Source organism: Ochotona curzoniae, unplaced genomic scaffold (genome assembly GCF_017591425.1).
Source record: "Ochotona curzoniae isolate NIBS_2020 unplaced genomic scaffold, NIBS_Ocur_1.0 contig_2723, whole genome shotgun sequence".
Classification (NCBI taxonomy): Eukaryota; Metazoa; Chordata; class Mammalia; order Lagomorpha; family Ochotonidae; genus Ochotona; species Ochotona curzoniae.
Window position 1 is genome coordinate 21,073,322 of NW_024465573.1, and position 71,661 is coordinate 21,144,982.

General features: G+C 42.2%; 2 protein-coding genes across 8 annotated transcripts in view; both read left to right on the top strand.

Annotated features, from left to right (window-relative positions):
- RBM7 (RNA binding motif protein 7) overlaps nucleotides 1–6,718 on the top strand; it is a 7,549-nt gene extending 831 nt beyond the window's left edge. The window contains exons 2-5 of one of the 4 annotated variants that reach the window (XM_040976970.1): nucleotides 1–83; nucleotides 532–619; nucleotides 3,411–3,505; nucleotides 5,058–5,396. The exon at nucleotides 1–83 is cut by the window's left edge and continues 80 nt beyond it. In XM_040976970.1, coding sequence (XP_040832904.1) covers nucleotides 1–83; nucleotides 532–619; nucleotides 3,411–3,505; nucleotides 5,058–5,152 — 361 coding nt within the window. In that variant the 3' untranslated portion in view covers nucleotides 5,153–5,396. Of the gene's footprint in view, nucleotides 84–531; nucleotides 620–3,407; nucleotides 3,506–5,057 lie in introns of all 4 variants that reach the window. The other 3 variants (XM_040976969.1, XM_040976967.1, XM_040976968.1) reach the window with 3 other exon arrangements.
- A 21,211-nt stretch (nucleotides 6,719–27,929) lies between these two features.
- On the top strand, nucleotides 27,930–38,634 carry REXO2 (RNA exonuclease 2). Of its 4 annotated transcripts, XM_040976971.1 has the most exons (7): nucleotides 27,930–28,157; nucleotides 29,056–29,139; nucleotides 32,471–32,548; nucleotides 33,150–33,261; nucleotides 34,599–34,707; nucleotides 35,967–36,020; nucleotides 38,195–38,634. In XM_040976971.1, exons 1-7 carry the CDS (start codon nucleotides 28,011–28,013, stop codon nucleotides 38,322–38,324), a joined length of 714 nt encoding a protein of 237 aa, XP_040832905.1. In that variant the 5' UTR covers nucleotides 27,930–28,010; the 3' UTR covers nucleotides 38,325–38,634. The 4 variants fall into 4 exon arrangements, with proteins under 4 accessions (XP_040832905.1, XP_040832906.1, XP_040832907.1 ...); XM_040976972.1 differs by lacking the exon at nucleotides 35,967–36,020 and having other exon boundaries at nucleotides 27,999–28,157; XM_040976973.1 differs by lacking the exon at nucleotides 29,056–29,139 and having other exon boundaries at nucleotides 27,999–28,157.
- The last annotated feature ends 33,027 nt before the right edge of the window (nucleotides 38,635–71,661 follow it).

Sequence of the window (71,661 nt, forward strand, 5' to 3'; positions counted from 1 at the left end):
TGAGGTGTCTGTTCCTTATGCGATGAATCTACTTAATGGAATCAAGCTTTTTGGAAGGCCTATCAAAATCCAGTTTAGATCAGGTAACTATTCGATGATATTCGGTTTACAATTTCATTTTGGATTAGTGAAAAAGCACAGGCTTGAGTTGTTAAAGAGACTTGAGTTTGGGAAAGAGTAAGGCTTATTTTCTGAAAATACTTTTTCCTGTCTGCTTTGAAATGTACTTTTCCAGATGTTGGTTCTGGATCATGGGGGCGTGAAACTTGCCTTGTATGCAGCATAAAAGGCACGATAGGGATCAGAATATTATGGTCGGTTTGGTTGTTTCTGCAATGGCCAGTGCCTTGTGTGTGCGTATATATTATACACTTAGCCTTTGCAGTGTGATGAGGCTGTAAAGCAGTTCATAACCATTTGGGATATTACTTATTCACAGTTTACTGTTGTGAAGTGATTTGGGGTGGGGATGACAAAAAGGTCAAATTAAACGTCCTCCCAAGAAGAGTTTGTCAAATCATTTCATTTTAGGAAGTAGTCATGCTTCACAAGATGTCAGTGTGTCTTATCCCCCGCATCCTGTTGGAAATTCAAGTCCGACCTCCACATCTCCTGGAAGGTAATCTTCATCACTGGTTATTTAAATCTTCTCTCAGGAATTCCCTAACGTTACAACTTCAGATGCCTGAGTGAATAGATTCCTCTGTAGGTGCCCACCCTTTTCTGGTACTTGTCTTGTTGTTATTATTACACAGGCATCATTCTAAGCAGACTATACGTAAATGGATACATAGTCCTTTTAAAATGGATACATAGTCCTTTTAAAATAGATACATATGTGTGTTCTCTTGGGATAATTACATATATTATTACAATTATGTTCACTTGTAGAAACATATCCCCCACATACACATGGATACTATCAAAACAAAATTTCTTAAAACTTCCTTTTACCCTTACTACTTGTAGCACACTGTTTTCTGTTTTATTTCATCTTATTTCAAGTTAATATTAAGACCAGCAATATTACTTGCAGATTAAAAATACTGATTAGTAAGCAATGGACTGCACTGAGTTCAAAGAATTGAATTCCAGCTATGCCTGTAGCAGTTGTGTGATCTTCAGCATGTCTTACTTCTCTGGTTCTTTGCTTTGTAAGGCAAAGAAGCTGAATTTCGTTTCAAACTCCTGAAGCTTACAGGGGAGAACAGTTACAGAGTTTCTTTACTTAAATGATTTTATTTGCTTTAGGAAAATTTATTTTTATCAGAGGTAGTGTTTTCATTTCTTAGCTGTGTTGAATTAGTCATAATAGGCTTTGCTTATATGATCTTATTTGTTCCTCCCAGCGGTCCTAAGAGGTAGGCATTACTTTACCTTGATTGTAAAGAAAATGGGGACTGGAGGATGACGTACCCAAAGTTGAACTGCTTGTAAGCAGTGGACTGGGATTTAACCTGTAGAGTGTGATTGAGACCAGCTGTTACCTATCCTGTCTGCCTACTGGCGCTTAAAGGCTAGATGAAGATGTGCATATATTTTTACTAGAGTATATTCTCTGGAGAAAAGTAAAAAGTAATTCAAGAAAGTTTGGACAGAGAGAGATGTATTATGATATTGGGGACTTCAAAGAAGCCAGTGTACCAGTGGATGGTGGTGAGATTTCATCATGCTTGGAGTTCGGCAGTAATTCAGAACTGTTGAACTATTGAAATCTTTTGAGCAGGACCCTCAGAGCATGCCCCACAGCGGGGACTCTGGGGTGGTAGTGGATGACTGCTCCGTCTCGGGGTGCAGAGGTGTTTGCCCGCTTCCCCGAGATACAGGAAGGGAAAAAAAGAAAATGTGGAAATGGTGATCTCACCCACCTTCCTGTAGCCCTTGACCCTTATCACCCTAATCGACTATATAAAAATCATCAAATAAAAATAATTAATAATTTAAAAAATGAGTTCAGAATGGATTCTTAATCTATGGCCCAATACTCTCAAATTAATAGCAAAAATACATCAGGGGGGTAAAAAAAGAAGAAGCCAGTGTACCTAGACTGGGGTGAAGGAACATGGAAAGCAGTTGGTACGCAAGTATTGTGCCTTGAGGTTGTACACAGTTTGAGAGTAGACTGTAGGAAAACCAGTTAGGAAGCTGATAGTAGTAACGTATTGATGCCTGTGATAATGTAGCAAGGAAGTTGGAGGTGAGGTTGGTGGTTTTGATGCAATGGTGCTAAGAGCTAGAGAAGTGGATGGATGTTAGAAGGAGAGATACAGGAAAGTGGAGTTGTAAATCGGCAACCGTGAGGGAAAAAAGGCAAAAATGTTGCCCTCCTTATATCCTTTCTTACCACCGATATTGAGTGGTATTTAATAATTTTTCAGCACAGTTGGAATTTAAGGCACTTCTAACCAATGCTAATAGACTTTACAGATGTATGCTAGGTGGAGGGAGGAAAAGGCTCTCCCTTCCTTTAGAATTTCAAGGCAGAAAATGAACAAGTAAATAGTCTTAAACAGTAGAGTATCATTTTTATCCTTTTTATAATATAATTATTTTTCTGTCCACATGCAAATACAAACCTAATTTAATGAAATAAAAAGTCCATGACAAATCAGTTGATTCCAGGAAAATATTTTAAAATAATTTAGAGCATTTAACTGAATTTTTCTATATAGAAGTTGCCTCTATAGGGAGTGGAATTAAGGTCCTTAAAATTAATATCAAAATAAATAAATCTTCCAAAAATTAATATTGAGTACGGTATAGAACTATAATAATGCCTTACATTCTTAAATCCTGGTCTTTTTCTCGATCTCATTAAATGCCCACCCAGTTGCTCAAGCCAGACATCTAGATCCTCTCCTTTATTATTTCTTCCATCCTTCATAGCCAGCGTAGCACATCCTTTTCATTTGATAGACTAGGCTTCTGTACTTGCTAGGGATGAAGTAGTCCGTGTTTTAGGCTTTCAGGCCATATCCTGTCTGTCTGCCACAATAATGGCACAGTAGTCACAGAGAATACAAAACTACAAGAACGTGGATATTTCCAATAAAACTCAGTGTACAAAAACTAGTTTGGTGTAGAAGCTATAGTTTGCTCCCTCCCCCAGCTGTTCCCTTACTTGCAATGTTTTGCCTACAAATAATCTTGTCATTCAGTTCTTACTTCAGATGCCTCCTTTCTGGAAAGGCTGGCTAGCCCAACCGAAAATGAAAGCCCATCATACAATATAGTATTAAACCTGGTGGGGGGGGAGGGGGAGGAACATCCTTTGGTATTCTAGCTCCCTCAGAGCAGAAGCCGAGACTGTCTTACTCATCCTCGCCTCTGAGAGATGTATTGCTGCTGCTGATTGGTGTTTAATATTTTTGGAATGAATGGTTAAATGTTGATTTTGTTCTTTTTAGCAGATATGAAAGGATTTTGGATAATGTGAATGCATCAACACAGATAATCCAAAGGTCTTTCTCTTCTCCAGAAAACTATCAGAGACAAGCAGTGGTAGGCTAATTTCTTTAAACTTGTTCTAAAAACTTGTACTTAGAATATTCAGGTTATGTCACTGAGCTTTTTATATTATAGATGCTTAGTTAGAAGTATAAATTAAGTGTGTAAATTTGTAACGACTTCTGAAATTTGTTAAAATTAGCATGATCTTTGTATATTGACCATTAAGTCTTCCCAGGACTGTTATAAACCTAATAACTGAAGATAGGTAGAAATGAAGTTAAATTTCATATTATTTTCTTTTTGGCCTTCATTGGGGTGTATGTATTTGTAAACACTGGAGAGTCAGTCTCTGCTGTTGTTGCTGCTTATGCTGAGTAACTTATCACCTTTTTTTTTTTTTTTTTTTAAGATTTGTTTTATTTTTACTGGAAAATCAGAGAGTAGGAGAGACAGAGAGGGAGATCTTCTGTCTGATGAATCATTCCCGAAGCGGCCACCATGGCCAGAGCTGTGCTGATCTCCCATGCAGGTGCAGGGTCCCAACACTTTGCTGCAGGCAGAGGATTGATGTGCTGTGCCCCACACTGCCCCTCAGCAGTGCCTTCTTCTCCTTTTTTTTTTTTTTTAAGATTTATTTATTTATTGGAAAGTCAGATATACAGAGAGGAGGAAAGACAGAGAGGAAGATCTTCTGTCCGATGATTCACTCCCCAAGTGACCACAATGGCTGATGCTATGCCGATCCGAAACCGGGAACCAGGAACCTCTTCTGGGTCTCCCATATGGGTGCAAGGTCCCAAGGTTGGGCCGTCCTCGACTGCTTTCCCAGGCCACAGGCAGGGAGCTGGATGGGAAGTGGAGCTGCCGGGATTAGAACCGGCACCCATATGGGATCCCGGCGTGTTCAAGGCGAGAACTTTAGCCACTAGGCTACCGCGCTGGGCCCACCAGTGCCTTCTTGGAACTTAGCATTTTGTTAATAATGTCAGTATGAGATAGGTTTACATTCTTTTATTCCTTTTTTTTTCTCTACTGATTGACCACATCTTTTATTTCCTTTTTGATTTATGTGGTTTAAATTACTTACATTCATTTCTTCCTTCAAAACATGGTCTTGGCTTGTGGTTCGCAGATTTTCATATTTACAGGTCTGCAGAGTAACTATCCACACGCAGAATTTAGAGAGCACTGGCCTAGTCATATCATGTCTGTTTCCTCCCAGCTAGTCCACCTTACACACCATTTTCAAGTTAGAACTGTTTTAACGTTCGCACCCTTTGACCTTCCATTTTTTACAGCACATGCTAGCTTAGCCTTCTTGTGCATTGATTCCATTAAACTGGCTTAGTTCTACCTGGTGGTGTTAGCTGCTTTTATGATGCTAACCTGTCACACTCAATGATTTGATATTCTTTGAGCCCATTCTGTTGTAATCATAAGTAGGTATGATTTGTACTTTTGTACTATGATGTTTAAACGTGCATTCATTCAGACAAGAGTGATTTGTCTTATTCTTATGTGCTTGGTTGAGTGTGACCAGTTGTGAGTACTGACTGAGAGCTTGAAGTATTTGCAGTTAACGTTTCCTTCTTTTTCTCTCCCCTCAGATGAACAATGTTTTGAGACAGATGCCATATGGTGGGAAGTTTGGTTCTCCACATGTGGATCAGTCAGGATTTTCACCATCAGTTCAGTCCCATAATCATCCTTACAGCCAGTCTTCCAGCTCCCAGTGGCGCCAGGATACACCACTTCCACCGCGTAAAGTCAGGCAGAATTCTCACCCCTACCTGGCAGACAGACATTATGGTCGTGAGCCTCGGCTCTCGGATCCCATGTCTGAGCGTCATTACCGAGGCGGCCGAGAGGACTCTTCTGAGGACAGGAACCATGATGGCTGGAGCGCTGACTACGACAGGAGGGACGGCAGGAGAGAGGGAAGATGGCGCACAGCTCGGCACTAACAAGTGTGCGCAGCACGTCGTGTTGTAGGGTCATTCTAGGCACTTTTGACTACGTTGGTCTGGAAATATTTTGTTTAGAACTGTGCAGAGCAGCTTTCCCAGTTGCTACCTTTCTTTATACATTTTATAAAGCTAATTCCTGCGGTTGAATACAGAAAGGAAGATTGTAGTTCCATTCTTATTACACAAATAACCTTTCATCTCAGGGTTTTAGGCAGAAGAAAGTGCCCCAGTTCCTAATCACTTCACAGTGTAGAAAGGGTGAATTATAGATTGCTTGGATTATAAAGCAGATATTTTAATTATCTGTTATCCTTTTGTATTGCAAGAAATTTCTTAGTGAATCAGATTTTGGTGTGTATGATAAAAAATATTCAAATTGATAGTCTGAAATGATTATCAGTATTTTGGTAATTAAAAAACTTCAGTGATTCATTTTACTAACATTTGACAAAGTTCATGGTTAACTTGGGGGATAAATCATATTGCTTAGAGAACTTAAATATAAATTCTGTGACATGCTCTTTTTTATCCTAATTGAATACATAAGTGTAAATTTACACATGATATGTCATTTAAACTTTTGAAATTTATTCAATAAATCACATTTGATGTATGACTGGAGTCACTCAGGAAGCTAAATATCTCTTGCATATTTTTACATTAGAAGTTACAGTATTAAAACTTTTCCTTTCAATGTATAGTCAGATAAAATAGTGAAGTGTTTGAAAGAATACTTGCTAGACAAAACATGAAGTACTGTTTCTATACAACTTCAAAAATTTTAACATTTTTAGGATATGCATTCCTGCAAGAACACATTGTGTTACGAAGATTATATAATTTGTTCTTTCTTGAGCATTGGGAAACAATTTAAAGACTTTCTGGTTTTAAATTTTTTAAATCTTTTTAAAAAAACTTTTATATATCAAAATGTAGTTGTTCTTTCAGTGCACAATTGTTTATAAAAACTCATTACTTAAAAAATTCGGATCCCTTTTAATACCAGCCACAATATATGTACTGTGTTGCTTTTTAATGTATTAAAAACAAAACAAAACAAAATCCTGTCTTTTTTTGGCATCACCAGCTTTTGAAACATCACATACAATGAGGCCACAACACACTTTATTCAGTGATTGCTTGGTGTTATGAGAACCTTAGTTCCTTAAGTAACAGCATTCTGAAGTGTGTCTTGTATACATGAGAACTTAGTCTGTGGGTTTGTAAATATTGACAGATTGAGATTGCTTCATTGTAACTTCCCTGTGGGCCAGATCCTTTCCTGTGGGTTTATAGGATGTCCTGATCAGTCCTCTTTTTAATGGCTTTCTCTCAGGGATCTTTGTTACATTCCAGTGAAATCTTCACATCAGCTTCCCTCAGTTTAAAGTAATGAGGTATACTAGATAAAGTGTTAGAAGAAGACAGCCTCAAAGAGCTGAATATAGTTGACAAAACAACTCGGCTAACTGTTGGGATCCAGGAGAGCAGCATCAGACCTCCCCACAGTGCCCCTTGGAGTTTGTCTTGTATAGTGTACTGCGAAATAAGGATTCAGTATTGAGTTTGGAGACAATGAATGTAAATACTTATTAGTACTGTAGTAAAGTCATCTCTATACTTAAACTAGTATTTCCCAACCTTATTTGAACATGTTCTCTGTGTATACGTAACACCTATTTAGATTGTTAAACTTTTTTTTTTTTTTTTTTAAAGATTTATTTTTATTATTTTTCATTGGAAAGGCGGATATACAGAGAGGAGAGACAGAGAGGAAGATCTTCCATCCGATGATTCACTCCCCAAGTGAGCGCAACGGGCCGATACTATGCCGATCCGAAGCCAGGAGCCTCTTCCGGGTCTCCCACGCGGGTGCAGGGTCCCAAAGCTTTGGGCCGTCCTCGACTGCCTTCCCGGGCCACAGGCAGGGAGCTGGAAGGGAAGCAGGGCTGCCGGGATTAGAACCGGCGCCCATATGGGATCCCGGGCGTGCAAGGCGAGGACTTAACCACTTGCGCCACCGCGCCGGGCCCATTGTTAAACTTTTTTTTCACTCCATCCTTCCCTATAGAGTGAACCACCAGTGGTTTTTACATTATTACCTAGTTCTGCTATGCAAACCCACTTTTCCCATGCCTACTGCTGCCATTTTAGAATGGATGGATAATCAACAGGATCCCAACAACATTGTTTCCTTCCAGAATTTCTCAAAATAAACTCATACCATACAAATAGAGAAAGTAGACATGCCACCTAAATTAAAACTTTAGTACCTTCTTTCTCCTGATTAAATACAAAGTTCCTATTTATTGAAAGGCAGAAATGACCCCCCATTTGCTTTGGCCAGGGCTGAGCAGGGTTAAAGACCAGGAACTAGAAACCCAACCTGGATCTCCTCCATGGGTGGGAAAGCGCCACCAGCCCGAGCATGAACCTAGACACTGATACAGAACACAGATGGCCCAGTTTGAGCCACTGTGCAAAACTGATGCCCCAAGTACAAATATTATTTTATAAATTTTTATTTTTATTGGAAAGGCAATTATACAGAAAGGAGGAGCTAGATTGTCCACTGGTTCACTCCCCTAGTGGCCACAACACCTGGAGCTGAGCCAATCTGAAGGCAGGAGCTTCCTCTGGGTCTCCCACAGAGGTGCAGGGTCCTAATCTGAATCACCCTCTACTGTTTTCCCAGGCCACAGGCAGGGAGCTGGATGGAAAGTGGAACAGTTGGGATATGAACCAGCACCCATATAGGATCCTGATGTGTGCAAAGCAAGGACTTCAGCTACTAGGCTACTATGCTGGGCCCTCAAATACAAAATTCCAATATGACTGTTTAAAATGACATCTGCTTGCTTTTCATCTCTATCCCTTCACTCACACTGCAGTTCTCTGAGGAAATAGCCTTTTCTCAAAACTTAATTCCTTCACTGAAAACTTTTTCAAAGAATTCTAAAATGTAAATGAAGTGCCACTGTATGCTTTTCCATTGTTTCCAATATTTCTCCTTTAGATTTATACTGGCTTATGGTTCTGTTTTTATTTAATTTAGTTTTTCTTTGAAAAGCCACACAAACAGGCAAGGGACTCATAGCTTGTCCACTGTTGAGAGCCCAGTACCTTCTGCATGGTGTATACTTGTTTGTAATGTAGTAAGTTTCAGGTTGCCTAACTCTGAGCCATGTTTGCTTCTTGTAAGAACTGTTAAGGGGCATTTGGCTCTGTGAATAGGATGCTTGCATCTCATAATAAAAGTCTACTTCCAGGCTCTGTTCTTGATTCAGTTTTCTACTGGTGTGTACCCTGGACTGCAACAGATGATGGCTGAAGAACTTGGCTTCCTGTGCCCCATTTCAGAGATTAGATTGGGGTTTGGACTCGTGGCTTCAGCCTGGCCATGCCCAGTCATCACAGGCATTTGGGGGAGTGGACCAGCACGTGGAAAGTCACTCTGCCTTTCAAATAAAGTGAAATTTTGCTTTTAAAAACATGTCATCATCTACTATGCCTTTAATGCACTCTAGATCTAATTTTCTCAAATTTTAGGAAATTTAAGGTCTGTATTTGTGAGTGACAATATTTAGGAATTATACATCTGCTTTTGGAATTAACATTCTGCTAGCTTTGTAAAACAAATTGGTAAGATTTTTTTTTTTCCCTGTGCACTGGTAAAATAAAATAATGCAGAAATAATCGGTTTCTTTAATTTTTTTTTTTTAATTAGAAAGTCAGATATACAGAGAGGAGCAGACACAGGAAGATCACTCCCCAAGCAACCGCAAAGGCCAGTGCTGCACCGATCCGAAGCCGGGTACCAGGAACTTCTTTCAGGTCTCCTATCAGGTCTTCCACGTGGGTGCAGGGTCCCCAAACTTTGGGCCATCCTCAACCGCTTTCCCAGGACACAAGCAGGGAGCTGGAAGGGAAGTGGAGCTGCCGGGATTAGAACCGGCGCCCATATGGGATCCCGGGCGTTCAAGGTGAGGAAAATCACTAGGCCACGCCACCGTGCCCCAGTTTCTTCAATTCTTGTTAAATCCTTTAATACAAGTGTCTACATCTGTCTTCATTCCTTTTATTCCTCAATCTTCTCTGGTTACTGATGTGCTCATATTTCCTACTTTCTCAGGAATCAATTTGAATAGTATGCTTTTCTAGAAAATCAACACATTCTCATGAAGCTCATTGCTACTGACTTGTACTCAATTATAACTTTGGGGCAGTTCTCAATATCTAGTTATAGTTCCATTTTGCTCCCTAGTCCATCATTTGGTCAAACTGGCTAGGAGCTTTGCTATTGGTATACATTTTACATTCATGTATGGTTTAAGTCCCATGTCATGCAATTTTTGTTAACATCCTCTTAAGCAGACTTAAACAAGAAAAATATCTTTTGACTTGTATTCACAGTTACAATTTCTGGAGCCCTTTATTCCTTATCAAGATCCATTTATCTGTCTGCTAATACTTTTGTACCTCCCGAAGAACTTTTATGTTTCTTACATATGAGGTTTACTGATGGAATCTTGATGCGTTGCATGTTTGAAAATGTTCCACTTTCATTTTCTATATAAATATATGAATTATTTTTGTTGGAAAGGCAGATACAGAGAGAAGGCGAGACAGAAAGATCTGTCCCCTGGCTCACTCCCCACGCGGGCGCAGGGTCCCAAGGCTTTGGGCATCTCTACTGCTTTCCCAGGCTACAAGCAGGGAGCTGGATGGGAAGTGAAGCAGCTAGGGTACGAAATGGTGTCCATATGGGATCCAGGCACACGCAAGGCAAGGACTTTAGCCACTAGGCCCTGGTACCAGGACCTGACATATATTTTTTGATTGGGTGTGGAATTCTGTTGGTGGAGTTTTCAACATTTTGTCAATACTTTAAAAACCCTTGCTGTGTTGTTTCTTCCTAGTTTGCTATAATAAAGTTGTAGTTAGATAATTCTGCCATTTTTTTCCTGCTGATTTTGAGCAATTAGTCATCAACATTGCAGGGTCTCCCCCACAGATTCCTCTAGTACTTCCTTGCCGGAGGGGGTGAGCCTGCTGCCTGCCATCCAGCCTCCCAGCACATGACAAACACAGATGTGACAGGGGTTCTGATTTATTTGGGATATGCAAATTCTTACATGGAGCAGCAAACAGCTTCAGGCCAGGAATTCCAGGAGGGGAGAAAGTAGGAGCCAATTGTCATCAGCACAACCGCAGAAGCCACCTCCCATAGGCCAGGGGCAGGTGAGCAAAATGGCCTTGGCCAATCAGTCTTTCTTTGAAACAACTTGACTCCCGCCCTGGTTCACGCCCAGGGCTCTGTCCGTGACCACCATCTTGCTTGCCTCGCCATCTGTCATCATGCTTGCCAGTGACCTTGACTGTTGGTCGCCATGTTGTTGACTTAGTGACCTCTTCGTCCTTTGAGCCCCACATCTCTCCCTTTCTTTGTTAAATGGAGCAGGGATCCATAGTGGCTGTGCCTGTCTTAGGCTGTCCCCGCCCCCTTTCTCCGAGGGATCTTACTCATCATTGGCTATTTAGCCATCACAGGACCCTGGGTGACTGCCTGGCTTAGGTTACCCTCTTTTGAGGGTCTGAGCCATCATTGGCTGGCCAGCCAAGCTGATGAGATGGGCTTAAAGGGCTTATGGGGTGCTAGGCCGTTTTAGCAATTTCTTGTATGGCAATGAGCCCAGGCTTCAGGTGGACAGTGAGCAGCAGCAAAGTCTTCAACCACTTCAGCACTGTTGAATAAGCTGTTGAATAAGTTGAGCAAGTTTATTAAAAACATAGGGACCAAGGATGAATAGAAGCAATAGGATAATCAAAGGGCCAGCAAGAGTGGAAATTAAGGTGGTGAGCCATGGAGAGGAACTAAACCCTGACTCAAACCACACCTGGACTTCATACTGTTCTCTACTTTTTGCTAAACTTTCTCTAACCTTGGCCATAGAATCCTTAACTATTCCTAAAAACAACACTCCTCTCCGAGAGCATGCAAAGTCTGCCTTGCTGGAGGAAGAGAAGATCGAGGCCTCATCTATTCTGAAGCCTGTTGTTTTGTTGGACCAAAACAGAGATGTGCGTACTTGTCCCCGTGAAACTCAGGCTCAGGGCAACCAGGGTGACAGCAGTCACTGGTTCTCACTTGACTCTCAGGAATAGGCTAGGGGCTCTGGGGGATGTATCTCTTTCCAATATATTTTTGGAAGCAATATGATTAAAATACAAAAATCATTGCTGCTACCATTCAATACTTTTCCATAGGTGCAAGGGGTCAATCAGGTCCCATTGGCAGGGGCCAAATAATCATACTTGGAAGTATCTGTTATAATTTGATTGCACAAAGGCTGGTGTTGAGGGGGGACTTTGCCATCACAAAGTCCTTGTCTGGACACAGATGGGAGAGTGATTCTTGCTGTGCCCAGTAGTTGCCAGTGGCACTGATGAGGCATTGGCTGATTTGAAAAATTACCCATTACTGCAAGGCCCTCATAGAAAGGGGTTAAGCACTATAACACAGCCAGCAAGGATGAGTGAAATTAAACCCAGATATGTTTAAGGCCTCCTATGCCACTTGCATGAGAGTCCAGAGAGGACCTGAGCTATATAAATCACCTATTGTCAACCTAGGGGGTGTGGGACTTGTGACTGAAGGGGAAGTTGAGCTGGACATGCCTCTGGCAGGGAAGGGGCACAGTGTGTGGGTCTGGAGAGATCTCCTGCTATAACCCTGTTGGGTTCTACCACCAGGGTGTAACTTTGAACGATTAATTGAAGAGAAAATGATACCTGCATCATATCCTTTCCTGTACAGTCTTAATCCCCACAGCGTTAAAGAGGGATCAGCCTCAGGAACCTCTGGTTCTTGGGCATCACAAGTTGGATTCTTAGGAGCATCTATATAAAATTTGAGGCTTCAGCTGGTATCCACAATGGGTTGTTTTCTGCTATTGGAAAGACACACCCAAATCCTCTGCCCATTGTTAATAATGGATCTGGGCCTCTCCACTGTCTGGTCATTGGGTCCTTCCATCTTACCATGGCCTCAGGTTTAGCTCTTGACTGGACAAATGCCTTTGAAAACGAGTTACTGATTCCTTTTTGAACACATTTAATATATTTAATGTTAATAATGCCAGGTCTAACTGCTGATGAGGATTAACTCCCTCCTTTTTGTTTTTGTAATTGAGTTTTTAGATCTTGATGGAATTTCTATAATAGCTTGTCCTTGGGGATTATAAAGGATTCCAGTAATATGGCTAATCTTCCAACATTTAAAGAATTCTTTAAATTTTTACTAACAAAGCATGGTCAATTGTCAGTCTCTGTTATGGCAGGCCTAAGATACCAAAGCACTATAAAAAATGACTCCGAACATGTCTGGTTCGTTCTCCAGAATGAGCTGTAGCCCAGACTGCATGAGAACAAGTGTCTACAGTTACAAAAACATTTTAATTTACCAAATGGTATATAGTGAGTAACAGCCGTCTGCCACAAGGCATTAGCCCTTGGCCCTTGGGGGTTTACCCCAGGAGAATACAGGGGTGGCACCTGGATAAAAGGCATGCATGATTCACAGATATGGACAATCCTTTTGAGATCTTTAATTGGCATATTTGACAAATTACAGAGGCCTTTCCCAATTAACAAGAGTATGATCATATAGAAATTGGGCAGCTTGTAATGAATTAACAAGGACTCTTTGAGAGGCTAACTTATCAGCCATAGAGCTTCCTCATGAAAGAGAGCTAGGGATGTTTTGGTGGCCCCTAAGATGTGTCACATATAGGGGCTGCTTTTGATGGCTGCTTCTTTGCAGTGGGGTGTGGACCACTGAGGTCCTTCATGGAGGGGACACTCTCCACAGCAGTGACCTGGACTTTCCACATCTGATATGCTTGCTCTCTTGCTGGCTCTCCTGTCAGACCAGAATGCCTTTTAGGCCGATTCTGAGGCCACTGAGTGCTACTCAAGATTGCCGGTCTATGAGTCTGCTGTAAGAATTGCTTCCCATGTTGGAGCATTGTAATATTCCCTGACATCTGAATTATCATTAAGCACTTACTTACATGTCTATATGGGGTCCCGTGGCCAGTTTTGAAACTGTACCCTTAGCAGTGAGTCCATTTGAATGCATGCAGAACTGCACAGCTGAGCAGACTTTGTAGGGCCTGAGAAAACAGTAACAGACATGGCTTTCCAAGAGGCTAATCATGCATTCATACATTATTTTCAAAAAGGATTTAGCTTAGCAATTCTCATTTATGAACATTTTCACCTATAAGCCAGTTAAAATAGGTTACATGGCTTGCAACATAAACATGTACATACATATCAGGTAGCACACATTATAAAATAAAACAGCTTTTGTGACAGCCTTTTTGCAAAATCTCTTTGGTGATTTAAAGTTACCAATTGTTTAGAATTATATCTTGCTCTTAGTAATCTGAATAAACCATACCTATAGTTTACTATTAAACTTTAGCTTTAATGGATACAACAGGTCTGCTGGAAATTAGAAAACAAAGAATCTCTGTTTAGAATTGTGAAACATTAAACAAGTAGAGACATCTCTGTTTAGAATTACCAAACATTGAACAAGTAGAGACATTCTATATTTCACACTGCATGTGAAACCACCTGTAGGATTTTACATACTCATACCTTGGGGCCTAACCTTCACGATTGATAACACCACCTTTAGTTTCCTTTTAACTTTATGTAATTTTTAGAATATTTGTATTAATGGCATTTTATATTAACATAACTTAAAATTCAGCATTACTTTGTATGCAATCCAAATAGCCAAAGTAAGTTATTACCTTTACCAGAAGATAGAGCCTTTGACACACATTCTGCTGACTGCGACTCCAGGAAGAGTGAAGCCTATTAAAACGGCCAAGAGGCCTTAAAGGATTCCTCATTATCATGAAGTAATATCCATCCATTCACTTGGGCTGATTCAAACAGTGACAGATCAAGATTTTTTTTTTGTCACTTATAAATGATCACATAAATATTTCAAAATAAATGCATATCAGAAAACACTCTTGAGAATGTAACTCTCTTTAAACCATGAGAATTTAGCAAAGACAATATAGAGAACCAAAGGGGTTACCTAACTGGAAGGCAAAATGTATATTTCCTTAGTCACCAAAAGGGAAATATAACCTCAAACACAGGAATTAATGCAGAAAATCATCTCATAGCTTTTTAAGAATTTAACAAATTCAAGGGTTGGAACAAGAATTGAGCTTACTTAAGCTGAATAGACAATTGACCAAGTCACCAATTAAACAGCGATTATCTAAAGTTCAATGTTTCAATTTTTTAACAGCTTTCAAAATTAGAGATTTTTTTAAAATCTCAGATATTTACTAGCATTTCCTTGTATGCACACTTCAGAACCTTTTGCAAACAGATATTAATTCTAATGTCAGCATACATTAGGTATTAATGTTAAAAACTTAATGTGGTAAAACTATAGCCAATTATATATACAGAAAACTTACAAGATTCATTTCTCAAATTTTCTGACTTGCACATCTCTTTCTCAACATGCTTAAGCTTTGAAGTATTTTGTCCCAGCTTTCCCTTTTCCATACAGAAGTGTGCACCTCTGGAGGACAACATGCTCTACAAACCTCTTCCTTAATAATCTGCTCATTTTCTTGATTTACATTTTGAAACAATCATGCAAGACTCCAAATTAAGGCATTTTCTAAATAAAAGCATACCAAATTTTAAACACAATTGCTTTAAGCAATTCTCAGCATTTTTCCCAATTTGTGGAAACACAATTTTAACACAAATTCACCTCAAAACTGGGAAGTAGTAAGTTTTTCAAATTACTTTCCTCTCAATTTGGCTGCTATCTTAAGAGGCTACCTAGGAATTTACGGAAGCTAGTTAGCAGGTTTAGTTATCAGTAAGATGAAAATAACTTAAAAGTTGATGTTAAAACACTTGTTTTTCACAAGAAATCAGACTTCAATTCCCTTGTTTTAAAGGCAAATATTCAGAAAATATACACAATATGATCAATTTTACTATAGATGTTTAAACAATTTGTTGTTTTCCTGTAAGGCAAAATCTCACATACTTCCTTGTAAATAAGAACACAATTTATGATCTGGCTCAATTTCATGATTAGGAAACATTTCAACCCATGAACATATACATCAATATACATTGTAACAATGTAAGTATTAGTTACTTGAATAGCATTTATGAAGCAACAAATATAACATTGTGAGATTATAATCCAAATTGTCTTAAATGACATTTATTCAAACTTTGTCTCAATCTTTGAGAGTTTCAGGGATCCTGAGGGAATTTTCAAAGTCATGAGACTTGGTTTAGAACTTGGAAGAATTTAGAGGCCTAAATGAGTTAAACAAAAGTACATTTAACATTTAACTGAACATATTAACAAATACTGTATGTTAGACCTGATCAATGTCAGGACAGCACTGTAAACTGAAGACCAAACAGCAAGGAGACATTATAGGAACCTTTCCCCAGCGGGGACGGGGAGTCTGGTGTGGCCAGGTCCTGTTAGATAAGTTAGACCTCTCTAAAATTGTTTACCAGGAGAGAAAGGGGAGTAGTCATGGTCTGTCCCATCTCGCCTGACCATCAGTCACACACACACCCAATTCAAAACAAGAACAACAACTAAACAATCCAAGACAAAGACACAACTGGAGAAAGAGGCTTAAAAAGAAATTTAGCTTTGTCCGGACAAAAGTAACAGAACAACAACAACAGTGACTAAATAAACATATACACAATCACCAAATACTTCAGAAAAGAGATAATCTTCTTACCCTGCCCCTCAGCTAACGCATGGCGGTGTGAGGGAGAGCTAGAGAAATTTAGGCCCTGAGGGTGGCTGGGTGTGGTTAAGAGCAGGTTAGGCCCAAGGTTAAAGCAGTTAAAACGGAGAAAAAGAAAGCTTAAACATCGGAAATCTCTGCTACCAGTGAGGAGAGCAAAGGAGCCCTGGGACAGAGGGGGCTACGCCTGCCCTCGCAGCAGTGTTTGGGCCTGCGGCATATGAGGGATGATAGGATTATCATCCAACCTTATGTATGCCTGAGCCAATCCTGGGATCCTGGCACTTGCAGAGGTGAGGATTTAGCTATTGAGCAATTGTGCTGGGCCCCCTCATAAACTTTTTGTAAAACATCAATGATTTCACTGTAGAACTAGAAGTTCATGGCAAATTTCAAGTTTGTTCTTGCTACACTTCTGGCAAAATTCATATTGCTGTCTAAAGGGTCTGTTTTCAAACTGATGTGTTAGCTCTCCTAAGTGCCTCAAAATAGATCTTGTTTAGATCTCTTACTTCAAGTTACTGTAAGTTTATTTTTGTGCAAGAGAAATTTGAAATCCAGGAATAGCTTTTTCCATAATATGCAATTCACAACATTTTTGAAGACCCCTCAGTATTTCGGAGTGATGGCTATGTTAATCAACCTGATTAGACCATCCACAATGTACATATATATTAATACATCACATTTTATCCCATAAATATACACAAGTTTGGGCCCGGTGGCATGGCCTAGCGGCTTAAGTCCTCACCTTGAACGTGCCCCAGGATCCCATATGGGCGCCAGTTCTAATCCCGGCAGCTCCACTTCCCATCCAGCTCCCTGCTTGTGGCCTGAGAGAGCAGTCGAGGACGGCCCAAAGCTTTGGGACCCTGCACCCATGTGGGATGCCCAGAAGAAGTTCCTGGATCCTGGCTTCAGATCGGCATAGCATTGGCCATTGCGGTCACTTGGGGAGTGAATCATCAGAGGGAAGATCTTCCTCTCTGTCTCTCCTCCTCTCTGTATATCTGACTTTCTAATAAATAAATAAATCTTTAAAAAAATACACAATTTCTTGTTGTCATTTCAGAAAAGAAAAATAAGAAAAAATAAGAAGAGGAACCTTGCTGGAAAGGACCTTAACACTCCGTGGCCATGAAGGTGGTGGAAATAAATCTCTGAAATTCACCTTTCCTAGCAAATAACAAAAAAGGGGGAGATGGGGAGATGTGGGGAGCGGGTGCTAAAGCCGCTTCTGGGTTTGAAAGGAGCCTTTAGGCTAATGCTCCCGCCCAACCCCCCCCCCCCCCCCCCCCCCCGTGATTACTGGCCTATCCTAGCGCCATGTGGACCATGGGCAGAAGTGACTGATTGAGAACGGTATAAAAGCAGCCGGTGGAGAACGGACTATGAACTGCACGCCACAGCCTGCTCTACCAGACTACGTGAATGTCCCTCATCACCATCACCTGCCTCTTCGCAGCAGTTAGAAGCACCACGGAAAAGAACACGTGTGTGAGAGCTTTTCTCTGCAGGTCAGGGAGCGCTCCACAGCGACACACAGTGATACACAGCTGCTTTTCATGTTAGCATCGCATGTCAGAATGCTGGTTCAAATCCCAGCTGTTCTGCTTCCAATCCAGCTCCCTGCTAATGAGCCTGGGAAGGTAGAGGAAGGCAGCTCAGTATATGGGCCCCTAAAATCCTCATAGGAGACTCAGCTGTAATTCTTTGGTCCTGGTTTTGTTCTGATCCAAACCTGGCTATTGTGGTCATTTTTTAGGAGTGAGCCAGTAGATGGAAAATTTCTCTGTCCCTCTCTCTGTTGCCTTTGAAAAATAAATAACTAGATAGGTAAATAAATAAATCCTTAATTTTTTTCAAAATCCTTTGTTTTTCTAAAGAGTTACTTTTTCTTTTATTTTTAAAAACTATTGAGTTGGTTTTACTTGCCCCAAAGGACCAAGATTCTCTTGTTCCAAACTGCGAAGTTGCAAGGATTTCAAAGTAGGGGAAGTTCCTAACTGGTTTGCTAACCAGGTGCTTTGGTGGGGTGCTCAGGTAAACGGTGCCTTCTGAGGGCACAGTAGCTGCAGGGGCTTAAAGCCACCCAGCATTCTCTTTTACTGTTTTGTATCCGAAGTTTGGTTTTCCCAGCTGAGAGGTGAGCTGTGAGTGCTGAGGGGAGGGTGGTGGCAAGCGTGAACTGCAAAGCCAGCATCTGTGAGCTCAGGCATGCTGAGGAACCCGAGAGGCCACTGGTGGGAAGTTAGCTTGCAGTGCTGGACATCTGCAATCAAACTGTGCATGGATCAGCACCGATGGTTGGGTCTGTTGGGGACAGCAGAGCTGGGATAGGCAGCAGGCAGGCGTAGACCCCTCCACAGCCTAACTCTGGTCCCTCTCAGGACTAAGACAGGGAGCTGGGAAGCCTACATTGCACAGGTCCCAGGGCCTGTGGCTGCCCTAGCCAACCCAAAGACCGGGGACTTTGAGCAAGAATGTGTTCTCCAGCTCTGGAAGGCTGGAGGGCGCCCTCTGGCGGCTCCGAGATCTTCCTGCCCCTTTCCAGTTGCTGTAGCCCCCTCCGTCCCCACTGGACATCTTTTGTACCCTAGAGCAGGTAGCCTCTTTGGTTTTAATTAAAAAAAAAAAAAAACAGTTCATTTGTTTGAAAGGCAGAGAAACAGAGAGCAGAAATACACACACAGATATCGTCCATCTGCTGGAGGGGCGGGGGGAGAGAGAGAGAGAGAGAGAGAGAGAGAGGAGAGACAGACAGACAGACAGACATCTTAACAGCTGAGGCTGGTGCAGACAGAAGCCAGCAACCTGAGCTCCATCCAGACGCCCTCGTGGGTGGCAGGGGCCCAAACACTTGGGCCATCCTCTGCTTTCCCAGGATTATTAGCTAGGTCCTCAAAGTGAGCTCCGATACGTGATGCTGCTGGCTTCATCCTGTCTCACAACACAGGCTCTGTGTGTTAATTTCTTAACACCTGTGCTGCAAACTGAGTGTTACTCTTTGCTTAGTCATTTCTAAATCCTACTTCTGTAATACATTAATTGAAAACCAATTGAAAACCAATGTTTAGATCTCAAAATTTCTCTAAGGAGAAAGAAAGATTGGTTGGCGAATGTTTTCAAACTTTCTGTATGCTTTCAAGACTACTTAACTGTTGAATCCATCTATAATTTATTTTACCACATCATATGAAGTTCTGGTTGAGTCAGTTTTTTCCCTACTCAATCTCTCTAAGCATTAAATATTTTAGTTATTTATTTTCAGAACTCAAAGGGTGACTGACAAAAAAAAATCAAATTTCAAGAAAACACAATCGTGATTTTGATTGTGACTGCGGGAAACTTGTAACTCCAGAAGAACTGGCTTCAGAGTTAAGTGTGAAAGCGCAAGTCGCAGAGCTAAGGTCTGCTAGCTTAGCTCGTAGCTTTAGAATTAGGATCTCTTCACAGGAAGGTAATTCCATTAAAATTATTTTATTATGGTAAAATGTAGAACACAGAATTTCACACTTTGACATTGAGTACATTCACACAGTTGCGCCAATGTTTCTCCTTTTCTAAAACTTTTACATCACCCTACGCAAACTCTGAATAACATCCAGATGCCCACACCCCGGCCCTGGGAAGCTGAAATGTGCTTTCTAGCTCTGATAGTATCTCATGGAAGTAAAATCATACGGTATTTCTCTTTCTGTGTTTGGCTGACCTGCCTTGGGGGCATCTTCCCCATTGTAACAGGTGCCAGCAGTTTCCTTTCTTTTTATGGCTGAGCAATATTCCATTTTGTGTAGATATCGCATTCTGCCTAATTATCTATTTATGGACATGGGTTATTTCCAGCTTTTGGCTGCAATGAATGGAAATAGTGCTATTTTAACCAGTCATTTGATTTATCACCAGGGTGCCCAGATTTTTTTTTTTTTCCTAAAGATGTGGAACTTGTGAATTCAAGTCTGAGTTCCTCTCCCAAATACAGTTTCCCACTCTAAGAAGCTGCAAGAAATGGTTCAAGGATTTGAACTCCTGCCACCGCTCTGGGATACCTGTATTGAATCCCAGGCTCCTGGCTTTGGCTGGACCCCGTTCTGGCTGCTGTGGGCATTTGAAGAGTGAACCAGAAGATAGGAGATCTTTCTGTGTCTCTTTCCATCATTTAAATAAATAAATAAATAAATAAGTACATTTTCTTGGGAAAGAAGGACGTAATTAGGTGAATGGGCATCTCTTAAAATTAACTTAAAAAAAAAAGATTGAGCACAAACAGTTTCACAAGGAAACCCAGTGCCAAGAAGCAGTTCTTTGAATAAATGTATATGTACATCTATTATTGTCTCTTTATACTTACAGACAAGTGAAAACCAAGGAAGAAAGGAAAGGCAAGTGGTTTCTGAAGAAGGGGGGAAGGAAAAAGAAAAATCTCTCTTTTGTCTTTATCGGGCCCTAGGAAAGTTAAAGGACCTTAAAAGAAGAATAAAGAACCGCTTTTATGTAAGTAAAACTCTCAAATATATCTCACGAGGGAGAAACAAGTGTAATAAAACAGTTCTGCACGAGGAACTTGCAGGATGTTCACACATGAGATGATGTCATCTTCGCTGAGACTTAAACCAATGGGGGGGGGCTAGTTTTGTTGTTTATAAATGAGGAAAAGACAATTCACAATTTTTTGTTAGTTCGCAGTCATACAGATAGTAAGCGATCACTGGAATTTCAATACAGCCTTTCTTAAATCCAAGTCCCTAAAAGCAAACAGGAGTTTGTGTGTGAAACTCCTGTGGTATCAATTATCTTTCTCCTTTGCATTTTGCTTTGGAAACAACCATTTGATGTGAAAGGACAAAAAAAAAAGGGGGGGGGAGGAATACTTTTATTACATTTGTAGTATTGAAAGTTTGTACCTTTTTCCTTTAGAGGGGAATTTTAAAGATTCAGTTTGATGCCTTAAACTTATGAGTAAGGAAAAAATTCAGTTTGAAGTCAGTGCAGAATTTTCAGACAGAAAATTGAAGATGTCTTCCTGTTTACAATGCTGAGGATCAGTAATCAAAGTGTCATCTAAAGTGAGGTACGTGTTTTGTACTGCTTTTATGGGAAGTAAAACAGATACGGTACACTCTAAGAAAGCAGTAGTACCCAGGAGTTTGCAAATTTTAGCACTGCTGAAATTCAGCAGGCTCATTTTGACAAACTGTAACATAAAATGAGATGTGTGCAATTAGATGAACTAGAAACAGATCATGAAATTTTTTAGCTGTATCACGCACTGAGGATTAAAGTCCCCAGGGAGGTGGCGTTTGATTTCTGCAGTGTTGACTTCCTGGACACGCTTCTGAAGCATCACTCTCAGTTCTTTCATTGCCAACCACAATTTTTAGAGTTCTATTTTATTTGTTAAAATTATGCAATGTTACCAACAGTTTATGTTTCCACGTGAAGTTTGTTATTGCTGTTGCAAGTTCTCCCTCCACACAAAATTAAACATGAGCATGATTATTTTTGTGCTTATTTGTATGTTGAGACAATGTTTAAAGAAGGTGCCCAATTTACTAAGAAGAAATAAAATTACTGGTACCAACATTTTGTCCAATTTAATTGTTAAAAAAAAAGAAAGAAAGAAAGAAAAGCAGGACCAGGCGCAGTAGCCTAGTGGCTAAAGTCCTTGCCTTTAATGTGCCAGGATCCCATATGGGCTCTGGTTCTAATCCCAGTGGCCCCCTTCCCATCCAGCTCCCTGCTGGTGACCTGGGAAACCAGTTGAGGATGGTCCAAAGCCTTGGGACCCTGTACCTGCATGGGAGACCTGGAAGAGGCTCTGGGCATTGGCTTCAGATGGCGGCTCAGCTCCGGCCGTTGGAGCTGCTTGGGGAGTGAATCAACAGAATCAAGATCTTCCTCTCTGTCTCTCCTCTTCTCTGTATACCTGACTTTCCAATAAAAATAAATAAATCTTAGAAAAGTAAAAATTAAAAGACAGTATTTAGGACAGAAGTGGCACAGCTGCTTGTGATGTCAATTTCCTACATTGGAGTGTCTGGTTCAAGTTCTGGCTGCTCTACGTTTTGGGGTCCAGCTTCCTGCTAACATGCCTGGGAAGCAGTGCATGACACAGGTAACTTGTTCCCAACACTCACATGGGAGGCCCAGTGGAGCTCCTGGCTTGTGGATTCAGTCAAGCTGAGCCCTGGCTGCTGTGGTCATCTAGGGAGTGAACCAGCAGATGGAAGTTCTCATGATTCATTCATATTCTCTCTCTCTCTGGTTCCTCTCTGTCACTGTGCCTTTCAAATAGGGAGTCTTTTAAAAACCGTTCATTTTAAGAAGGTGATGCATTTGTTATAAAGCAATTCCAAGATTTGTCCCAACTGGTATCTTCTGTGTCTTTGATTTTACTCTCCCAGTCTTGTGTATAAATGTTTGATTTTTCTCTCTCTACTTGTTTCCCTTGATTTTGTTGAGCTTTTCCCTTTTAGCTGCAATGTAATTTTTCCTCTTAGCAAATTTTATTTCCTTTGCAAACTTTCAAACTTTGATTTTCCACTTAGAAATTACTCCTGTCTTCCTGCTCCACCATCAACACAGATGCTGGGATTTCAGCCACCAAACTGGAATTCCACAAGATCAGGAAAGGCAAATCAACAATTTCTAAGAAAGCCTTTGGAACCCTAATTATCTAACTAGCCAGAACTTGGGCACATGATTACATGATCAGCAAAGAGGACAGCAGAGTGCCCAGCTGAAAACCAATAAACTTGGGTCAATGTTCCTCCATAGTTGCTTTTCTGCCTCCATCACCAGAAATTACTATTGTGTTTAAATGGGTTGTTGATTACTAATGACTTATTTATGCTACTAATTAAAAACCCCCTTTGTGTTAGCCTTCAAGTTACCTTTGCATAAATTTTTAAATATTTAGACAAATCTTTCCTTTTTTTAAAGATTTGTTTATTTTTATTGGAAAGGCAAATGTACAGAGAGGAGGAAAGACAGAGAGGAAGATCTTCCGTCCGCTGGTTTACTCCCCAAGTGGCTGCAACGGTCGATGCTGAGCCAATCCGAAGCCAGGAGCCAGAAACTTCTTTCCCGGTCTCCCATGCAGGTGCAGGGTCCCAATGCATTGGGCCGTCCTTGACTGCTTTCCTGGGCCACAAGCAGGGAGATGAATAGGAAGTGGAGCTGCCAGGATTAGAACCAGTGCCCATATGGGATCCTGGCACGTTCAAGGTGAGGACCTTAACCATTACCGCTATTGCGCCAGGCCCTAGACTAATTTTTCAGAAAAGACTGTGCTGCCACTTTGTTTAAAGATAGGATAATAATTCTCAAAGTGATCAGAATCAACCTGTTTAAAGAAATGTAGATGACAGTAGCTGAGATATGGTTTGAATTCAGATTTAAATGTTTTTAAAACCTATAAACTTTTTTTTAAAAATTGTAAGTGGATCACCCCAAATCTGTATTCATACACTTTTTCTTCTGCTTAATCAATTTGATTACTCTGGGTGAGCATCATACTTTTGGATGCCATTAATGTCAGGCTATTCTAAATGAGAAAATTGCCTGAATTTGGCTACAAAGAGAGTTACTAATGGATTCAAGCTTGTTATCAAGGCAAGACAATGTTAGGTGAAAGACTGAGAGAAATAACTCAGCCTTCACTCTGGTGCCCCAGCTCGGTAACACGGGATGTCAGCTCCCTGCAGAAGTCACCTGTCGAAGCATTTCCAGGATTCCTAAAAATGCCCACACCTTTGCATGTTTACTTTGCTTCTGGAGGCACTGCCAGGACACTGGGTTTTTCCAAATGCCAGTTTCCGAGTGGTCCCTGGCAATGCCAAGAAGGAGGTAGTTGCATCTTTGCTTTATGTGAAAGTGCTAGGGAAAGTATAAATGGCACTGCATTGCCCATGTCTAATTTCTATCTAAAGCCTTCAAATTTATTCCACCTTTGAATAAGGCCAGACGCAACAGGCCAAGAGTGTCGTGTTAGGGGGCAGTTCCTTCACATGGAAGGAAACATCAGGTTTCTTCCTTTTCTCCAACACGTTATTTTGCCTTTAAAATTTTACTATGCTAGTGGAAAACCATTATCATTTGTACTTTTCTTTGAAGGAGATCTTTTAGTACAGCTGTACCCTCTCCTTTCTCATCTGAGACCGCAGCCCAGTATTGTCTAATGCTTAGTACATCGATGCATTAAGTGCTCAGTGTCAATTGATCCAAATTGTGACACAATGCATTTCAAATTTCATAAAGATCATTGCAGTGTTTATTTAACACTGGGTGCATTTTGCAGATTACAAGTCTGGTCAGTGTTTGTACCCCGCACTTTTGCTGTGAGAGGAGATTTTGATTCCTTCTCCAGATCATTAGAAGGAAATAAAGTGTTACCTGTTATCAGCAGTAAATACGGATATCGACATTTTTCAAGATCAATTTTCATAAAATGGGGGAAAATAAGTATAAAATGCTTCATAAACTGTAAGACAGTTTAAACACATGAGACAGTTTCATAACTTAGGGGACTACCATCACCATCACTGCTACTGCAGTAAGAGAATCCTACACATGTATAAAACAAATGTGTTCTGTAAACTAAAGTTCCATTTAGTACCACGATGATAAATCCCATCAGATAAAGCTCTCAGGGAACAACCTGCAACAATGTGAGGTTTATGAACATTCTGGAACACTTGTCGGAAGGAATTAAACGACTTGCCCAACAGAGGTGCCTTTAATAATGCTTGGGATGATTCCAAAGAGGAACCAGGGGAACAGGAATCACCTTTGGGTTGGTTACTGGCATCACTGGCACTCACGGGGTGTGATGGGGGCAAAACAGGTCTGGGAAAGTCACAGGTCACAGGTCAGAAAGCAGCAATAAAAAAATAAGAATAAAAAACAGGAGTCAGCAGCCAAAGGGTGGAAGCAACCCAAGCATCCTGCATGGAATGAAGGCCAAAGCCGAGGAGTGTACACTACCACGCAACATGATTCAGTCTTTAAAAAGGGAGAGTCAGCCTTGTGCTATAATGTGATGACACGAGGCTATTATGCTGAATTACACTAAAAAGTTTGTGTTTGGAAAGCTGAAAAAGTTCTGTGGGTGAATGGTGGTGATGGATATGCAGCGGCATTAGAATTACTGCCACCATGCAATCCACTAAAAATGGTTAAAATGGTAAGTTTTGTTTTGTTTTGTTAGGTATATGTCTCCACAATTCTAAAAAGTGAAATAAAAATATGGTAAAAAAAAAAAGTAATGAGTTCTCAAAGACAGCTTGGTCATATCCTATTTGGAACACTGTCTTACCTCCTATTATTAGCAACACCACAATCTGATTACCAGCAGCAAATTGGCATTCTTCTTTCCTTGGAAATCAGGAAATAAGTGTGGAATATTTGTGTTTGAAACCCTTTTATTTGCATCTCATACCAGGGTGGGAAATTAAGGATGCTTCTCTGCATTAGAGTGAGTCACAGGTGGTGCTCCACTCATCTTGAATGACTTCAAACAGTAAAGTTTCCCAAGTCTGTGATTTTAGACAAGACTAGGCAGTACCACATCCTTGATGTTCATTCACATGTTTACAGGCTCACAACAGAACTGAAAAAGCATTCTCTGATTAACGTGGCTTTTAGCCCAATCCCATTAAGAAAAGGGAAAGTAATGATTGCAGCCCAGTGTCCCACCAGGATGTTCTCAGATTCTGCAGTCCTATGCCTTTGTGTATGTCCTTTGTCTTCTATAAATGGTTTGAATTTGTGAATTTGATTCACAGATGACTATTCTGGGACATTAATCTTTAAGATTATTAATGTAATAATAAAAATGACCTACAAAACTCCTTCTAACATCATTTGCCTAACATCTGTGTCTATCATCAGAACCAGTGTGTTATTGTATCTGAGAAACACTGAAGTTTCCAGAATGTTCATGAGTAATCTTAATGATCAATTATTTAATAATTATCATCATGACTTTTCAGGATTTAAGCTCTTAAATGTAAATATTACCATTTAGTTTGTAATTTGTGATAAAACTAGTCAATGTTACAGTAACACTGAAAACAAAAGATAGCCTTTGAAAATTAGAAAATGTATATGTTTTATGGGAACTGCTGTTGGGTTACACAGCCACTTGCATCCCATATGAGTGAACCATTTTTGCTCCCCACTATTTCATGTTGCACTTAGCTCCCTCCTGACACGTATAGGAAGTCACAGATGATGGTCCATGTAGGAGACCAGACTGGAACTCCTGGCTTCAGTCTGTCCAAACCAGGGCTGTGGCATCCATTTGTGGAAAAAGTTCCCCACCTCTCTTCCTCTCTCCCTCCTCTTCAATAAGTAAATGAGTAGATGTAGGCGGAAGCAGGAAGAATAATCAAAACTCCAGTTTTTAAAATTTTCTAGATTTCAACCAACTCTAGTTTTTATGAGTCAAGTGGAATATTTGTAAAATAGTGTTGACCACTTCTTACCAGAGCTGTACATGAATAAAAATCTACAGCAAAACAATGTGACTCATCAGGCAAGGCAGTTGCAATAAATACACACTGCCTACAATAAAAGTCTTTGTAAGTGCAATCTGTGCCCACGTTTGGATGGCTCTTCAAAGAAGAGTCCCTCTGTGCCCTGGTGGGAGCTGGGTTGGGTTCACCTCAGGAATTGAGGGGGAATTCAGTGCAGTACACTATTCTTAAGGCTTTGAGTAGGCTACCAAGTTTCTCCCTCATAAAACCAGTTCACCAGGTATCAATTACTGTGCAAGGGACCACCAACTCTATAATTAGTGGCAACAGGCTTTCAGAAAAATGTATACAGGCTTGAAATCAACATCTGGGACAAAGCTGCACGGTGCACACACACTTGCCACTGAATATCTGAGACTTAAGGGAACTAGGACATTGGACGTCGCGGAGCAGAACTGTCCTGTGGGTGGTGGCTGCTGTTCCTAGAGATGATGGGAACCAGCGCTGTCATATGGAGGCGAATGAGGACACTTCCCTTAAAAGTACAAGCAAGATGACAGAGAGCAGGCAGGGCTGCTTCCGCTCCCTGTGACTGACCGGCTGCCGATCCACAATACAGGGACAAAGCTGAACTGCGAAAACTTTCAAGAAAAGCAGACCAGGTCTTTCCGTAAGGAAACGGGGATGAAAAGAAGGAAAATGAACTTACCACGGAACGCCTAATGCATATTATGTCATCTGTTAGGCACGGCTCCTTAAGAATTTCTAAAGAAGTTGATGGCCGTGGAATTGGCTTTCTGGCTTAAATAAATAGAAGAGTCAAAAGTAAATTCCAATCATAGCCAGTGTGTGGAAGAGAGGGACAAGTGAATTAAAAAAAAAAAAAAATTCCGGGGGAATTCAACAGATATTCTGGCGTGTCGTGACTCACCAAAGTCAGAGTTCTTTTTTAAACTGCGCAGTTCACTATGAACCAAAACTCAGGAAGTAACTCCTGGCAGCAAACAAACTTATCCGAGAAAAACATGCGCGTCCAGCAACATCCGAAAACACGTGGCGGGGGTGGGGAATCCGAGCGCGGTAGGCCGCCAGACTACTCGTCCCAGCATCCTCTTGGTCACCCGAGCCGCGCGACTCAGGGCGAGCCGGCGCATGGGCTGCTGGGATCTGTAGTCTTAGGGCCGGCACCTCCCCGCGGGTTTGCGACGTTTAGCGACCATCGCGCCTGCGCCCCAGCCGGCTGCGAGTCGGGCCGTGGCGGCTGGTGCCGGGGGATGCTAGGCGGCTCCCTGGGCTGCAGGCTGTTGCGAGGTGTGGGAGGGAGTGGCGGGCAGTTCGGGGCGCGGGGTGTCCGCGAAGGTGGCGTGGCCATGGCGGCAGGGGAGAGCATGGCTCAGCGGATGGTCTGGGTGGACCTGGAGGTGAGTGCTGTGAGGATTCGCGCGTGGGACCCACTGGCCGAGCCAGCCCCGGGAGAGCGGCGGGCGCCGGGTGCCAGGGGCAGGTGAGCGCGGCCGGGCTGTGAGCAGGAGCAACCCGCTGGCTGCCGGGCACTGTGCTGGACTGTGGGGCTTCTCCTGGCCGGGAGGAGTCTCCATATGGCTGCCTGCCCATGCCTGCCCACTCTGTCCCCTCTGCCCCGGAGCTGGGGGGGGGGGGGACCTCCCTAACGCCCCAGGACCTCCTGAGGGTCGCGGGGCGTTGGGCTGGGCACCACGACCCTGCCCGCGCCCGCAGCCCCTCCCAGAGCCTGAAAGGAGCCCAGGTTGCTGGAGCCGGACGGGACTCCGGAGATGACTCAGCCTTACTTCCCTCATTCCATAAATGAGAGGAGCGAGGCCCGAAGAGAGGACTCAACTCTCTCAAGGTCATGCCTCCTGTAAGGGGCTTTCCATCTGTATAACCAAGGGGCTCCCCTCTCCCGGGAACCTCGGCTTTCTCCTCTATGGAACGAGGGTTCGTTGAGATGAAGATCCAGCGGTGTTGCTCACAGTTCACAGGGAGCCGGTATGGATGGGAGTTAACCTGACTCTTGCAAAACCGAGGGCTGGCTGTCAGCCATCAGTTGTACTCGCTCTGCAGCTGTCCCAGAGTAGAACCCCAGGGCTTGACGTGACAAATGGCAGAGCCTTGGGGAGTTTGTGCATTGAATGGGTGAGGAGTGGAGTTTAGTACTTGGGCCATTTACCTGGAGCCTTAGCTTTGGTTCTGCTCCGGGGATGCCAACTGAATTAAGTGTGGGAGGATGCCTGTTAAATAAGATTGGGTCATGGGCCGGAAAGGTGGTTTTGTGTGTTATATATTTGTTTTTTATTGCAGATGACCGGATTGGACATCGAAAAGGACCAGATAATTGAGATGGCCTGTCTGATAACTGACTCTGATCTTAATATTTTGGCTGAAGTAGGTGATAACATGTAATGCATTCATATTGTTTAGAGGGTATTGATAATACAGACATTTCTCTCCCTTACTCCGTGTTTTGTACAGATTAACATCAGGTCTGGGGTAGGGTGGGTATTAGAAGCCAAGTATGTAATCTGTTTTGCTGTCTAGCTAATTTTTCAAGTAACCATGTCAGGGGCTTACAGAAACAAAATTGTGTTATTTAATGAGAGCTTACAATGTGCGCTCTAAAAGCCTTACATATATTCATTCTTAATTCCCACAACTGTGGGTAGGTCGTATTATGGGGTGTTTTATAGCTGAGAATATTTTGGCATGGACACAAAGTGTCATCTGCCCAAGACCACCTGGCTAGTTATTGGGGGCATCCTGTAGTTCAGCCAAATCCATCTTAATAAGTGCTCAGTTCAGGGACTCTTGCCCGGATTCACACCTTTGTAGCATGATCTTTAATTTGACTCCATCTTCAAGTCTCTGCCGTTGTAACTGAGACATGTGACTTCTAGATCGGCTTTAACATTTTAGAGTTTCTTGTTGCACTTCCTTCAAATGCTCTCAATATATCCGGCAAGATTAAAGTTTGTACGTGTTGCTTTTAATTGAAACATTCAGCAAAACAGCTGAGACACACTTGTTGCATTTCAGTCGCAAATGAAACATGTAATAAGAGATACCATGTGATTGGTAGAGAAGAAAGTCTCTGACCATGAAGAAGTATTTTATACTTTTAGCAGTATTGGGAGCCATGAAGAGTCTAGGAATAAAAAGTAAGCATGTTTATAGAAAAAAGAGCCTTGTTTAAGTTGGAGGGGAGGGTATTGGTGTTTTACTGGCACTGGAGTAATTTCATAATTTTACCATCTAGATTTGCCTTTATTATCCTGGATAGGTGAAAAAATGAGAAGGCATTTATGACTGAATCGCTGCATTTCTCAAGTGCCAGCCTATGTCCCTGACATAGCAGCTGCAGAATTATGAGACTGTATTTCTGATAATAGTCCCTCCCCTACCCTTTTAGCTTTATATAAATAAAGTCCTGGAATTGTAGGTGTGGTTGTTATTTTCTGCAACTTGGAATTTACTGGAGCTGAGTAGTGAAGAGAAGTGTCTGTATTTCACCATCATTATTTACCCTTGGCTGAAGGAGAGCTTTCCATTAGACTGTTGATACAATGTGGAATTCTGACAGTGAATGCACTTGCAGGTTGATAGGTACCCTGGAGGAAATCTGGGTACACATCAGTGCAACTGCAGATGAGTGCAGCGTTTATAAATACAATTATATATGAAAATTAGGATGTTTTAAAATAAATGCTTAGGGGTTGTCAGTTCTGTGAATAATGTTTTGTTCCTTTGTAGGGGTCTGAGGAAAATGTTTCGTGCTGGTAGAAGAACAGATGTCTTTTTCTAAAGATTTTTCTGTAGATTCAGACTGGAATTTAGAATAGGTTATATGCAGTCTTAGATTCACTTTTTATTTCTACCATTATTAGGTTTTTAAGAAAATGTAGTTTTTTTTTCTCTCTTTTTTTTTGCAAGAGTTGAGGGACCTGAGGGAGAGAGCCCCTCATGTTGTTTCACTGTCCATTTACATGCAGTAGCCAGGGCTGGGCCAGGCTGTGGGTGGCAATGGGTAACTCAGACCAAGTATGTTCTCAGAGCAGTATTTTTGTTTACTTCATGGAGATTGTGAGCACCACTTTTCTTATCCGGTTACTAAAACTCCTTTTTAATCATGGAATAGTCGCCCGTTTTAGTCAAATTCTAGCCATATCTTTTAGTGATCACAAACTATTTTTGCCACACTGGGTGGTAATGATACTTTGGATTTTATAGAGTACTTTTCTTCCAGAGAGTTCAAACAGCTTTCATGTCTATAATTTCTTTTTATACTGTTAATATCCTTGGAAGAGAAAGGTCATAAGTTTATTATTATCACCAAGGTGACTTAATGCCACAAGGCCAGGCTACTTTTACTGCTGGATTCAATCCAGAAACACACAGTTGAATGTTGTGATAAGGGGAGCTGAAAATTTGAGGACTTTTTTTTTTTTTAATGTGACCTCTTACTTCCTTTATTTAGGAGAAAAAAAAAACTTAAGGATTCGTTTATTTATTTGAAAGGCAGAGGGATGGAGAGGGTGAGAGAGATCCACTGCACAAATGGGTGCCACAGCCAAGATGAGGTCTGGCTGAAGCCAGGAGCCAGAAGCTCCATCTGGGTCTTCCTTTGGGTGGTGGGGCCACAGGGGCTTGAGCCATCTTGTGCTGCTTTCCCAGGCCCAAGAGCAGGAAGCTGGGTCAGCCGCAGAACAGCTGGGTTCTGAACTAGCACTCCACAAAGGGATGCTGACATGAAAAGCTGTAACTTCACACACTGTGCCACAGCACCGGTTCTACCTCTGATTTAATATAAAACTAATGTTAAGCAGTATAACTTTGAAGTTTTTCTGTTGTAAACTTAAGTTTTTATCTTATATGCCATCCTAATCCTCAAAGATTATGTCTTTTCCTGATATTTCGTATGCATATGTAAATGTTTTCTTTTAAAAAAGTGAAAGCATATATGTATATATGGTTTTTATTACTGGATAACACAGATACTTTTCAAAGTAAACTCATAATGAGGGGTTGGTAGACCTTCACCGGAAAGGCCCAGATTTTTAGTATTTCAGCCTTTTTGTCATATATTTGTGTATCATATGTCCTTTCCCTGCTACGTTCAATTTTTTACAAATGCAAAACACCATTCCTTAGTTTGTTGGTGAGAAGAAAGCAGTTCGTGGGTGGATGTTTGGTACAGTGGTTAAGAATGAAGGTGGAGTATTAGAGTCTTGGTTTCAAGACCCAGTTCTGCTTCTCATCTCAGCTTTCTGGGAGGCAGCACATGATGGATGGTCCGAGCACAGGGGTGCCTGCCACCCACAGGTGAGACCTGGTTTGAGTTCTCAGCTCTTGGTGCCTGGCTGGCTGAGCCTTGGCTATCGCAGGGAAGTAAATCAGTGGATGCGATATTTCTTTTCCTATTTTTGTCACTCTGTGTCTCATATTAAAAAAAGTAATAAAATAACAAGACACTTGCAGACCATGGCTGTAGTGTTGACTCTCGATAGATGTCTGTGTCCTCTGTTAGCAGGTGTTCTCATGTTGGGTTGTGTGTATGTATTCTTTTGCTGGCATCCACAGTGCATGCATGAATGAAGATTGTCCTTATCTCTTATTTTCTCTGATGGGGATACCAAGTCCTTAAATGCAGTTTACCTTTTACTTCTGAAAGCCTGGTTACTCCTGTGGGTCCTTGATGACTGACAGCTTTTCCTATCCACAGGGTCCTAACTTGATCATAAAACAGCCAGACGAGTTGCTGGACAGCATGTCCGACTGGTGTAAGGAGCACCACGGGAAGGTAACATAGCCAAATAAAAGGATTGCTGCTTTGGGGATCAGTAACAAGCTTGTTGCTCCTACATCTGAATCCTATGCCATCGTTGGATGGTATTAGAAAAAGGGTTAGAGGAAGATTGCTTGGCAAGCCTGGAAACTGCTTGCTTGTTTTTCCTCTTTTCATCTTTGGGACCTCTCGAGATCCGCTCCCGAGTCCTCTTTTCTCTCTCCTACATTCAGTCTGTCGCAAACGCATTGTGGATTGTCAAGTGTTACGCAAGTCAGTCTTTTGGATAAGGTTAGACATCAACTCTCAGACAAGGGGCAGTGCTGCTCTCCTGTTAAGAGTTGTTTTCTTCCCAGAGGTTATATATTCTTGGACTTTGAGCACCATCTTTTTGACTCTGTGGAATTGCTATTAACAACCAGGAACATAACTTATTTGGCTTGGAGTCTTTAAGAAAACCTGGTACAAAGATGACAGTTTCAGTTTGAACCTGAGCTCTAAAAATGGTCCATCCGAGGTTGTGTTTGCCCATTTTAGAAGTGAAGTTTCATTTCTGGATGCCTTTGAAAACTGACTTGATGTGTTTCTGGTGGGGGCTGGGGATTCTCTCTTGCAGTCTGGTCTTACCAAGGCAGTGAAGGAGAGTACAATTACATTGCAGCAGGCAGAGTATGAATTTCTGTCCTTTGTACGACAGCAGACTCCTCCGGGGCTCTGTCCACTTGCAGGTAAAATCCAGTCCTATGTGTATCTTGTAGATAGTGTTCTATTGTAGTGGCTCAAGAGAGACCAGCCAAAATGAACCAGCCAAGACCGTCCATACCTTCCACTCACTTGGTTTGGGTTATGCATCTCACATTTGTGTTCAAGTTTCCTTGTATAATTGATGACACAAATACTGGGAGAAATGCCCTGAAACCTGACGGGAGGTCCAGGAAACTCAATAAAATGTCCCTCCAGTTTTTTTTTTTTTTTTTAATCATAGAAAACTTTGAAATGCATAGAAAAGTTGGATTTAGTAGTTGTAAACTTTGTACCGTATTGCTTTTACCTAATTTTTTGTTGTTGTTGTTATTGAACATTCCAAAATAAATTGCAGGCATCATGACATATTGTTCCTGATGATCTCATATGCCACCTTGATACTTGAAAATGAGGAATTTTCTTATGCAATACAGTATCCTTACTGCTTTGAAGACAAAAAACTTTTAATAACATATGATAATCTAATCCATATTCAAAGTTCCCCAGAATGTCTGGTTTAGCAGCAGGACTTAGTCAAAGCCAGTGAATTTGTTTAGTTATTGTGTCAATTTATTACCCTTTACCCATTGCCTTTTACCTTATGACATTGGCTTTTTAAAGAGATCGAGCCAGTTCTAGCAGGATTTTTAAAAAATTTCCCACCAGGATTTTTAAATGGCTAACGTTATCAGAGAGAAGTTGATTTTTTTGAGCTGTAATTTACATCTGTCTATGTAAGCTGATGTGATAACATTTTCCTTAAGTCTTCAGAAAATATGTTTTGGCCTTGAATACTAGAGCATATATTGTGTAAATATTTCTCATGGCATGGCTGATGTTTGGAAGTTCCCATTTTAAATTTAGTGTTTTTTGGTATAAACTACTGTATGGAAACCTGAATATGGATATGATTTGTTAAAAATGTGGAATGTAAATAAAGGTGTATCTACTTACATGGTTCAGCTAACTCTAGTGTTAGTGTGGATTTTGTGAACCCGGGAGGAGGAAGTTTGCACATCTGGAATGATCTTGAAAAGTTTTGTTTACATTATTTCAGCCATACAGAATGATGGATTTAACCCTTTTTCCCCCCAAAGGGCTCCTTCAAAGATTTGTTATAAACCGAATTGACTAAACTATTAGAAATTTGTATGTGTAAACAAATTAGATACATTCAAATGATTTGGAAGTTTAGAAATTTTTTTTAGAAATTGTTTGAATTTAAGAAAATCATCTCCATTTTAAGTACAATTTATGAATTTTATATCCTGTTGTATACTACTAGAAATACACAGATGCAGTATGCTTCGTGTCTTTCTAGGAAACTCAGTTCATGCAGATAAGAAGTTTCTTGACAAATACATGCCCCAGTTCATGAAACATCTTCATTATAGAATAATTGATGTGAGCACTGTTAAAGAACTGTGCAGGTAAGGGCTATATTTAGGAACCACTATAATGCCTCATTTAGCATGTTTTATTTGAGAATTCATGGAAAGTAAGTGAATAAAGCTGTAGAGCTGAGGGTGACATGTGGGTGTATCTCCTCCTCATCTCTTTCTTGCATATTATTGCCTCAATTTACCCTGTACTGGTACAATTTGGGAACCAATGTCAAAAATTATTTTGATGTAAATTTTGTTAATCTGGCATGTTTTTCGAGCAAGCATTCTGTGCCAGTTGTTTGCCTGTTTGCTAGAAACATATACAGAGATGAGAAGTCCTTAAATAGATACGAATCTAGTGGGTTGACAGATGTGGGGAAAGCACAGTCTAAAAATACTGTGTGCAGTGACTTGGATAACAGAAGTGTGCATTTGGAATATGGAAGTCCCGAGAGGAGGAGCACCTGCTTGCGTTAGAGCAGGAGGGATGGGAAGTCAGGCAAAGCTTCACTTGGGAAAAATAGCTTTTAAGTTGAGATTTAAAGTAGAGTGGAAGTTTCCCAAGCGTTTGAGGAAAGAAAGAGGAAGCCAGAGGCTGAGTGCAGGAGTGAGGGAGACAGAAGGTGTTGAAGTAGCTAGAAATTGTTCCTGTTAGAGTACAAAGCACGCAGCTGACCAAGGTAGGAAGTGAGGCCAAGTTAGGAAGGATTGGTGTGCTTGTGAAGTGGGATTCTTTTGAGAAAGTTTTAAGTAGATGAATGAATCATATGATTAGATCATTCTGATTTGAAGGAGAAGTGAGACATACAAGAGTGAGCTAGGGAAATGACTGCTAAGGGATGGGAGAAGTGTATATGAGTAAAACACTTGAAGGGCTCAGTAGAATGCTGGCTCCTCAGTTGAAAGACTAAGCAGGCGGAAGAGGTATGAGGTGTTTTTAGTTTGGGCTGAGCAGGTGGATGATGGAATTATTCAAATGGAGAAACTAAGAGGAAAGGTAGGTTTGTTGAATGTGGAAAGGGAGTTGTTGAGAACCGTGAGTGTGATTCTGTGTGCGTTGAAGTGCCTGGTGGAATGGTAGGTGGAGACCCTGGAGACAGCTGAGCTGGGGTTACAGAGGAATCACACACTGACAGGCTTGCTCAGAGAGGCTGTGTGGGGTAGAGAGAGGAGAGGGTGGAACGTAGATTCACAGCAAAGTCTCGACACACATGCCTTCATTGTTAATCAGTTACTTTCAGGAGGTAATTATTCAGTGTATTTGAGAGAGTTTCCTTTGAGAGTTCCATTTCTGCTGTGTATAGACGCTGGTATCCAGAAGAATATGAATTTGCACCAAAGAAGGCTGCCTCTCACAGGTAAGATTGGGTCCTGCCAGGCACTCACTAATCCAACACAACATACAACCTCACCACATCCTGACTGAAATAGTGCCACGTTTCCACTTTTCCCTTGGGGGGAAGGTGAAGGTCAGTTAGCATAAACATAACTTTCTTCTACTAAGATGATCAGAAATTCTGCTCAGGAGTCTCTAGTGTTTCATCCTGAGGGTGGTTCTGGTCTTTAATGAAGGTTTAGAACCTTTAGATGACAGGTGTGTAAGTGTGATGAAATAATGTGTGATCTTTCTAGTAATGAGTATTATTTTCTTCCTACAGAAGATATGAACTTGTAGTCACTTGAAATGACAATGTTAGGTGTACAGCTTACAGCTTTACAGTATAGTTGTCCAACTTGTTGTAGCCCCAGGCACAGAGACCGACGTGATTTGGAGATCTTGGGCAACAAGTGTCCTGTGCTGGTTCTTTCTTTTTGATCTTCTAGTTTTGGGAGGAACTTAAAACCCCACGTGAGACTTGACACTGGCTTCCAAGGGTACTCCTCTGAGTGAAGTTACTGTTTTTTTTTTTTAAGATTTATTTATTTTAATTGGAAAGTCAGATATACAGAGAGAAAGATCTTCCATCTGATGATTCACTCCCCAACTGGTTGCAATGGCCGGAGCTGAGCCAATCTGAAGCTAGGAGTCTTGGTCTCCCACACGGGTGCAGGGTCCCAAGACTTTGGGCCGTCCTCCACTGCTTTCCCAGGTCACAAGCAGGGAGCTGGATGGGAAATGGAGCCACTGGGATCAGAACTGGTGCCCATATGGGATCCCGGCGCATGCAAGGCAAGCACTTTAGCCACTAGGCTACTGTGCCCAGGCCCTCTGAGTGTCATTTTTAGGTTCACCTATTTATTAGACTCCTCCTATGTATAATGTGCAGTTCTTGGCAAACAGATAAGCCATTCTTTGTGCCAAAATGTGGCATTCTCATGTTGTTTAATTAGATACACTTGTGCAATAGTACGATGGGATGAGCCTAGAGTAGTTTATGTGAAATGGTCAGGGTTTGGGATATTTTGGCTTTCCCAATAGTTGAGATTTTAGTAAGGTTGCTGATCATCATGTACCACCCTTACTAACAGGGCTTGAAGAAGCACCCTATCCTAGCACACCTCGGCAGTTCTACAGGGAAGTGCAAGGCTCTCAGCAAGTGATGACCAAATGGCCTTGTGTCAAGATTGAACAAGTTTTGCTACATAATGGAGTGTAAAAGTTACTTGAGTTTTCACATCTTTTCTAAATTTCAATAGGTTGTGTTTCCTTATTTAGCCTGAGGCTGTATTTCTTCAGCTTCAGCCCTTTACCAGGGCTTGGAAAGAAAGCAGATTTTTGCCTTAGCCGAAGAGCTGTCAAACTCTTGCACTAAAGCTAGTATGCAGTTGATTTCTCTAGCAAAGGTCTTTGGCATGTCATTCAGAGCTTACTGATTTGCTTGCATTCTGTTCCAACGGTCTCGGTTACCTGGCTTCCTAGACAATGGCCGTTGGGAAGCAGCATGTTGAAGGAGAGCAAAGGCTGTTAGGTGGAGGCCGGCTGCCACTGATTATAGCATAAGTCACCATGAATGAGGAGGTGGTCTCTTATGGTTAGGCACTGTCTGATAATGTTTTATCATGACTGAGTCATGCATTGGGTTCAGGGATGTCAGTATGTTTTGTTCAGTTTTTTGCAGACTGTATTCATAAGCAGCTCATAAGTATTACACAGCTGTGGTCAGTTGAGTTTTAGAAACACTGTTTGTATAATACAGCCTCCTCTTAGGATTGTGTGGCACACATGAGAGTATTACATGCTCTGCAAACAGCTGTATAAAAGAAATATTTAATCTAGTTTTTCCTGAACTTATTTGACCCTGGAGTTTTTTTTTTTTTCCTGTGAAATACATCACCATCTTATGGGTGAGTTTGGGGAATTTTGATATGGGCTATTTCATGTATTTTTTTTTCTATCAATAGTACTTTAAAACATGAAAAAAAAAAATACTTAAAGAAAATTGCTTTACTGCACTTGTTAATTGGTACCAGATAGAAGTAGTTATACTAATGTGCTGTTCTTAAGTTGTTTTTATGAAGTTATACCACATATAGTGACTCCCATTTCCTCTGGTTTGAGACATTTTATTTAGTGTGGTATGTTTGCTTATAGGGCACTTGATGACATAAGTGAAAGCATCAAAGAACTTCAGTTTTACCGAAATAACATCTTCAAGAAAAAAACAGATGAGAAGAAGAGGAAAATTATAGAAAATGGGGAAAATGAGAAGACTGTGAGTTGATGCCGGCTCTCGTGCTGCCGCTGCATAGCTCTCTGGAAGCAACTTCTGCTTTGTGTTTTGTTTTTTGTTTTTTTTTCCATGCCGATTGCTTGGCAGAGCACCTTCTTTCAGTTAACTCACATCTCCAGATGACTCAAGCAGACAGCAGGCTTTTTCCTAATAAGCTGTTTCCATTATGACACAGCAGCTCCTTTGTAAGAACCAGGCCCTGTCCATCCTTTGGTACATATCTGCATTTGCTTTTTAGATCATTTCTTTTGTTTAAAAAAAGAAAAACTAATGAAATAAAGCTAGTTCTATTGAAATGCAACCTTTTTGTACCATCTTTTCTTTAGTAGTTTAAGCACTGGAAAAAGATGACATTTTTTAAGTGGTTAACTGACACTCAAACTCTCATATAATGTGATTGGGTTAAATTTCTTAGGTCAAGCAGGAAGTGAACGTGTTATTAAGATAAGATTGGAGTAAGTGGAGAAAGAGTCACAGAAGTAGATTTGAGTTCATTGCTATCAAACTAACCGCCTTGCATTCCAGAAATCCCAGGAGACCATCAGACGAGGATTCTGTAAGTACTAACTGAGGCTTGCTGACTTGATATTTTGTGCAAGGCTGTCGCCAGGCTGGATTTGTAGAGCATACACAACCTGCTGCCCTAGGTTCAGTGGGCAAGAAGTAGCTGAGAAAGGGGTTCAGTGTGTATCTATTAACTCCGAAGTTTATGTAATTCCAGGACACGCTTCTTAGGTAAGTTATCATCCAGAGAGTGCAGTAGAATCATCTGTAGAAAACATCTTGTTTTTTGTGTTGTCTGTTCCTCCAACGGCCCGGTATGACAAGACATCAGAATTTGGAAAGGCCCAGAGGTGACTTGCTTCTCATTGAGAACCAGCAAATGAAAAGCCTTCTGTCATGATCTCAAGTTACATTCTTCAGTTTTAGCCATTATATGAACACAGTAGTGTGATTCTTGCGTGATTGTCGAAATCAGCACTCACTGATGTCTCTGACTTGACTCTCATGCTGAGGGCCTTTATGCATTTCATTCACAGTATGACCTTGGCTTGAGTATTTTCAACTATGATTTGGCAAGCTGACTTTTTTTTTTGACTCTCAGAAATGTTATAAATTCTAATAGGAAGATAGATGCAAAAACAGTGGGCTGAAACCTGTTAATTGCTATTAATGCCACAGAATTTCTCCCATTCACAAGGTCAGTGTACCACTGTAACGAAACGGTGTCATTAAGTTTTGAAAAAAATCTATAATATCTATGTGTCTGTGTATACAGATAGATAACACACATATTTGAGGGAAAGACCAAGCATGAGCTCCCATCTCCTACTTCACTCCCGACAGCAGAGGATGGGGAGATGGGTCAGGGCTGAAGCAGGGAGCCAGGAACTCCATGTAGGTCTCTCCCAGGGGTGATAGGAGCTCAGCTACTTGAGGTGCTGCCTCCGGTGACTGTTAGCAGGAGCTAGAGTCTGGACCTGCAGCTGGCAATTGAACCTAAGTACCCAAAGGTACATGGATGTCTTAATTACTAAGCCAAATGCCTGCCTCCGTGCAATTAAGTTTTTTTTCTATTTTTTTAAATATTATTTTTTATTGATTACATTGCATTATGTGACACTGTCTCATAGGCTCTGGGATTCCCCCAACCCTTTCCCATAAAATCTTTAATTCTTGGTGCCCCCTTTAAAGTTTTCAGTCACATGAATGGGAACCTCATTGGTTAAATCCTTTATCTGCAACAGAATTCTGCTATTCCTGGAATGGAGCTTGTGTAAGATTTTAGTGAAATAGTCAGCAGCATGTGAAATTAGCAAATCTGATGTCATGCAGGTCTGCATGAAAACATGATGGTTCAGTGATTAGTTCATTATTTAATAGTCTGCCTAAAAATAAGAAATTTAAATTTGTTGTGCTGGTATTTAGAGTTTCACAAGGGATTCTTGAAGCTGTGAAGTAATTTCAGTGAAATAAACTGTGTTGCTAATTAGTTTAACTATAACTACAGCTTGAAAAATGATTAGTATGTTTGCTTGCAGGATCTACCATTCCTGGGCTCTTGGGGGCTTCTCACTTGGTGGTGGTTCTGTGTGTGTGTGATAATTAGCTTGCAAGCTATATTTATAGGATCATCCAGGTATATTTCCCTAGGCATTAAACTCATGAGTGAATAACAAGGTACTGTGATGATAATCTCTTGAGTACTTCTTGAGTGCTCTTCCTGCTTGTGCTACTGAGTACGTGGGCAAGCTAGACTCCACTGATGCCAGCAGTTTAGCCATAGGTGGTAATAACGAAACCCGAGATAGCTGTGTCTTAGGAACCACAATGCCTCTGTTTAAAACAAGTTTGACAAGTTCATAGGAAAACTGATAATTTCTTTTGACAGGTGGGAGTTCTCTGTCTCCTATGTGTAAGTTTTAAGGAAAAAGTAATTGCTAATATTGATGTTGAAGTGTTGTTGGTTGCATGGATTGCCTTGTGATAGGGTGTGAATGTGCCAGTTACACTCAAGTGCTCTAACACTTCAAAAATGAGTTAGTAGGGGCAGTGGAGAGCTGGTTATTGCTAACAATAAGTTCTATATAACAAGCTGATGGAAGCAAACACTTTTATATTCCATCCGTATGATCAGGGCATGCACTATATGTCCTGAATGTGTTAATCAAACCCGAAGATATGCTGTGTATCTGTCGACATAATGCTGTATATCTACTCTGAAAGTAACGGAGTTTGCAGTATGTGAGCAAGGCCTTTATGTTTTTATTTATAAAACTGTAGTTAACCGGTAGTAGTGGCAACAATGAAGAGACCACTTTTCAAGCTTCACAGTTTCTGCTGAGAAAAGGAATGTGCTAGCTTCAAAATCCATGTAAAAAGAAGGAATTGTACATCTTCATTCCGCTAGAACGTTGGTTGACAGTTGTTTTCACAATTGCCATGCCTAGTTGAGATTGAAAACTTGGTCCTCATAACAGCTGAGTCAGTTGCGTTTTCTACCTGTGTAATACCACTGGTACTCTAGGATACGGAGAACAAGAGTCTCAGTGGGAGCAAGCTCTAGAAAATGGGAAGGTTGAGGAATATGGAATAAAGAAATCCATGTTCTTGGGCAAGTGAAGACATCGTTGAGCAGCCCAGGAGTCTAGCATCCAGTACGTGAGTTGGGTTGCACTATGAAGTGACTGTACCTCCTGCAGCTGTATTGTACACCAAGAGGCTACAGAAGTGGTAAGTTTTATGCTATACATATTTTACCATCACACCCCTACCCAATGTAGATGCGTAACTTGCCACCACGTATTTTAGGCACGATACTTTCTTACGACCATGTGTAATAAGACAAGATTGGAGGAGCTGAACTCTGAACCCTTGACTGTGCACCTTTGCTTCTTAGTTTGGGAAGGTAAAATTCCTTTGCTTCTTAGTTTGGGAAACAAGGAAATAATAATTGGGGAAGATGCTTGCTTTTATTTCAGCATCAAAGTGGGCTATGGAGTTGCTGGGTTTGTTTATTTATTTATTTATTTATGATGAAGGAAATCTGGCAAATCAGTATCATTTAGGAGCTGCTAGCCTGCTTCAAAATTTAGCCACATAACGGGGGAAAGAAGTGCTTCTGGATTCTGAGTTTTCTGTACTTCCTGGATATTCTGGCTCAATAGGCCTGTGCCAACTGCCTTGGGTCCCCAGGTCTACTTTGTTTCTATGGGGAGAACCATAACATTTTGAATTTGTTTAACCAATTGGCCATTTATATCAACCAATAGTGTTACTTATTAGAGCCCATATACAGTTTTATACTTTCACTTTTCTTGGTTGTTAGTCCAGATGGTTCATTTTTCTTACATATTTTCACCATTCTAAGTGTTTAAAATACCTTATTAATGTCATCTACCTCTGTAAAGTGTACTGTGAAGTAGGGTCTTGTGGTAGTTCAGTGATCTACAAGGCATCTTCAAAAAGCTATAGGAAAATATGTATTATGAAAACTTGATAGATTTTTTTTTTTTTTACCAAAGCAAGTTTATCATTTAATTCATTTTCCAACAACTTGTGGAGGCTCCTTGTGTGTTCATAATTGACAACTATCAGAACTGAAGGGTAGTAGTGTTAATCTCCTGAACAAGAACTTCAGTGTCATTGCGGTGAAATAGAAACAAAGGTGGTTACTTTTTAGTGGGCTTTCCAGAGGTGGCATGACCTGCCCCTCCTCCTAGTCTGTATTCTGGCTGCTCCCTTTGTGTTCCAGGTTCCTTCTGATGTGCCGGGGAAAGCAGCAGAAGATGACCTGAGTGCCTGGGTGCCTGACTACCCACGTGGAAGACCCGAGAGAAGCCCAAGGCTCCTTGCTCCTTGCTTCAGCTTCGTAGGGAGTGAACCAACATGTGGAAGATGGAACATCTCTTTCTCAAATTCTGACTTTAAGCAAATAAATTTATAAAAACCTACACAATTTGCTCTTACCATCATTTCGTAAAGACATTTTGAAACCTGAAGCACACAATTTCAGAAAAAGTACTGTATTTGAGGATCTAACAGACTTAGACGTATCCCTGGCTTGACTTTTTTTGCTACCACTGTACAGACTGGACAAGAAAGTAAAGAATGAATTGGCTACTTAGTGAACAGGTAAAGGAAAGGAGGAGGCACTAAAGAGGAATAAAGGCTATTGAGTGTAGGATGGTTAGTGTAGGTTGCAGGTGATGCTTTGTCCAGCTCAGAAAGAAAGATGGAAAGATGGTTGTGTGTGTCACAAAGCACTGTGGCCTTGAGATTGCAAAGAAATTTGTGTACTCTTGGAATTGTCAAGGTCAAGGTGGACGGAGAATAATGAGCCAAAGGGGAATAGGACATTCAAGGTGCTACATAACAGGGCCCTAGTAAGTGCTTAATGGGTGAATAAGTGAGTGGGTATAAGATTTTTACAGCTTTAATTTTGGCAGATTTTTACTGAAAAAGAGTGATGAGTCAAGGATTGATAGCACTGGAGATGGTGGGCCACTCTAGGACAGCATCTCAGGCCTCTCAATTCTTTGGTCTTGTAGTACAGACAAGTTTGAGTTTTGCATGTGACTAATTCCTTCTGGAGGAACTTAATTCCAGCCAGACACACAAAGGACTGATGGGAAATTCAGAATTTTAACCAACTTACAGTGGCATTTACTCTTCTAGTTAACTGTAAGGAGTGTCTCCCTTTCCAGCCACAGGGCACTGGGATTGTGAGTATCTGAAGCCTAAATAAGTTTTGGATTGAATAAACAAGATTTATTGAAGAATATCTTTGTTTTCAGTTTGGGGCATGGTGAAGTATCTATTCCATGATGAAGAATATCTTAGTGTTAGGTAAAGGCTGGCTTTCTGTGTACTTGTCAATTACTGGTCTGCTTTTTGTTTGATCTTGATATGGCAGTTCATATTTTTAGGTTCTCTGAGACAGTTTTTTCCTGACTACAAAATAACAGTCTAATATCATAAAGCAACAGTTACCACAAATGATGTTGTACAGAGAAACTTAATATCTTGGTGCTTGTCCTTTTCTCTGATACATCCATCTATGTAGCAGGGTACTCAAGGTGTCAAAACTTTTAAGGTGCCGTCATCTTGCCATAAGCTGGCAAGCTGGTAGCATCTTATTTCTGAAGACAACCTTAATCTGATTTAGTAAGAACATCAGAATGCCTCTTCAGTGACTATAGCATAAAATACATTTTTAATTAAGTAGTTAAAATGTAGGTAAGTCAAAGGGAGCTAGAAAGTAATTGTTTTCAGTAAATGTAAAGCGGTTCTCTGAGAATGTACATTCTCGGAGATTTATTTAAAAACTTGTTAAGGAATTGAAGATAGCAAAATTTTAGTGAATTGTCCTTGACCTTGACCTAGTCTGAAGAGTTAATCCTGCTCTGGTGTCATTTATGCTTCCAACTCTGTACTGTTCCCCCTACAGGTTATTTTGTAGCGATCCTCAAATGTCATCATTTCATCTGTAGATGCTTCTTTGTATTTTGCAGAAGGCAAAGACTTGAACTGAGTGTTTGGTGTGGTAATTAAAATGCCACTTGGGATGCCCACACCCAGGGTGCTGGGTTCGAGTCTTGGCTCTGCTCCCAGTTCTAGCTGTTCACTAACGCATACCCTGAGAGGCAGAAGGTGATAGATACACCTCAAGTACTTGATCTTGCCACCCACATGGGAAGTCCAGATTGAGTTTCTGGTTACTGCCTTCCATTTTGCCTTTCGCAATAAATAAAAAGAAATCAAAAGTTAGACTCAACAACAACAACAAAAAAACAGAACTACAATATGGCCACATCTAATAATGAATTATTTCTTAATATTATATGTTTCTCTCTTCTGTATTTCTCATGTATAATTTGAAGTTGTAGCTAATGAGTCAGAATCAGGGCTACTTTTTACTGTATCTCCCTTTCCAGACTGGATTTTTTTTTCTTTTAAGATTTATTTTTTATTTGAAAGGTGGATGTTACAGAGTGAGGAGAGAGGGAAAAAGAGGGAGAGAGAGAGAGAGAGACAGATCCTTCATCTGCTGAGTCACTCCCCAAGTGACTATTAGGTTTCCTTCAGGTTTCCCATGGGTGCAGGGTCCCATCCTCTGCTGCTTTCCCAGGTCAGAAGCAGAGAGTTGAATTAGAGGTGGAGCAGCAGGGACTTAAGTGTCAAATGGCTTGTTGATGCTTATAAGTGAAAGACTAGCCTGGTATGCCACCAGGCTGGTCCCCAGACTGGAGTCTTCGAAGCCAGTTACAAAGCATGTTCCATTTTTCAAGGAGAAGGGGGGGTACCATTTGGTAATGAGGATAGAGGAAGGTCTGGGGTTTTTAAAGATTATCCATTTTGATTTATTGGAAAGGCTGGGGAAAAGAGGGGGGGAGGAAGAGAGAGGGAGATAAAGGAAGAGACTATTCAGTCTTTCATCTACTGGTTAAATCCTCAGATTACTGCAACAGCCAGGACGGGACCAAACCAAAGGCAGGAGCCAGGGAATCAGTCTGCATCACACACGTGAGTCCCAGAAGGTTTATAAGTTTTGTTGCTTGTGTGTATAGACAACATTATTTCCTTGTTTGAACTTCTCTGAGTAGCAGTGGATTTGAGCTTGTCTCCATACTAATTGCTATTTGAATTCTATTTACTAATGAATTTCAAGTTTCAAAACACTTTACATCTTCATACAATATTTTTGGGGGTAATTTTAAGTAAAAATATCCCAAGCAAACAAAAAAGATACTGTATAAAGCAGTAAACATTAAGTTGACCATAGTGTTAGATGTTGTTTCAATCTTTTGGTTTTGCTGCATCTTGCTTTGCAATGGAAGGAGTTCGGTGTGTGTCATGTCTAGCTGGAATACATTTATCCTGATTGAAACTAGGCACCTGCTAAAAGTTACCACAATGTAAATTGTTTATTCATGTTTTGGTCTGTTTTTCTGTGGACTGTTTGACTTTTTAATGATTTTTCATTTCCTTCAAATCTGTCGTGCATCTGTTGACTTGTGTGCAGTGACTTTGTTTAGACAGGGACCTTTACTTTTTGCTCTTGTAAAGTCTGTCATTTTCCTCTTTCCTCTTCAAGGTTTATTCTTTTACAGTATCACGTAAGAAATAGCTTTCTATTTCAGAGTCATGAAGATATTCTCTTACGCTTGTGCTTAATTGTTTTTTAATTTTGCCTTTCCAGTTATATATCTATAGCTATGTCTATAAATATAGATATCTGGAGTATGCATCTGGGAATTGTATGAGATGAGAAGCCAAATTAAGTTTTCCTTCACTGTTTGCTAAATAATCTGTCCTTTGCCCATTGATATGAAATCATTTGTATCATAATCCTTTTTAAAAAGGCTTATTTATGTATTTATTTATTTTTGGCAAGGTTGATTTACAGAGAGAAGAGACAGAAATGTCTTCCATCTGCCAGTTTACTCCCCAACTGGCTGCAACAGCCAGAGCTAAGCTGACCCAAAGCCATGGATCAAGTGCCTCTTTCAGGTCTCCCATGCAGGTGACAGGGTGGAAGGCTTTGGGGCCATTCTCCACTGTCATTCCCAGGCCACAAGCAGGAAGCGGGATGGGAAGTGGAGCAGCCAGGACACAAATTGGTGCCCATAGGGGATGCCAATTGAACCGTTATGTGTGTGTGTGGGGGGGGGCACCTGATTTTTTTTAAAATTTAATTTTATTTGTTTGAAAGGCAGAAGGACACACACACACACACACACACACACACACACACACACACACACACTCTATCCTCTGACTCAAGTGGCTGCTATGGCCAGGGCTGGTGCAGGCTGAAGCCAGGAGTGTACAACTCTGGTCATTCTTTGCTGCCTTCCCAGAGACATCAGCAGGGAGCTGGATCTGCAGCACAGCAGTCTGGTCTTGCAGCAGTACTGGGGCGTGGGATGCTGGTGTCGCAGTAATCAGCTTAGCCAGTTGTGGCACAACACTGGCCCTCCACCATATATTCATATACAGATTGGGTCTTTTAAATTCTGTCCCACTGGTTTTAGATCCTATGCCACTGTTTTCCAACCCCGCTCTATGTCTCTGCCCCCTCCCCAACTTGACTGATTTTCTACTGTGTTTTTACTTTTCAGAAGTTCTTCCAGTTGGATGATGATTATCCTGGGCATTTGTGTGGCTTACTTCATCTCTTCCCTTCTAACTCCTTTGGCTTCTTATTTTCCATCTTGCATTAGCCAGAATGTCACATACTGTGTTGAACAGAAGCTATCATGGTGGCATTTTTATCCTGTTACCGACTTTGGAAAGAAATACGTCAAAGTTAATTATTATGTTTGCCCTAGGGAATAAACAACAACCTTCAGGAAGGTAGGACATTCTGTTCTATGCTTTTTTTTTTTTAGGTAAACATTTCAATGTGAGCTTTATCTAATGCCTTTTCAATTTTTGAGATAATTATTGAGATAATTGTGTGTTTTTAAAAATCCCGTTCCTATAGTGAAATACCTTGATTTTTAGTATTAATTCTAAAAAGCATAACTAGGGCCAATTTTCCCCCAAAATGTTCAAGTAGATTTTGTTAGCTGATATTTTATGTAAGGCATTTTTCTTCTATGGTTGCTTGTGAAATCGGCCTGTGATTTTATTTTCTGTACTGTTCTTATCTAGTTATTTTTAAGATTATACCTTAATTATTTTAAGATTATTACTTCCGGGCCCAGCATGATAGCATAATGGGAAAGCAGTCGAGGACGGCCCAAAGCCTTGGGATCCTGCACCCATATGGGAGACCCGAGAGAGGCTCCTGGCTTCGGATTGGCTCAGCTCCAGCCATTGCGACCACTTGGTGAGTGAACCATCAGATGAAAGATCTTTCTCTCTATCTCTCCTCCTCTCTGTGTATCTGACTTTGCAGTAAAAATAAATAAATCTTTAAAAAAAAATCTGACAAAAAACCTGTATATGAAAATTAAAGTTTCAGTACAATATTTTAAAAAAACTCAAATTCTTTAAAATACTAAACATGAAGATTAAACTTTACTGTGCATAATAGTAAAAAAAAAAATGAAGTGGAGCAGTCAGAATACAAACTAGCACTCATAAGGGATACTGATGCTTGAAACTGGAGCATGGGCCCGTGTGCCATGGCACTGGTCCCTTATCTGTTCTTTTCTGAAGTATCCTTTTTTCTTTTTTTTTTTTTTAATTGTTGTTTACATTGTATTATGTGGTACAGTTTTATAGGCGCTGGGCATTCCCCCCACCCCTCCCCCCATGGTGGATTCCTCCACCTTGTTGCATAACCATAGTTCAAGTTCAGTTGAGATTCATTCCTTGCAAACACATGCCTAGCATAAAGTTCAGCGTCTTATTGTCCAGTTAAGTTCAGTGGGGAGACCTTCTCTGGTCTGAAGGTAGGGCTAACAGAGTAAAGATCCGGTCAGTTAAAAGCCCCAACAAAACCTCAGTATCAATATACAACATTACGGAATTAATTGACATAGTATTGGGTAAACAATATGTTAAAAATAATGCAATTTCCATTCTTCGAAACATCTGGGTTGAGACAGTATCAATGACAGGTTCAAAAAATAACAAACAACCAAACAAAAAAATTACAGGTTAAATCAAGGCAAACATGTGGTATCTAACCTTTTGGGATTCGCTCATTTCCCTTAGCATTATAGTTTCCAGTTGGGCCCATTTAGCCACAAAGAACTGCATTTTGTTTTTTTTAATAGCTGAGTAATATTCCATGGAGTAGATGAACCAAAGCTTTCTTATCCAATCTTCTGCTGATGGGCATTTCGGTTGTTTCCATGTTTTTGCAATTACTGATTGTGCTGCAATGAACATAGGGATGCATGTTGGTTTGTCGTAAAACAGGTGTTTTGGATATATTCCTAGGAGTGCTATTGCTGGGTCATATGGTATGCAGATTTTGAGTTGTTTGAGTGTTCTCCAGACTGATTACCTGGCATGATAGTGCAGTGGTTAAAGTCCTTTTTTCTTTTTAAGGTTTATTTATTTGAAAGGTAGAGTTAGAGAAGGAGAAATAGAAGGAGAGCTTTCTCATCTGCTAGTTAAATTCAAATGTGTGTATCTTAAGAACTAGTGGCTTTACTTCCATTGGCCTGGAGAAAATCTTACCCATGTTCACCACTCTAAGTATATTCATAGCATCTTTAAAATGAAAATGACCATGTATTACCAGTAGAATATAATTGCTTAGGGTATGTTTGTGTGATATTGCCGTGAAACCAAACTCATCATTCACAAAGGACAACATGGGTGAATTTTACCATGTTGGAAAAAATAAGCAGGGTGCAGAGGAATAACTGGTGTGTGTGCTATGGTAGTTGAGCTGCTGCTTGTGGTGCCTTAAGCCTATACTGCAGTATCTGGGATCCAGTCCTATTTCTGCTTTGGATTGAGCTTCCTGCTGTATACCTGGAAGGCAGCAGATGATGTCCTAGGACTTGGATTCCTTACATCTGTATGGCAGACCTGCCCTGACTGCCTGCCTCCTGACTTCCCTGTAGCCTAACCTCAGCTGTTGTAGGTATTTGGAAAGTGAACCAGAGGATGGGAAAAACCTCCTCCCTCCTGTCTCTCCCTTCTTTTTCTACTTTTTAAATAAATAAGTAAAACTTAATATAATGGACCCAGTACAATAGCTTAGAGACCAAATCCTCACCTTGCATCTGCCAAGATTCCGTATGGATGCTGGTTTGTATCCTGGCTGCTCCACTTCGCATCCAGCTCCCTGACTGTGACCTGGGAAGGCAGTGGAGGACAGCACAAGGTCTTGGGACGCTGCACCTGCATGAGAGACTCAGAGGAAGCTTCTGGATCCTGGCTTCAGATCAGCTCAGCTCTGACTGTTGCAGCCATTTGGAGAGTGAACTAGCAGATGGAAGATCTTTCTCTGATCTTCTGTAAACCTGCCTTTCCAATAAAAATAAATAAATCTTAAAAGATTTTAATATAAAGAGTCTACTTAAATGAAGTTAAAAGCACAGACTAAATTAAGAAGTCTGTTTTTAGGAATTTACACTTTCTAAGTGTATGCAACAACAATGAAGTACGGGAATCAGTGTTAGGACGACGGGAGGATGTGATGGAAAGAGAACCTGCAGGAGGTTTCTAAGGGACTGAGTAATTTGTGTGTTTGCCCAAGTGTTTGCTTTCTTCTTCTTTGTATATATATATTTGAAGTCCTTAAGTATATATATTTTGAGACTGGGGTCTGTGCAAGCCCCAGGTGGGGCTATATGCTGTTGTCACTAGGCTGTAGGCTAGCGCACTGCTAGAAGACCAGATCCAGGGCTGTGCCAGTGTGGAGGGCTGTGGGTTGTCCAGGGAAGGAGTTTTGGGGATGTGTGGGAGTGGGAGCCACAGAGGGAGTACCTTACAGGTGTGGAATGACTTCTGGGGCATTTCAAGGACTGAGCCACTGCTCTCACAGGTAAACAAGGAGGCCAAGACTGGGTGGTTTGGTGGGGGAGGGGAACTAGAGTTCGTATTGGGGTCAAACCAATGCATCTACCCACATGGGAATCCTGGCCTGGGCTACGTGGCCTGTTAGTGCACATAAAAGCCCGGGTTGGAGCTGCCGTGATGGCTAATCGACTGATACTCCACCTGCAAGCACCTGCATCCCATATGGGCACTGGTTCATGTTCTGGCTGCTCCATTTCCCACCCAACTCCCAGCTTGTGTTGGAGGGCAGTGAAGGATGGCCCAAAGCCTTGGGACCCTGCACTCACCTGGGAGACGCAGAAGACACTCCTGGCTCTGAAAAATCTATTCAGCTCCAGCTGTTGTGACCACTTAAAGAGTGAATCAGTGGGGCCCAATGTAATAGCCTAGCTGCTAAAGTCCTTGCTAACATGCACCGGGATCCTGTAAGGGTGTCAGTTCTAATCCTGGCAGCCCCGCTTCCTATCCAGCTCCCTGCTTGTGGCCTGGGAAAGCAGTCAAGGACAGCCCAAAGCCTTGGGACCCTGCACCTCTGTGGAAGACCCAGAAGAGGCTCCAGACTCCTAGCTTTAGATTGGCTCAGCTCCAGCTGTTGCGGCCACTTGGGGAGTGAATCATCAGATGGAAGATCTTCCTCTCTGTCTCTCCTCCTCTCTGTATATCTGACTGTCCAATAAAAAAATAAATCTTAAGAAAAAAAGAATGGACCAGTGGATAGAGGATCTTTCTGTGCCTCTCCTCTCTGTAAATCTACCTTTCTAATAAAAACAGATAAATCTTTAAAAAATGACGTGCCCTTTAAAAAACTACAAAATCTCCAAAAAACTAGGTCTGGGGGGCCTGCCTGGCAGGGCTAAGCCACAGTATTTTTCAGTGAGTGTTGGGGCAGGGGACAGGCCATGCAAGGCTGTGCCATGATATTAACCAGCACACGAAAGAATTAGGTCTGGAGACAGATTCTGTAAGGGATTTGTAGGCTTACTCTTGTGGGACTACAGTACCTGTTGGTTTGTACAAGAGCTAGGGGTCATGACAGACCAGGCTAGGCATGACTATGGAACTCAAGGACACTCACAGAAATGGGTTGGGAGCAGACTGTGTTGGCTCAGTCTGTGGCACCTGTATGTGTACCCAAGAATTGGGTCCACAGGCAGATTGGGATGGAGAATCCACCAGCACACACAAATACCAGAAGGGGGGTGGACTATTCTTGGCAGGGCCTAGCACCCACTGGTAAACATGAGATCTGGGTCTGGGAATTGGCCTGGAGGAGGAACATGGGGACTCCTCTGCTTGACCTCTGCTAAACATGGATGCATCATCCTTTGGGAGGCATGTGGACTGGGTCCAGGGACATACCAGACTGGGTTAGGCCCCGGCATCTGCTAGTGCTCATGAGAGCCAAAGTGGGTGCAAGATGGGCTGGCCTGCTTGAGAACTTGGTCAGGGAAAGAAGGGTGGAGACCAGGCAGGGCTGGACTGTAGCTGCAGCTGATGAGAGCTAGAATGGATGTAGGCATGTTGGGCAAGGCTGCAGTATCCACCAATGAATACCATGACTGCAGGTGGGCTATGTCAGGCTGCACTGAGCACTCACTAGTGCCAATGGGGTTTGCGCCTGGGAACTGGTCTAATTGGGGAACTCCCTTGTTAGGATGTACAGCTTCTGTTGTTAAGTGCAAGAGCCAAAGACTGAGGCAGCCAAGGCCAGGCCAGACTACACTACCTATCAGCATACATGTCGGCCAGGTCTGGGGGGCAAGTTGGGTTAGGCCACTTCACAGCAACCACTCGCAGGTGTGAGAGCCAGGACAGGGTGCAGTCTAGGCAGGGTTGGGTTGCAACATCTGCCAGTTCATGTGAGGATCAGGACTAGGGGCTGACTGGGCTGACTAGGCTACCGCATCTGCTGATGAATGCTGAGGCAAGGTGGACCATGTCATACTGGGCTCAACTCACCAGCATGCACAAGACCCCAGATTTGGAGTAAACCTCATTAGGGAAGCTTTGAGAACTCCCCTGTTAGGCCACTGCTTCCACTGGTGAGTATGAGCTGGGACTTGGGGTGGACTGGGCTGGGCAAGGCTGCAACATCCATCAGCCTTGCATGTGAGCTGGGTTTGGGGGAGAGCAATGCTGTGCAAGACCATCACATACAAAAACCAAAATAAGTGCGGGCCAGCCAGGCTTTGCCACAGCATCTGGTGTGAATCATGTCAGGCTGGACTGCAGTACTCCCTGGCAAGTCAAAGATCTGGGCATGAGAGTGGGCTTAGTAGGGAAACCATGGGCTGCAACTCATGAGGGTGACTACGAGAACCAGGGCTGGTGTGGGCTAGGCTAGACAAGGTGGCAGCACCCATCAGGGCTGGTTCTGGGAATGGGTTAGCTGAACAAAGCTACAGCACCCATGGGTATGTGAAGAGCTGGATGGTATGTGGGCCAGGCTGGACTAGATTGCTGTACTTGCTGGCACTTGCAGGAACTGTGACTGGGGCTGGAGCATGCCTGGTGGGGATGGTTGGAGGTTGCCCCAGCTAGGCTGCAATTCTCTTTGGATTATGTAAGGGCCAGGTTTGTGGTAGGTTGGGTTGGGTTAGACTACAGCACCTGTTGGTTTGCATAGCAGATGGGAATCAGGGCAGTATTGACCAGGCAACTACATTCAAGAATGTGTGTAGGCTGCTGTAGGTGATGGACTAACCAGACCCCACATTAGCTGGCACACGTGAGTCAGGTCTAGGGTCACTCTGAATGAGGTTTCATGGAGTACTCTCCAGCTAGATTGCTAGATTCAAATTCTGGCCACAGGGAAAAACCACAAGGTAAATGGTTTGACCTTAGAGTACAAGTATTGGGATTAGGCCTCCTCAGTTGCTGATACCCATGCAGCGGACAGCATGCCAAGATACACACAGGGGGCTTGACACCCAGCTTATTTAGGCCAGCAGAGGATGTTGAGTTCCATGTTAGAGGATGGCAAGCAAAACAGGTTGGATGTCTTTCCGGCCAAGTTTTTCAGCAAGTGCCTTAGTCTATGGATGCATTAAGGTGGTCTTTGTCAACCAATAGACCTTGGAAAGATTTTCTCATCCCTGGAGTAACAAAACCAACAATGTCCCAGAACAATCAAAAGCACTCATGTAACACCCTTGGAACATTCTTTTCCATATCAGGATCTCTTAAGATGAAATCAAATGGCTGTTCCCTATCCCTGGGTCCTGATGTAGTTTGGCAGCAAGGAGCAGCCCCTTCATGCCCCTCCTCGTTGCAAATAAAAAAGTCAGAAACATTTGTCCCACATACCTTCCTCTATGCCTCAGCCCACCCCTTCTTAATGGGTGACTCACATGGGCATGCACATTTTTCTCAACTATTTAAACAATGTTAAAAATAAAATAGAATTTTTAAAAGTATATAATACAAAATGCAATTAAAAGTTGAAATATGGTAATGTGTATAGATCTTTTTAAGAAAATTTTTAAAAATAATCTTACTTAGTTGATTAGGGTACAAAGGGTCAAGGGCTACAGGGTGAAAGTGGGTAATACCATTCTTTCCACACTAATATTATCATTTTTTCCCCTGTATCTGGGGTCGGGGAGAAACAAGGGGAAAACCCCACCCAGCTTCCCACCCATCCCAGATCCCCAGTGTGAGGCGTGTTCCAAGGGTCCTGCTCAAGCAGTTTTGATAGTTCAACAGTTCTGGATTGCTGCCAATCTCGCCGTTCCAATCACAATTAAACCTATTCAGAGTCCACTGGCTGACATAGTCTCTTCATGGTTGGGGTTCTGAGGTCAGCAGTTCAGTTGAAGGGATCTCCAAAGAAACTTCACTGAGGTGTTCCTAGACCTGATTCTTTTTTTTTTTTTTAAATTTATTTATTTTTGATAATCTCTACATAGTTATTTGGGGTAAAAAGTTTCAAGGGCTATAGGAAAGTGGGTAAGGCTATTATTTCCATATTGTTTCCTTTATGTTTAAAGGGGGGTATTAAGGGAGAAGGCCCACCCAATTTCCCACCCTCCCCAGGTCCCGCATGTAGTGCATGCTCCGAGGTTCTTGATCAAGTGGTTTTGATAGCTCACCAGTTATGAATCGCTGACAGTCTTGCCACTCCAAGCACTATGAGGTCTTTGAAGAATCCATTGATTGACATAGTCCATCATAGAGCCTCCGTTTGCCCAGGATTTCGCTGCCAACATATAGCTGAGATGATTGATAGACCTGTTCTGTCTTCTATCTTTTCTTGGTTAGGGTTCTGAGTCTAGCATTTCGATTGGGAAAATCTCCAAAGAAACTTTATCTGAGGTGTTTTCAAACCAGATTCTTGTATGTACTAGCAGCTACAGGGCCTGGCTCAGTCCATGGCCCTGAGCAGCTGGTGGTTGCAATCGCTGGGTTGATTCTGTTTTCAGCCCCGACTTCCACTGGAACCAATGGGTGTTGCAGTCCAGCCTGGTGCTGCCCAGCACATTCTTAGCCCTCGCATAAACAAGTGGGAGCTGCTGCCTAGTTGGAGCAACCCACAATAACCCCTACCGGGCCCGCCCCCTACCCTGGTTTACCAGTATGTGTAGCAGTAATACGGTCTGTCCCACATCCCATTCCACCCCAGCCCCTGCCCTGGTTTTCGTGCCCTCCCGTGGAAGTGGTAACCCAAGCCCACTATTTCCCTCCCAGGCCTCTCCCACTCCCAGATTATGCACTCTCCAGGTGGTTCTGTGGTTTGACTTGACAGAACTAGCCCCCAGTGCCAGCTTCTGCCAGCTGATGCTGTGGCTAAGCCCAAATAACCCTCACCCACTCTAATTCTGTTTGCACCAGTAGGAATAATCAGCCCAGCCTGGCTTTTCCCTGATCTAGTCCACATGAGGCGTACAGGTGTTGTAGCCGTGCTTAGTCTGGTCTGCCCCCATCCCAGCTCATGCTCTCCAGTGGGAGTAGCTGTCCAGCAAAGGAACCACCCCTTATTCCCCTGCTGGCTCTGCCCCCTCTCTTCCTGGTTCTGACGTGTGCTGGTTGGGTGCTGTGGTCACTTCTGGCACAGGCAACCTCACCTTGACATGTTGTATTGTGCACTAGTCTTTGTTGCAACCGAACCCAGGTCAACCCACACTGTTCTGGTGCCTGGATTTGCCAGCGGATGATGTAAACAGATTTAGTCTGGTCTTCCCCCAATTCATGCCAGATGTATGCCAAATGTATGCCAGTGGGTAACTTTCCATGGCCTCTTGGGGGCTGTTTCGTATCATGTTTCTTGCGCTTACCTGCCAGGTCTGTGTCCTGCCAGAGGAGTTGCCCAGGCTCCTCCATCAGAACCTCTCCCAATGCCAGATTTCACACATACCAGTGGGTCCATGAGCCAGCCCTACTCAGTTCACCTCCTGTCCTAGCAGGAACAGTGGCTTTTCCTGACTGGCCTTCAAGCCAAACTGGTCCTTGCTGTTGGATGTTCCAGCCCAGCCATGTCTCGTCCATACCCACATATGGCTCACACTTGGTAAAGTAAGGGCTGAGACCTATCCTAGTCTGTCATACATCTACCAGAGCATGAGATGGTGCTGGAATCTGGCCAGTTTGGTGCTTTCAGTCTCAGTCCACATTTGTGCCAAGAAAGACTACAACCATTTCCTGATTAGAGCGCAGCCCCCATTCCAGGCCAGGCGCTCCTGGGTGGGAAACTCAACCCAGCCATGGTGTCCCCTAAGCTCCCCAGCTGGACCTATTCCCAGCCTTAGATCACGCGCAGGCCGGTGGTTGCTCTGACTCAGCTTGGCAGAGCCCCTCCCCTGTCCTGGCCCCTGCCTTAGATGCTGTGGCTTAGTGTCCCTGGCTCACACAGATCAATAGTTGCAAGGGCCTACTTGGCATGACCTGTGCTCCAACCTGATTTCTGTTGCTTCTTGTGAATTAAAGTTTGCTAGGCCCTGCCCATTCCTCCCCCTTCCAGTTGCAGCCCGGCCCACCCCACATCCTGTTTTAGGATGCACATTTGGGTGCTGCTGCCTTGACCTGCCCAGACTTTTGTGGGTTCCATTACCCATGAGTGATGGCAGATGCCATGATCACACCTAGCTTAGTCCATCGCAACCCCAGCTTGCGAGCTAACCAGGGGGAGTTGTATTACCACAGGGTTGGGCCCACACAACCCCACAGAGTCTATCCCCAGACCTAGTTCTCTTGTGTGCTGGATAGTGTCTTGACCCTGCCAAATGTGACCACTCCACCATCCAGTCGGGCAATGGTACTTAACCCTGCCAAACAGGCCCCAATGCATAGCTTTGTTGTGGACTGGTGTGTGGCTGTCAGTGATGTTCTATGCTACCAGCCCATCTCTGGATTCCTATTTGGGCTGGTGAATCAGTGTAACCCAAATTATCTTATGGATACTTCCCTCCAATCCATATGGTTCAGTCCCCATGCATGCCTGAAACTTTCATGACCCTGTCATTGCGAATTATTCAAAATTCACCTCTCAACTACACTAAAACTGGCCTTATTCATGGTGTCCCCAGGCAGCAACTACATATCGTAAAATTCCCAGAGCTTGCCGCCAGGTGGCTAGCAGGCAAAGCCTGGCATCACTTGGTGCACTGGCCACCCAAGGCCGAGGACTCGTTCACTGCCTTCTGGCAGTGTCTTTGGCTTGAGTCCCCAGTATTGGGTCCAACCCAGCAGGGGCATGCCCCACAGCCACCACACTGCAGGGAGCAGCAGTTGCCCCCAACCCCAAGGCCCAAACTGTGTATAGATCTTAACAAATGTGTAACTTATAGAAAACACATTTGTTGCATTTTATTATCAAGGTATTTCCTTATAAATATGGCTGTAGCTGCAACCCACAAATTTTTCACATAGTGTTCTACTTAGATGAAAGTCTTTAAAAACTTTCCCCCATACTTTTCACTTTTAAAAGGCATTATTTAGTAGACTGTATTTTGGTTTTCAGATGTAAAGGATTATTTGATCTATTTTTCTCTATGTCTTTTTTTATAATAGTGCTGCATTAGACTCAGAAAATCTATGAAAGCAATTTTCGTGACAGTTAATAAATAAACTTGTTGTTTGCAGCTTGAAATCACAAAATGTACTTAGATGAGTAAAATACATTTATTGAAGTTCTTGCAGTGAAAATAATTCTGCTATTACAAGCCTGAAACACTCTGCTCCATTTCTCATTCCCTATTATAACCTTGATTTTAGAATCTCAATTTTTGATAGTCTGAGGTTTCTTAGTCCTGTAACCATAATGATATCACAGAATAGCTGTGATTTTGTTTTGTTACATGTATTGTTTAATATTACTTTATACTACCACCAGCATATATCAGAGTGCCCATTTTCTTGTCTCTCAGTGAGTAACATAAAAAATATTCCTCCCAAATAATTGTAGGCAATTTGAAGGGTGTGTCTATGTACAGTTACATTTATTTCTAAAAGTTAACATCTATCTATCTATCTATCTATCTATCTATCTATCTATCTATCTATCTATAATCTTCCAAATACCAATCAATGTAAATTTTATATATTTTTCACTAATACTGTCTAGTGGAAGAAATGATTTAAAAAATTTTTATTTTGGGCCCGGCGAGGTGTCTTAGCAGCTGAAGTCCTGGCCTTGAATGTGCCAGGATCCCATATGATCGCCGTTTCTAATCCCGGCAGCCCCGCTTCCCATGCAGCTCCCTGCTTGCGGCCTGAGAAACCAGTCGAGGATAGCCCAAAGCTTTGGGACACTGCACCTGCGTGGGAGACATGGAAGAGGGGCTCCTGGCTTTGGATCGGCACAGTACTGGCCATTGTGGTCGCTTGGGGAGTGAATCATTGGCGGGAAGAGCGTCCTCTCTGTCTCTCCTCCTCTCTGTATATCTGGCTTTGCAATAAAAGTAATCTTTAAGAAAATTATTTACTTTAAAAAACAGACACACACAGTGGGAGAGAGAGAGAAAAGAGAGAGATATAAGGAGAGAGAGGCAGATCCTCCAGCTGTTTATTCTGTCCCCAAATGCCTACAATAACTGGGGCTGACCAAGGCTGGAACCAGGAACTGGGAGAGCATTCTCGGTCTCCCACACAGGCAACAAGTACCCAACTGTTTGGGCTGTCATCTACTGCTGGCATGCACATTTTGACCCAAGAAACTGTATCAAAAGTGGAATAGAGACCCAGGCCCAGCAGCTCCAATATGAGATGTAGGCATCTTGACTGGTGAACTATACTCTGGTCCCTAGAAGAGGCATTGTTTTTTCTTCTAAAGTTAATTTGTTAAACCTATGTATGTATTTAGGATAGTTACCACTCTCTGTTTCAATTTACTCTTCTCACATGGATGTTTAGCTTTTGATTTTACTTACTCTTTCACCGTATTTTGTTCCTTTTCTGCAGGAGCAACTATCCCCAACCTTTTCTTCTGTTTTCCCATAGAGCCATTCAGTCTTTGTCTGTGGCAGGAAGGTCATTTGCCAGCAGTGAGGTGGCAGATTGCAGAACTGAGTTGCAGGTTGCGGAACATGAGCTCTGATTCTTGTCGGTCCTGTGAGTTGATGGATGTCATGTGTATTCCAGAGAGCTTCCAGATAATATATAACTCTGAAATACCATCTGCTTTATGATGCAATGGTGACCCCAAATTTAAGCATGTCAAGAAAATGTAACCTTCTGACTCCTTATAAAAATTTTATTTTAGGTGGCTTCAATTCACCGCACATAATTTATCAAGCTATCCAAGGGAGAACATTTATCTACAGTGAAAACATAACATTGACATTGTCAAAGGTCAAAGCTCCTGAAATTTAACTTACTAATAAATCTATAAGCTGCTAGTATTTTTATAGTCTAGTGGTGAAGAAAAACGGCAGGACCAAAAAAAAAAAAAAAAAAGCTTTAATTCCTATAAGAAGTTTCTCAGCATACTGTTTTTCTGTTAAAAATCCAATCTGTTTTACATCTTTGACCAAGAAAAGCTGGATCTTTAAATTTAGGGAGAAGAAATCTGTTTTTAAGGAGCTCTAATCCTAAAAATAAGTAAAATAGCAGTCTAGGAGATACGTAGGCCTACATAGGTCTCCCCACATTCTCCAAACCATTTAACATTGTGCCAGTGTAGAACAAGATCTAACTGGGCCCTGGAAATAAGAACAAATGTCATCTACACATCACCATTAGGGACCATCTATTAACTGTGATACAGGAGGAGCAGTGATGAAGGCAGACATTACAACTGGCCCATTGTACTGCTTTTAAAAGTCATCAGAATCTGGGAAATAAGAAGAAATTATAGGGGAGTCCTGTTAGTATCCCTTTCCTTAGAGGGTTAGGGAGTAAAGAAAAAAAAAAGGGGGTGGACTATGGGACACATGTAAACACCCTGCTCTACGAATCAGCAGCATCTGATGCTGTTGAGTGGAAAGGGCCAAGGATGAGTGTGGCCATGTTAAGTGGTAGTTTGTGGGCAAGGCGACTTCTTACTGACACTCCTAGGATTTTTTATGGCAGAGTGGTCAGTGAGCCTAGAAGAGAGAATTGGTTATATAACAACTGCTAAAATTATTTCACAAAGGCTTATGGAACCTTTGCTATATCTCAGGCATTATTTTAAATTAGCCATTCTTAGCTGAGGGATACTTCTGTTTCCCACTGTTTCCCTACGGGGCCCACTCCTACTCCCAGATCCTGTACTCTTCAAGGTGGTTCTGCAGTTTAACTTGACAGAATTAGCCCCCTGTGCTAGCATCTGCTAGCTGATGCTGCGGCAAAACCCAACCAACCCACACCCACTCTGATTTATGCTCACACCAGCAGAAGCATTCAACCCAGCCTTGCTTTTCCCAGATCCCACTTATATGAGGCCAACAGGTATTGTAGCCCTGCCTAACCTGGTCTGCCCTCATCCCAACTCTCATTCTCTGCATTGGAAGTGGTGGTTCAGCAAGGGAGCCCCATTCAGCTCCCCCTACTGGGTTTACCCCCTCATTACACCCCAAACCCGGGCTTTGATGTGTGCTGGTTGGGTGCTGTGGCCCTGTCTGGCATGGCCTGCCTCACCTCAGCATTTGCCAGTGGGTGTTGTAGCCTGGTTGGTCCTGGGCCACCCTGAATCCAGCTCATGTTGGTGGGGGCTACAGCCTAGCCCCAGCCCAGCTGGCACCCAAACCAAGCCCTCATGTGTACTGGCATGTGTTGCAATAGAACTTGGCCAGGCCCACACTCCATTCTGGTGCTCAGATTCGCCAGCAGATTTTATGAACTGGTGTTGCCTGGTTCACCTGCAACTTGTGCCAAAAGTATACGGTGGGTACTGTTCCCTGGCCTGGTTTGGGCTGCTCCCTATCATGGCTCTTGTGCTCATCTGCAGGGACTGTGTCCTGCCAGAGGAGTTCCCCAGTTCCTGCATCAGAACCTCTCTCAATGCCAGATCTCACACACATTGGTGGGTTCATGTGCTAGCCTCATTTAGTCTACCTCCTGTCCTATCAGGACTGGCCTTTACCCACTCCAGTTTTTACTGTTGGGTGTTACAGCCTAGACAAGCCTGGTCCACACCCAGACATAGTTCATATATGGCTCAGCAAGGGCAGAGACCTACCTTGGCCCGTTGTACACCTACCCTAGCTCTCATGAACACCAGAGGGTGCTAGAGTCTAGCCCAATTGTATGCACCCCAGACTCAGTCCATCCTTGTGCCAAGAAGACACTGCAGGCATGTCCAGTCCACATAGCAGCCCCCACTTTGGCATTTGCACTCATCAATAGGAACCACAACCTGTCCAGGGTATCCACTTTGCTCTCCAACCAGGCCTGTTCCTAGCCATAGATCTTTTGAGTGCCAGTGGTTGCTCTGATCCAGTTGGCATAGCCCCTCACCTGTCTTGGCCTTTGCCTTTGGGTGCTGTAGCCTGGCCTGACCTAGTCTGCCCCAAGTCCCAGCTCTCACTGGTGAGTGATGGAACCTTGCCCTGCTCAGTCTGCTCCCACCCCTGACTCATACAAACTGGTGTGTGTGACAGCCTAGCTTGGCATGGCCTGCATTCCAGTCTGATTTCTGCACTTGCCAGTAAGCTAAGGTTTGCTTAAACCTGCCCAGTATACCCCTTCCAAAACCAATCCACACATTTGCCAATAGTTGGAGCTACCTTGCCCAGCCTGCCCAACCCCCAGACCTGGATCAAGTACTCACCAGTGGGAGTTGTGACCCAATAGAGGAGTTTCCCAAGTTTCTCCCCTTGGATTACTCAGAACCAGATCTCACGCATGCCAGTGGGTGCTAGGCCCTTGCCCAGCATTGCCTGTCCCTCCATCTTGGCCTTGTATGAGCTGGTGAATGCTGTGGACTGGCCTGCCCCACATCCTGTTTTAGGATGCACATGCAGGTGCTGCAGCTTGGACCTGCCCAGACTATTCTTGGTCCCTCTAATTGTGCGTGTTGGCAGGTTCCATGATAACACTTACTTCAGCCCATCCCTACCACAACTCTTGAGCTAACCGGCAGGACTTATATTTCCACAAGGTTTGGCCCACAAATCCCCCACAGAATCTACCCCGGTCCTAGTTCCCTCACTTGCTGGTTAGTATCATTTCCCTTCCTAATGTGACCTGTTCCAATATTCAATCAGGCACTAGGATCTAGCCTTGCTATACAGACCCCTGTATAAAAAAAGCTCTAGCTTTTGCGTGGACTGGTGTATGGTGGGCAGCAATGTTCCGTGCTGACAAGCTCATCTCAGGACTTCCATGTGGGCTGGTGTATCAGTCTGACCCATACATATCTTCTGGTCTCTCCCCTCTAAGCCACAAGATATCAGTCCCCTTGCTTACCTGCAAGTACAGTGGCCTTGTAGTTCAGTGTCCCTAGAATTCATTCCTTACCTGCATGAACAGTGGCCTTATCCATGCATGTCCCTAGGCAGTAATTCCTCATCCCTGAGACCCCAGAGTTTGCCACCAGTCATCCAGCAGCAAGCCGGGAGCTCCACAACCTAGGATTTGTCCTTTGCTTGGCAGTGGTGTCTGGGACTAGGGCCATTGAGCCCTACCTGGCTCAGGTCCCCCCTGCAGCCTCCATGCTGCTAGGTGGTCCATATACCAAGCCCTGAGGTTGAACTCAATAGGTAATACTAAAAATGTTAAGTGGTCTTAATATAGTTGGAGCTGTAGCCATGGTTGATTCACAAAAAGGATTAATTGCACTTGCCAAGAAAGCACTGAATTGCTTCAGTCTTCTTTTTAATTTTTTAAAAACTTATTTTTATCTATTTGAAAGAGAGTAACAGAGAGAGAGAGACAGAGAAAGACGAAGATATCTTCCATCTGCTGATTCACTTTCCAAATGGCTGCAATAACAGGGAAGTCAGGGGCCAGAAGCCTATCTGAGTCTCCCACGTGGGTGGCAGGGGTTTTCCCAGTACATTAATAAGGAGGTGGATTATAGCATAGTGTGGTAGCCTAGCAGCTAATGTCCTCACCTTGAATGTGCCAGGATACCATGTTGGCACTGGTTCTAATCCCAGCAGCTCTACTTCCCATCCAGCTCCCTGCTTGTGGCCTGGGAAAGCAGTGGAGGATGGCCCAAAAGCCTTGGGACCCTGCACACATGTGGGAGACATGGAAGAGGCTCTGGGCTCCTGGCTTTGGATTGGCTCAGCTTTGGCCATTGTGGCCACTTGGGGAGTGAACCAGCAAAGATCTTCCTCTCTGTCTCTCCTCCTCTCTGCATATCTGACTTTGCAATAAAAATAATTTTTTTTTTTTAAGTAGGTGGATTAGAAGTAGAACACCAGGTACTCCAAACTGCACCCATGTGGCAGGCAGCACTGTCAGCAGCAGCTTAAACCATTGGCCAATGGCACTGGACCTTGGTCTCAGTCTTGACCCAAGTGATTTAATTATATGCCAAGAAAGTCGTTGTACTCAGCAGCTGAGGCTCAACATCATGAAGTGAACCACATTGTGGTGCACACATTTTTGTCAAAAGCAGAGGATGCAGCAGTTGTCAGTTTAAGAAGTTACTGACCGATCTTGAGTCTGAGTTTGGTGATGTCATTTATCACAGTGATGTGTGATGCCAGAGTCACAGCAGCATGCTCAAGAGGCTTTTGAATTGTGGGATGAAATCAAGCAGTTCATGGAGATAAAGAGAAAATCTGTCGGAGAGCTCAGTGATGGCAAGTAGCTGTGTGATCCAGCATTCATAATTACAGTGTTCACAGTGGACAGCACCAAGTACCTCTCAGAGATGAACATCAAGCCCCAGCTCGCCAGCTGGCTTCTCTGCTCCCTACTTTTAAAGGTGAAATCATTCAAAACCCAGTCAAGGCTGTAGAGGTTGCAACTTAAAGGAATAACATGGAACACTTTCCCTGTCCTGAAGGACAAAGGCATTCTACGATGCTTGGATATGCTGGTGAATGTGTAAACGAATTGAAGCATTTGAAGATTCAAGATTGTGAAAAGTGGATGGAATTGAACATCTTTGCTGCACCAGTTCATATGGAACCAGCTGATACACCCGATAACTTACAACATGAAATCATTCAACTGTAAAATGAGGATGAGCTGAAAGCTGGATGCAACCACTGCTCAATGCTTGGGTTCTGTAAACAAGTAATGATGAGTCTTCTGCTTTGAGGAGATATGCATTGAAATATGTATCTGTGCTCAAAACCGTTTATCTACCAGTGAGCATGTATTGTCAAAACTTTCCATCCATCATAAGTTGACTACTCCAGACCGATGGATACAAACCTGGTAAAGTAGCTCTGTGCAGCGACAACTTCGGTATCAGTTAACATTGTATGTCTCAGCAAAGCGCAGCAGCTGTAGGCCTTCACATTAAGGTGAGTTAATTCAATGTTGAATTCAATATAACTTAATTTTTAAGTTGACAATTCTTTTAAAGATTTATTTATTATTATGGGAAAGGTTTACAGAAAGAAGAAGAGACAGAAAAAATTTTCATCCACTATTTCACTCTCCAAATGACTGCAATGGCTGGGTCTGAGCTGATCTGCAGGCAGGAGCCAGGAGCTTCTTCCAGGTGCAGAGTATCAAGGCTTTAGGCCATCATAGACTGCTTTCCCAGGCCACCATCAGGGAACTACATGAGAAATGGAACAGCAGGGTCGTGAACTGGTGCCCATATGGGATTCTGGTGGATGCAAGGTGAGGATTTAGCCTGTTAACCACTGTGCCAACCCCTAACTTGATAATTTTGTATTGCCCACAAATGTTATAAATACCCATATGGCCCTTGGCAAAAAATTTAAAAAAATTCCCACCTCAATTTAAAGCATATAGATGCTTCAAATATTTATGAAGAATTGTAAAAACGGATCTTATTAGCCATATGGAAATTTCTATCTTGGGCCATAATTCACAAGTAAAAGTACCATTACTACCAACAAGGGATGGATCTTTGGGCTGCTAGTTGAGATGCCAGCAGGATGCCAAGAGTGCCTAGGTTTATTCTTGGCCCTGGTTTCTTATTCCTGAGCAACCTCTGTGAATGTTCAAATCTGGGTTTATTTACCCCCAATGTCTTGTCTGTAAGCAGTGCCAGCCTTGAGGACCAATTTCTATGAAGATCTGTTTGTAGTAAATCTGGGCTGACTCTCTGGAGTATAATGACTTTGAAGAAGTTGTATGTTTTCTAGAGACTAGATAGAACAAAACCAAAACGAAACAAAGCTACTCCTCTTTCCCAAATAGAACTCACTAGAGGCAATCTATACATTTTTATAGGTTTGCTAAAATGAGGATAACTCTCACTTTCTTGTCTTGGCTTTAATTTGGGTTTTTTTTTTTTTTTTAAATCTCCACTGTTTGGAAATATTATCAAGTGATGGTAATTAATCAAAAGGCTTAATAACGTGATTCCCAATGCTAAGACACACGATGCTAAGTAACATTAATTTCTAACCTGGGCTACTGTGCAGGACATATATCTGTGTGCAGATTTTAAAAAGACACCCCTTCCTGTGGGCAACAGCAACCTCATTTGAGTGGTCACAGGCTTGGGGGGATGGAATCTATACTGGATATCAGCCCCATTTACACCCAATGCAGAGTGCAGTTGGTATTGCACAAATTGCAGAGCTAAATGTGGAGGCACTATCTGATTCTCTCCCAAAGATGGGGTGCTTCATTCTTCCAATTGCCCTAGACCCTCTAGAGTAATGGAGGAACATCTTAGTGTATTGGGGCTGCTATGACAAAAAAAAAAATAGATCAGGTAGCTTACAAACAACAGAGATCATTATTTTTGGCACTGAGAAATCCATTATCAAGGTTCTGGCAGATTTGTTGTCTAGTGGGGTCTACTTTCTAATTTATAGATGATGCCTTCGAGCTGTATCCTCTGCAGTCCTTGTTAGAAGGGCTCCAGTTCCAATCATGAGAACTCCACCTAATGGAAGGCAACGGTTGGAAAGGGAGCCAGGATGGACTGTGCACACGAGGGGTTCACGATGTGGTCCTATCACAGCTGGCTTTCCTTGTTTGAGAAATGAGGGACAAAAGACATTTTTTAAAAAAATCTATTTTCTGATAAAACTTCAAAGAGGCTGTTGAGCAAGTGATTTTGAAGTGCTGTTTTTCTCACCTTTCAGTGTAGACTGGGTGAGAAGCGCATGGCACTGCTATAAGCAAGGGAGGCCGGCAGCAATCACAATCTGCTCAGTTCATCTCTTTCTCTGAGAAAAGAAGTTTTATTATATGATGAAGAACATCACGTTTTTACAGAGAGTCTCCTGAAATATCTCTCCTGAAATCCGTCTTGGGAAATGGATTAAATTGGATTTTGGATTGGATCAGATCAATCATATTCAGTTCTCTCCTTTCCTGAAAACTTCTGGCTTTTCATTTTCTCATCATTTTGCTTTTTTTTGGAATAGAATCTTTGCAAAAACTGATTTTTAAAATTTGTTTTTGTCAAAACAAGCTAATTTTAAAATGGTGAATTTTCTTAATTCTGGTGTTCAAGGTTTGTTAAAGAAACTGGAGTTTAATTTTATCTAGGGCTATCCATTATAGTGAACTAAAGGTTAAGATACACCGTGAATTAAAAATAAAATCTGAACCTGGTGTGAGAGCCTAGTAGCTAAATCCTTGCCTTGTATCTGCTGGGATCCTATAGGGGCACTGGTTCTCCGCTGCTCCACTTTCCTTCCAGCTCACTGCTTGTGGCCTAAGAAAGCAGTCAAGAATGGCCCAAAGCCTTGAGACTCAGCATCCATGTGGGAGATCTGGATGATGGTCCTGGCTCCTGGCTTTGGACTGAACCAATTGACAGAAGATATTTTCTCTTATTAAATTTTTTACCAACTCACAGATCATACAGCAGCATCATTTTCTCCAAGAAGATTTTTTTTGTTTTATTTTTAATTTCGTCATCAACACATTGGTTATTAAATAGCATGCTATTTAACTCCATAGTGTTGTAAAATTTTTTTAAAACTTTATTCCTGTTGTAGATTTTGTTTTGTGGTTTTTCATTCAAGGGAATGCATAGTAGCTGTGTAATAGAGATTATCATATCCAGATATGAGGATACAATGCAGTATGCATCTCTACTTCCAAATCAAAGATGAACTCCCAATGAATCTATTGGATATATCTTGACATTAGGGGGCTGGACTGTCTGCCACATTGTCAAGATGTGCTTAGATAGCAGAATGATGGATTTATGATTGCTTATTATACTATTGTAATAATATGGAGGAAATCAGTGGGGGTAGGAGGGAATTTGGAAAGAGGGTAAGGGAAATCCCAGAGCCTATGGAATTATATCATAAAACTAAAAATAAAATAGAAGAAGAAAAAATAAATTATTCATTTCTGTATTTATCCAAAGAATTCTTTAAGTCAGAGCTCAGTTTTTGGGAAACAGGATTACCGAAATAGAGAAAATTGCCATTTCAAAAAACAAGAAGTCCTCACCTTGCATGGACTGGGATCCCATATGGGTGACAGTTCATGTCCTGGCTGCTTCACTTCCCTTCCAGCTCCCCACCTGTGGCCTGGGAAAGCAACCGATGACAGCCCAAGTTCTTGGGACCCTGCACCCATGTGGGAGACCCAGAGGAGGCTCCTGGCTCCTGGCTTCAGATCACAGCTCAGCTTCGGCTCTTGTGGTCATTTGGGGAGTGAATCATTGGATGGAAGATCTTCCTCTCTGTCTCTCCTCCTCTCTGTGTATTAGACTTTTCCATAAAAATAAATAAATCTTAAAAAAAAAAAAAGAAAACCACTGTTGCATCCACTTTTCCCCATGTTAATATCGACAGGTAGAGATTTGGTCCTGTAATTTTAGCATTGGATTTCTCACTGTTTGATTTAGGTTTCTTTCTTGGTTTTATTTAGTTTCTCCACCTTTGTCATCACTGGCTATAGTGGGTTTCATTTTTCTTTTTGTTTTTAGTACATTTTGAATACCATTTGTAGGGCTGGTCTGGTAGTGATTAAGTCAGTTTTGTTTGCTTCAAAAGTATTTTATTTCATTTACGAATGCAAATGAAAGCTTTACTGATTATTTTATTCTGGGCTGTTTTTTTTTCCCTTCTTTTGACTTGAATGCAAGGATTGCTTTTGATCAAGTCTGAGACTGCCTTTCCTGTATACCAGGTTTCTCCTTTCTTTCTCAGTGTTGTGAAGGCTGTCATTTATCATTTTGTTGAACATATTTTGCAAAGTTGCCCTTTTTTCAATGCCTTCAGGAACTCCTATCATTCATGTATTTGATCTTTTGATGGTGTTACTTAATTCTTGAACTGTTTTCTTAGCTTCACTCTGTTCTTCCATATTTCTGATTTTTTATGTGTTCTCAAATGAGGTGTCTTCTAGTTCCAAAACTCTTTTATTCTGCCTCTTCGTTGTATTCTCCACTCTGAGTGCTTCTGGGGCATGTCCATGTTTTTGTCTGCTTAGCATCTCTCTAGCCTGTAGTTCCAGTGGTGCTCAGGGCCAGAGATGCTACTGGTGTGACTTTAAACTGTGTTAGTCTTTGATCTTTTCCTGCTCTGCCCTAGTTGGTGGTTGGGTAACTGTTGCTCTTAGGGACAGATGAGTTGTAACTGGTTTACCTAAGTCTTCTACAGACGAGTAGAAGGATTTCTTGAAAACAGCAGTGAGAGAATGTCCCCCCCTCCATTTTTCCTTGATTCCCTGGACTTTAAAGCAGACTCCCCTTTGTTTATTGCTATCCAGTGACAGACCCTTGCTCTGCATCAGGAGCTTCCACTAAGACGCTGGGCACAGTGCAGGCTGCTGGGCTGCTGGGCTGCTGGTGCTGTGGTCTTTGGGGCGGGTGTTGATGGAGGCGCCAGAGTGATTGTGGAGCCAGAGTCACATGACTGATTATAGATGCTTCTCTTTCCTGTCCCACTTGTGCTTCTTGTTGTTGTGAAGCCCCCTGCCTATCAGCAGCTTTGCTCCTTCCTTCCCTCCCACATGGCTGCTGCCTGTATTCAGAATCTCTCATCATCTGTATATGTCTGCTTGTAGTTCCCTTTTACCACAGCTGGATTGTTTGCACTATAATACCCATCTTTGCCTAGGCAGCCTTTGTTAACCCCTCTTGCTTTGGACATGTTCACAAGTCCAGAATCCATGCAACAGGGTCCAAATGCAATCACATTTGGCTGTTGGTTCTGGTTTATCGACCAGAATCCTTAGGGATGCTCTAGATACAGTCTGCGCTCACTAGCTTCCTACATCTCCTTCTTGGGTGGCCCTGGATTTTTTTAGGGGGTCCAGGGTGTGAATATCCTGGGTCTGGTGTGGATCATGCTCAGCATTTTCCTCTCAGGGCCCCCCTCCCTCGGTTGGCTCATTCCCCAGTGGGTAATTTCCCAATTGCATGACTGCATATATCTGGGGTGGTTTAACAACTCGTAGGACTCCACTCAGCTATGCTTACCTTCAAGGGTGTTGGGTATTAGATTCTCTGACCATCAGTGAAGGAACACAGCAGCCAAGTATAGAAAAAATGTAAAAAGTTTTTATTCAGTGAACTCTGTCCTTGGGCCTTTCTCCCAGGTAATGGAGCAGCAGAAGGGAAGAGGGATGCTGGGGCTGAAAAGGCACACAAGGGAACTCACAGGAGGTTTTTAAGCCCCTCCAGATACGGAAGCCCCAGCAGGTCCTGCTCTGGTCCTTATTAGGCAAAGGATGCTGGCCTGCATTGGTCAACAAGTGGACCCATTTCTCATTGGGGGTTTGCTGCCCCGATGACGTGTTGGGTCGGATGCAAACTTTACCTTTCTCTTGTAACCGTGATTTCCATCACTAGGGACAATGCTTTACTCCTGTGATTTCTGACTGCATGCTCTCTCTCTCTCTCTGGCAGACTCCCTGGGAATCTGACTACTTAGTCTTCCTTTGTGTTGGCCCCAAATCTGCAAGATGCCATCGTTGCCTTTTTCTCATCCTCCTCTCAGGACATGGACCATTTGCTATGTCTTTTCATTAAATATTTTACAAATAAATTGAGAGGCAGAGAAGGAGAGAGTGGGAAAGAAAGAGCACTCTTCCATCTGCTGGTTCACTCTCCAATGCCCATAATGAAAATCCAAGCAAGGTCTAGTGCGCCTAACATTTTGAGCCTTCACTGCTTCCTTCCATAGTTCACACTGGCAGGAAGCTGAAATCAGGAGCCAGAGTTTGGGACTTGACTCAGATACTCCTACGTGGGGCACAGGTATCATAACCTGTCAAACACCTGCCTCTTTCCTAACATCTTAAAAACTCAGGCGATTACACATTATATATGGAAGCTTTCTCTTCTTAATTATATATCCTGGGAACCACAGCTTCCCAGTATATAGGGCTACCCTATTCCTTTTTATACATCTGCATTGCACTTTTCTGAGAGAATTGTTTACTCATCAAGTTTCTATTGATGCATATTTGGGTTGTTTTCCAAAGTGGTGTGCTTACAAATCATGTTCAAATGAGTAAGCTGTGCATTGTCATTCATATTATTTTGCTAGTGTCTTTGAGAATGCTGGGTTAAATGGTAAATACATATTTAATTTAAAAATTGCTAATTTGCCTCCACTAGCATTGATCATTCTGCTTTTCTATGAGAAAAGAGACTGCCTTCATTCCCCAGGCAGAATGTTTCAAATTCCTTGATTTTAGCCAATTTAATAGATGAGAAATGTTCCTCAGTTTGATATAAGAAAAATATTTATTTATTTTATTTGAAAGGCAGATCTATATATAGAGATGGAGGGATGGAGAGAGATAAACATCTTCCATCTACTGGTTCACTCCCCAAGTGACTGTGAAGGCCAGGGCTGGGTCACGCTGAAGCCAGGAGCTTCTTTTTGGTCTTTTTCCATGTGGGTGCAGGGGTTGAAGGACTTGGGTCATCATGCTTTTCTTACCCAGGAGTGTTAGCAGGGAGTTGCATCTGGAGTGGAGCAGCTGAGACTTGAACCAGTGCCCATATGGGATGCCAGCATTGTGATGGGGTAGCTTAACTCATTATAGCACAATGCTGATCCCAAGAATTTCAATTTGGTGATTCATTGAGGTGTAAATTTAACTTCTATGCATAATTTGAAATGTGGTATGTTTTATAAGAGTAGAGATTTATAAAGACACACTTATAATATGCCAGAAAGTTTTCAGTTTCTAATAGTAAATATAATGAAAGATGTGTGTGATCTCTATGTAGGGACACCATGCTATTTTGATTATGTTGTCTCTTTTATACTATTAAGAAGGGTAGTTTGTATGTTGAGCTTTCATGAGGTTGCATTCTAAATTCCTAGATTTAGCCTTTTAATTTTTATTTTTTTTCAAATTAATATACTGAGAATAAGTTTCATGCATTCCACAAATACAGTTTTAAAACATAACTATGCCTCCCTCCCTTTCCACCATTCTCTTGCCACACACCTCCCTCTTTCTGTCATCGGTTTTTGCAAAGATATAATTTTAATCCACTCTATATTCACAGACATTTGAATATTTTTTCTTTTTTTAGAGATTTATTTAATTTTTATTTGAAAGGCAGATTTTCAGAGAGAAGGAGAGACACAGAGAGAAAGATCTTCCATCCACTAGTTCACACCCCAAATGGCTGCAACAACCAGAGCTGAGCCAATCTGGAGCTAGGAGTCAGGAGCCAGGAGTCAGGAGCTTCTACCTGGTCTCGCTAACTGGTGCAGGATACCAAGCTTCTAGGACATCCGCTGCTGCTTTCCCAGGCCACAATGAGGAAATTGGATCAAAGTAGAGCACCTAGGACATGGACCAGACCAGTATGAAATGCTGGTGTTTGAAGGTGGTGGATTAGCTTACTGAGCCATCGAGTTGGCCCATTAATTCTTTTTCTGAGAGAATG

What these genes read in the sequence shown, in the direction of transcription:
- REXO2 (XM_040976971.1), top strand. Translation starts at nt 28,011, where the DNA reads ATGCTAGGCGGCTCCCTGGGCTGCAGGCTGTTGCGAGGTGTGGGAGGG. An exon ending in TGGTCTGGGTGGACCTGGAG is followed by an intron (nt 28,158 to 29,055) that starts GTGAGTGCTGTG and finishes TTTTTATTGCAG; the next exon opens with ATGACCGGATTGGACATCGA. An exon ending in ACTGTTAAAGAACTGTGCAG is followed by an intron (nt 34,708 to 35,966) that starts GTAAGGGCTATA and finishes TGCTGTGTATAG; the next exon opens with ACGCTGGTATCCAGAAGAAT.